At 42.9% G+C, this 60,948-nt stretch overlaps 2 protein-coding genes and 2 non-coding genes across 6 annotated transcripts; 3 read left to right on the top strand and 1 right to left on the bottom strand.

The window, feature by feature from the left end:
- The first annotated feature begins 549 nt into the window (after window positions 1-549).
- Window positions 550-14,753, top strand: LOC120060902 (transmembrane protein 180-like). Of its 2 annotated transcripts, XM_039010327.1 has the most exons (9): window positions 562-654; window positions 1,087-1,298; window positions 6,918-7,202; window positions 7,389-7,468; window positions 7,662-8,111; window positions 8,505-8,722; window positions 9,289-9,460; window positions 12,373-12,566; window positions 12,728-14,753. In XM_039010327.1, exons 3-9 carry the CDS (start codon window positions 7,026-7,028, stop codon window positions 12,982-12,984), a joined length of 1,548 nt encoding a protein of 515 aa, XP_038866255.1. In that variant the 5' UTR covers window positions 562-654; window positions 1,087-1,298; window positions 6,918-7,025; the 3' UTR covers window positions 12,985-14,753. The 2 variants fall into 2 exon arrangements, with proteins under 2 accessions (XP_038866256.1, XP_038866255.1); XM_039010328.1 differs by lacking the exon at window positions 1,087-1,298 and having other exon boundaries at window positions 550-654.
- A 4,827-nt stretch (window positions 14,754-19,580) lies between these two features.
- LOC120061744 lies at window positions 19,581-19,696 on the top strand. Its single transcript, XR_005478365.1, has one exon. It is a non-coding gene; the product is annotated as a U5 spliceosomal RNA (small nuclear RNA).
- Window positions 19,697-22,603: 2,907 nt separating this feature from the next.
- Window positions 22,604-22,719, top strand: LOC120061743. Its single transcript, XR_005478364.1, has one exon. It is a non-coding gene; the product is annotated as a U5 spliceosomal RNA (small nuclear RNA).
- A 10,707-nt stretch (window positions 22,720-33,426) lies between these two features.
- Window positions 33,427-57,187, bottom strand: LOC120060901 (pleckstrin homology domain-containing family M member 1-like). Of its 2 annotated transcripts, none has more exons than XM_039010326.1 (12): window positions 56,930-57,187; window positions 54,743-54,832; window positions 52,414-52,661; window positions 46,389-47,027; window positions 45,710-46,139; window positions 45,256-45,433; window positions 40,928-41,899; window positions 40,672-40,817; window positions 34,637-34,830; window positions 34,349-34,412; window positions 34,039-34,196; window positions 33,427-33,936 (listed from the first exon to the last, which is right to left on the bottom strand). In XM_039010326.1, the coding sequence occupies exons 2-12, from the start codon at window positions 54,794-54,796 to the stop codon at window positions 33,819-33,821; spliced, it is 3,201 nt and encodes a 1,066-aa protein (XP_038866254.1). In that variant the 5' UTR covers window positions 54,797-54,832; window positions 56,930-57,187; the 3' UTR covers window positions 33,427-33,818. The 2 variants fall into 2 exon arrangements, with proteins under 2 accessions (XP_038866254.1, XP_038866253.1); XM_039010325.1 differs by having other exon boundaries at window positions 57,011-57,187.
- Window positions 57,188-60,948: the final 3,761 nt, after the last annotated feature.

Here is a 60,948-nt window from a genome sequence, read left to right as displayed (position 1 = left end):
TAGTTAAAGTACAAAATGGAAAATAAATAAACATAAATATAGGTTGTATTTACAGTGGTGTTTGTTCTCCACTGGTTGCCCTTGTGGCAACAGGTCACAAATATTGCTGCTGTGATGGCACACTGTGGTATTTCGACCAATAGATATGGGAGTTTATCAAAATGTGATTTGATTTCGAATTATTTGTGGGTCTGTGTAATCTGAGGGAAATATGTGTCTCTATGGTCATACATTTGGCAGGAGGTTAGGAAGTGCAGCTCCGATATTAAGCGCTTTTTCGCAAAATTGCCGGGATGTCACGTGCATCACACTTATACCAGTACACTCGTAATCACCTTAGCATTGCGAAACATCTATCGTATAAAATAAGCCTCACGTATCAAAATAGCGATTCATTGTATCTTGACTCAATTCAACACACTCAGTCTTCCCCATACAAAACTGGTAACATGCTTAACGTGGACCCATTTTGGGCGGAGTAGACCCTCTCGCTAGCCTCTTCCTCTCTTGGGAAACCCCTGTTCGTGATCAGCCCAGAGGGCGTGGCTGATTAGAGTCATTTTTGTGTGACGTGTACTAATGGACCGCAAACTGTGGCTTGTATTGATTAGAAAGGTTTCCAATTAGTTTCCGATGCTTCATTTAATGATAATGGTAAGTACATTTTCCATTTTGTTAGGGGATTGGTCTAACCACAGGTCTAGCTAGTTAACTCGCCGGTTTAGTGGTTAGCCTACGCTAGCTATACTAGCTATCGACCTGTCTTTGTACGTCTCGACGACAGCTGATGCAGCGAATACAGCTAACGGTAGCTATCTAACCTGTAGAACGACTGGACAAATCTGATACCGGGCCGCAACTATATCTTGTGTAGCTAGCTAGCTATCTATATGTGTATAGCTATCTCACTAGCTAACTAGATTTATATATATATAAATGTGTGTGTAATAGCAATAGCTCCCTTTACTGCATCTAATTCCTGTAAGCCACCCAGTATTGTTATACACGTTCCTAATGAAAGCTGCTGTGTGTGTGTGTGTGTGTGTGTGTGTGTGTGTGTGTGTGTGTGTGTGTGTGTGTGTCAAGTGGGAGAGAACACTTGTCTGCCTATTCCCAGAGGTCTATTCGCTCATCAGCGCAGCCCCAGAGATCAAGTATCAGACCACAGTCCCACGCACTTTCACAGTATCTAACACAGTGTGACGAACTAGCTGTGTAGAGTAGAGTACACAACACGTGCACAGCCCTCTGCCAGCCCACCTGCTCTCTCTGCCAAGAAGCCTCTCCAGTCTTAGCAGGTAGGTGAGAGAGCTGCCCTGGCATCCACTAGAACTAGAGTTGTCCCTAGTTAGAGGTGTGCTGAACTATACTGTATACAAACTACTTTGCTACCTGTTCCCAGAAGATTAAATGAGCTGAGATGAGTGAGATGGGAATCACATTGTGAGATGTGATACAATACAGTGCAGAGAAGCGAGTCGTTCCGCTCCACTGCATGGATCTGATGGGACCAGACACAGCTCGCATTCGCATTTGCTCTACTCGTAGGCCTATTTGTTGACATTTGGCCTGATCAGAACTCTGTGTGCAATTTCTCTGCTGAGAACCTGTTGGAGAAAAAATGATTTGGGTAATGCTGGGACAGGGCCATGGCACAGGCAGGTGTGGAGCCAGAGCCTAGGCATTATTAACACAAAAAAGATTCCATTGGACGCCACATGTGAGACTTGTGTTCTGAAGGCTGGATCGTAGCGGGGAACCTCTATGCTTCACTTCAGATGTCAAAACTACAGTAGTAGTAGTAAAGAGAATGCAAAGAGTGTGCAAAGCTGTCATCAAGGCAAAGGGTGGTTATTTGAAGAATCTGAAATGTAAAATAAATGTTGATTTGTTTAATACTTTTTTGGTTACTACATGATTCTATATGTGTTATTTAATAGTTTTAATGTCTTCACTATTATTCTACAATGTAGATAATAGTAAAAATAAAGGTAAACCCTTGAATGAGTAGGTGTTCTAAAACTTTTGACCGGTAGTGTAGTTACCAATAAAATGGTCTGATGGTGAAGTGGACGTCAGAAACAGACTCCATGAGGGTGGTATGAGGGCCCGACGTCCACAGGTGGGGGTTGTGCTTACAGCCCAACACCGTGCAGGGCATTTGCCAGAGAACACCAAGATTGGAAAATTCGCCACTGGCACCCTGTGCTCTTCACAGATAAAAGCAGGTTCACACTGAGCACATGTGACCGACGTGACAGAGTCTGGAGACGCCGTGGAGAACGTTCTGCTGCCTGCAACATCCTCCAGCATGACCGGTTTGGCGATGGGTCAGTCATGGTGTGGGGTGGCATTTCTTTGTGGGGCCGCACAGCCCTCCATGTGCTCGCCAGAGGTAGCCTGACTGCCATTAGGTACCGAGATGAGATCCTCAGACCCCTTGTGAGACCATATGCTGACACATGCACATTTGTGGCCTGCTGGAGGTCATTTTGCAGGGCTCTGGCAGTGCTCCTCCTTGCACAAAGGCGGAGGTAGTGGTCCTGCTGCTGGGTTGTTGCCCTCCTACGGCCTCCTCCACATCTCCTGATGTACTGGCCTGTCTCCTGGTAGCGCCTCCATGCTCTGGACACTACGCTGACAGACACTGCAAACCTTCTTGCCACAGCTCGCATTGATGTGCCATCCTGGATGAGCTGCACTACCTGAGCCACTTGTGTGGGTTGTAAACTCCGTCTCATGCTACCACTAGAGTGAAAGCACCGCCAGCATTCAAAAGTGACCAAAACATCAGCCAGGAAGCATAGGAACTGAGAAGTGGTCTGTGGTCACCACCTGCAGAACCACTCCTTTATTGGGGGTGTCTTGCTAATTGCCTATAATTTCCACCTTTTGTCTATTCCATTTGCACAACAGCATGTGAAATTTATTGTCAATCAGTGTTGCTTCCTAAGTGGATAGTTTGATTTCACAGAAGTGTGATTGACTTGGAGTTACATTGTGTTGTTTAAGTGTTCCCTTTATTTTTTGAGCAGTGTATATATACTGAACAAAAATATAAACACAACATGCAACTAGGGTTGCACATTTTGGGGAATATTCAGAGGTGGAAACTTTCCGTGGGAAATAATGGGAATATGCAAATTAATATTCATACCATTTAAATGTAGATGTTTTTTGCATTGGATATATTTACCATAACTTATGGAGACAGAAACAAACATTTTACCTCATGAGTAGATATACTTGCAAATGATTAAATCATTCCAATAGAAATAAAACAATTTAGTGACGAATTCAACTTTAAATGAGTTGACTCTTCACATGGGATGATTTCACTGAACAACAAAAGAAATGGAATATTGAATGATCCCCAATGATCCATTGCATCTCCCAAAAACATTTTCATCATACATCTGTAAAATGATAGTCTGAAACTAAAGCTTTGGTTGTCTTCCTCTCAGGCTTCCATATCTTCTCCCTGGACCTCCTCAATGTCCACCTTCTGAACATCAGACTCTGAGGCCTCATCTTCACTGTCATTTTCCAACCTTGTTGAGGATGGCTTGTTGTCAGGCTCAAAAAGCCTCAAATTTGCCCGGATGGCCACCAATTTTTCAACCCTTGTATTGGTCAGCCTGTTGTGTGCTTTGGTGTGTGTGTGTGTTCCCAAACAAGGACCAGTTGCGCTCTGAGGCGGATGATGTTGGTGGGATTTGGAGGATGATGGAGGCAACAGGGGAAAGGGCGTGTATGGGCTTCAGGCAGAAGTCTTCACGCTTTTTGATGTATTTCAGAACTGCAGTTTCCTCTGCTTGGAGCAACAGTGAAGTGGGCCATATGGATTTCTTCTCTTACATCTGCAAGCAGAGTTTGAACATCAGACAGAATGGCATTTTCTCCCTCAATCCGTGCAATGGCTACTGCTATAAGTTTCAGGAGTTTCAGGCTGCTTACCACTCTCTCCCAAATTACATCATCCAGGAGAATTCTCTTGATGGGGCTGTCCATATCGGCAGACTGTGATATGGCCATTTCTTGGAGACTGTTAAACATGATGACAACACCACCCCAACGGGTGTTGCTTGGCAACTTCAATGTGGTGCTCTTATTCTTCTCACTTTGCTTGGTGAGGTTGATTGCTGCTACAACTTGATGACCCTTCACATACCTAACCATTTCCTTGGCTCTCTTGTAGAGTGTATCCATTGTTTTCAGTGCCATGATGTCCTTGAGGAGCAGATTCAATGCATGAGCAGCACAACCAATGGGTGTGATGTGAGGGTAGGACTCCTCCACTTTAGACCAAGCAGCCTTCCATGTTCGCAGCATTGTCTGTCACCAGTCCAAATACCTTCTGTGGTCCAAAGTCATTGATGACTGCCTTCAGCTTATCTGCAATGTAGAGACTGGTGTGTCTGTTGTCCCTTGTGTCTGTGCTCTTGTACAATACTGGTTGAGGGGTGGAGATGATGTAGTTAATTATTCCTTGCCCACGAACATTCAACCACCCATCAGAGATGATAGCGAAAGCAGACTGTATTGCAATGATTTGCTTGACCTTCACTTGAACTCTGCATCCAGCAAATGAGTAGATAAAGCATGTCTGGTTGGAGGGGCGTATGCTGGGAGAAGAACATTTAGAAATCTCTTCCATTACACATCGCCTGTGAGCATCAGAGGTGAACCAGTTGCATACACAGCTCGAGCAAGACATTCATCATAATTTATCCGACTACGTTCCTCCATTGAGTAAAAAAAAACTAATGATTCCAGGAGGATCCTGAGCTGTTGCGATCGATAAGGTGTCCGATTCATCATTTTCACCTCAAATAGAAGTAGATGGACTTTTGTCAGAGGTTGCTTGTTGTGAGCGCTGAGGGAACTTTATGCACTTGGACAGATGATTCTGCATCATTGTTGATTTCTTCACATGATTTGGCACAGTATTTGCAAATGTACACAGCATTTCCTTCTACATTAGCAGCAGTGAAATGTCTCCACACATCAGATAGTGCCCGTGGCATTTTCCTGTAAAGATTAGAATAAAAAAAAAATAAAAAAAATACAATTCCATGTACAGATAAATAGTTAAGCAGTTAGATTAAAGAACTCCTTTGTAAGATAAATGTTTTAAAATGAAACATGTATGGAAACTGGTGAATTAACATTCCTCAGTTAGCAGGCTCAAGCAAGCTAAAACCCACATGGTAGCAAAAACTGACTAGCAGAAATTGTTAACAAGTTAGAACTGATTTAAACACACTTTGCTGTAGGCTACTATTTACTAATTAACAAGAAATTATGTATGTCATATAAAATATATTCACCCCACCCAGTATTGTAATCAAAACTTACCAGAAGGCATGTAGTCCTTGGCTCAGACAGTGTAGTAGTGTGGGCTCAATAGCATCTCATTAGTGTGCAAGATCTTGAGAATCAAGAGTGCACTGCACATGTGATGGAAGAATGCACTGTGCATGCAGAGGGTTGCAATTCTATTGAATTGGGGATAGTTTAACCAAAATATTCCACAAGATCTAGAATTGCCTTATGTGTATCCCACAAAAAAAGGTTCACTGTTATAAGCTAACATTTTAAAATGAATTTAAGCAACATTCCCAAAATTCCCGGGCTTAACTTCCCATGGGAAATTTACGGAAAAATGCCAGAAATTTACCGGAAAGTTTCCAACCTTTGCAACCCTACATGCAACAATTTCAAAGATTTTACTGAGTTACAGTTCATATAAGGAAATCAGTCTGTTGAAATAAAATAAATAGGCCTTAATATATGGATTTCACATGACTGGGCAAGGGCACAGCCATGGGTGGGCCTGGGAGGGCATAGGGGAGCCAGGCCCAGCCAATCAGAATGTTTTTCCCCACAAAAGGGCACTATTACAGACAGAAATATGCCTCAGGACCCCTCAGATGATCCCGCAGGGGAAGAAGCCAGATGTGGAGGTCCTGGGCTGGCGTGGTTACACGTGGTCTGCTGTTGTGAGGCCGGTTGGACGCACTTTCCTCCGTTTGTCTTTGCCTCAAACCTGACTAGTCTCGTAGTCCCTGAAAAACATTCCCACCGCATGATGATGCCACCACCATGCTTCACCGTAGGGATGGTGCCAGGTTTCCACCAGAGGTGACGCTTGGCATTCAGGCCAAAGAGTTCAATCTTGGTTTCATCAGACCAGAGAATTTAGTTTCTCATGGTCTGAGAGTCCAAACTTCTTACATTTTAAGAATGATGGAGGCCTCTGTGTTCTTGGGGACCGTCAATGCTGCAGACATTTTTGGTACCCTTCCCCTGATCTGTGCCTCGACACAATCCTGTCTTGGAGCTCTACGGACAATTCCTTCGACCTCATGGCTTGGTTTTTGCTCTGACATGAACTGTCAGCTGTGGGACCTTATATAGACAGGTGTGTGCCTTTCCAGATCATGTCCAATCAATTGAATTTACCACAGGTGGACTCCAGTAAAGTTTTAAAAACATCTCAAGGATGATCAATGGAAACAGGATGCACCTAAGCTCAATTTCGAGTCTAATAGCAAAGGGTCTGAATACTTTTTAAATGAGTAAGGTATTTCTGTTTTTTTTAATAAATTGGCAAACTTTTCAAAACGTTTTTTGCTTTGTCATTTTGGGGTGTTGTATGTAGATTGATGAGGAAATGTTTTTATTTAATCAATTTGAGAATAAGGCTGTAATGTAACAAAATGTGGGGTCTGAATACTTTCCCGAATGCACTGTAAGTAAGCTGTGTTACTCTTGCTCCTTTGTGTCTATTCGCTAAAGCTGGCTCTTCTCCCACGCTGTACATTAACCTAGCCTAACCCACCTCACACTTCACACATCCACATTTAGTCTGCCCTCCAAATGGTTGTTGACATGTTTCTTGTTTGCTCTGGTAGGAGTGGGTACGGTGGTGCCCCTAGCCCCAGCCCCCTGGTCTGTGGGATGACTCAGTGAGTGTGGTGGGGTGTGGCGGCGGGGAACGGAACAGAGACCGAGTGAGAAGAATGGGCAGGAGGGGCTGTGACTGCAGGTTTGCTGTCTCCACTGGTGTCCCCACTGCGGTCCTCTACGGCTCCCTGTCCCTGTTTGTCTCCATCCTGCACAACGTCTTCCTGCTCTACTACGTGGAGACCTTTGTCTCCGTTTATAAGATCGACAAGCTCTCCTTTTGGGTCGGAGAGGTGAGTGACAGTTCCTGCCTTTAATGGCTTATTGTAATATTTGTGGTTTGGACGCTTTCTGCTTTAGACAATGACAAAGGTGTTGGATAAAGCAGAAAGACTGATACCCTGGCTTTTTTCTGGGTTAGGATGTTTAACCATACTGCTATACTAACTCCTCCACCACTGACTCTCTGTCCCACACAGACAGTGTTCCTGATATGGAACAGCTTAAACGACCCTCTCTTCGGCTGGCTGAGTGACCGCTCCTTCCTCAGCTCCCCACAGTAAGACCTACTCTTTTCATCGTTTTCTCAAATCAATGGTGCACCTCTCTCTCTCTCTCTTCTTCAATCTCTACGTCTCGCTCTCTTTTTCACACTGTCTTGAAAGCACGGTTGGATAGCACAGTTAGTGAAAAGTGGTAGAAGTTTCTTTACCATTGCACTATACTTTTTTTCTCTCTCCCCTCTATCATAGATCTGGCCCCCAGATCTCCAGCCCAGAGGTGGTACTGAAACGGCTGGCTGCCCTCTCTAGGAATGGCCCCCTGTTCGCCCTCTCCTTCCTGGCTTTCTGGGTGTCATGGGCGCGGCCGGGCCTCCAGTTCCTGGTGTGCTTGTGCCTGTATGACGGCTTCCTCACCGTGGTGGACCTCAACCACAACGCCCTGCTGGCCGACCTGGCCGTGTCGGCCTACGACCGCACGCGCCTTAACTTCCACTGCTCTCTGTTCAGTGCCCTGGGCTCGCTCTCAGTCTTCCTGTCCTACTGCGTCTGGGACAAGGGCGACTTCTACTCGTTCCGGCTGTTCTGCGTAGCGCTGGCGGTCGTCTCGGCACTGGGCTTCACCGCCGTGTCGCGCCTGTTGAAGAGCCGCTTTCAGAAAGAGGCGCGCCTGAGACAGGACGAGGCGCTGCAACTCAAAGAGTAGGTGACATTATTATTCATCATGTATGCACTCGAGAAACACTTGGTTTACATTATGCACTGACAAGCAAGTGGTAACTGAATAACGACACCCGTTCTTGGTTTGCTTCCCACAACTCACCTTATTAAACGCCTGATTTGAGGCCATCTTTCTACTCCTGTGGTGTCTATTCCAGCTTTGGCCAGGCATATTTCTTGCTAATGGGAATTTTAAAGAGACTGAAATGTGAGCAAATAGAATTGATGCACACTTTGCACACACTCATTCAGTCTGTTGTGCAGGTAGATAAACAGCAATACCTGCTTAGGTTACAGACTCAATCCCGTGTGTGTGTGTGTGTTTGATGTTACACTAGTTGTCATTTCAGTAATCCCCCCTTCCCTCTCGCTCAGGTTGAGTATTGGCCAGAGCCCTCTAACCCAGCAGGAGAAGCCAGTCACTCTAGGAGAGTACCTAAGGCAGCTCTCCAAGCACAGAAACTTCATGTGGTTCGCCTCTATGAACCTTGTCCAGGTGTTTCACTGTCACTTCAACAACAACTTCTTCCCTCTGTTCCTGGAGCACCTCCTCTCTGACAGCATCTCTGCCTCCACCGGCTCCATTCTGCTGGGTAAGAGGAGTACTGCTTGGATATATGCACCATGACAAGGGAAGGGCCTCGAGTATAGAATGGGCTTAGTTTCATACCCTGGTCCCAGATCTGTTTGTGCCGTCTTGGCAATTTCTATGGCCGTTGTCACGTTTGGCCTGACAATGACCGTAGGAGTTGGCAAGATGGCACAAACAGATCTGCGACTAGGCTATTCGTTTTGGTCTGTTTACATTTTACGGAAGGATTAGTTCTTAGAATGTGAGGAAACACAATTTATCACTTGTCTGCATACATTTAATAAATGTGGCTTTTCAGTCCACGGTCACACTTTGTTTGGCAAATCTGGATTTTCCATCTGTATATGCTCAACAGATGGTCATACTTTCAACAATCTATCAGTTGATAAGCAACTGCTTGCTAAGATTAGGTTTAGAATTAGGATAAGGGCTAAGGTTAGGGTTAGTACAGTAGATGGTTAGTTGAAATTTGACTCAATGAGATAATCCATCTGTAGATGCTCTACAGACTATCCAAATAAAGTGTTTCCCAGTCCACTAACAGCTGCTCTTGACAACTCTTCACAGGGATCTCCTACATAGCACCCCACCTGAACAACCTGTATTTCCTGACCCTGTGTCAGCGCTACGGGGTCTACGCGGTCATCCGCTGGCTGTTCCTGGTCAAGCTGGCTCTCAGTGTGGCCATGCTGTTGGCCGGGGCCGACCAGGTCTATCTGCTGTGCATCTTCATCGCCAGGTACTGACACACACACAAACCCACACACACACACGTTCTTCTTCAATTGAATACTGTGCACTAGCTGCTAATGTAAGATACTAACATCGTTTGCTAGGAATGTTAATAAGTTACACATTTGTATTTCATTTTACATATCAAGGTCATGTACTCAAGTCATGAAAGTTATTTTCATATCAAGGACCCAGTGTCATGTGTTTTTCCAATACTTGTCGAAGCTGAGCAAATCAATGAAGATTCCCAGCTTACCCAGCAGTTTTGTGTGGCTCTGTTTGCGTTGTACCTGGCTGGGTGTTGTGTGTCAGCCAACCAACCAATCCCTTTATCAACATGGGGCTGGCAGCGGCTGGGCGCAGCCTACCACTAGTCCCCTTGGCACAGTGCCATTGTTTTCGTAGACCGAAATGAGATAAAGTCATAGTGGAGAAGAGGCTTTTCTGTTGGTTTGGGCCTTTATATAAATGCCTTGACCTTTTAGCCCAGGAGGGTTTTTTTCCCTTCTCCTTTTTTCCCCTTCTAAACTCCTGCTCGGGAAAATCGGTTGCATATTCCACATCGTTGTATATTAGCAGATCAAATCAAAATCATGTTTTATTTGTCACATTCCTCGTAAACAACAGGTGTACACTAACAGTGAAATGCTTACTTGCGGGCCCTTCCCAACAACGCAGAAAGAAAAATAAAAGAAAGATAGTAACACAAGGAATAAATACACAATGAGCAATGACAACATGGTTATTATATACACGGTGTACCGGAACCGAGTCGATGTGCAGGAGCACGAGGCAATTGAGGCAGACACACACATACAGGTATGGGCAAAGTGACTTGGCAACAGGATAGATAATAAGCAGCAGCGTACGTTATATGAGTCAAAAGAGTTAGTGCAAGGAGGGGTGTCAATGCAGATAGTCCTGGTAGCTATTCAGTTAACTACACTGAACAGAAATATAAACGTAAAGTGTTGGTCCCATGTTTCATGAGCTGAAATAAAAGATCCACATAATTTTCCACACGCACTAAAAAGCTTATTTCTCTCATGTTGTACACAAATGTATTTTACATCCCTGTTAGTGAGTATTTATCCTTTGCCAAGATAATCCACCCACCTGTCAGGTGTGACATATCAAGAAGCTGATTAAAGAGCATGATCATTACAAAAATGTGCAGTTTTAGTCACACAACGTCTTGCAATTGGCATGCAGACTGCAGGAATGTCCACCAGCTATTGCCAGATAATTTAATCTTTATTTTTCTACCATAAGTCGCCTCCAATGTTGTTTTAGAGAATTTGGCAGTACTGTGTGTCCAACTGGCCTCACAAATGCAGACAACGTGTAAGCATGCTAGCCCAGGACCTCCACATCCGGCTTCTTCACCTGCGGGAGGGATCGTCTGAGACCAGCCACCTGGACAGCTGATGAAACTGTGGGTTTGCACAACCTAAGAGTTTCTGTAAAAACTGTCAGAATCTGTCTCAGGAAAGCTCATCTACGTGCTCGTCGTCCTTCACGGATGAATCCCAGTTTCAACTGTACCGGGCAGATGGCAGACAGTGTGTATGGCGCTGTGTGGGCAAGTGGTTTGATGACGTCAACGTTGTGAACAGACTGCCTCATGGTGGCGGTGGGGTTATGGCATGGGCAGGCATAAGCTATAGACAATGACCACAATTGCATTTTATCAATTTGGATGCACAGAGATAGTGACAAGATCCTGAGGCTCATTGTCGTGCCATTCATCCGCCGCCATCACTTCATGTTTCAGCATGATAATGCAGGGCCCCATGACACAAAGATCTGTACACAATTCCTGGAAGCTGAATATGTTCCAGTTCTTCCATGGCCTGCATACTCACCAGACATGTCACAAATTGAGCATGTTTGGGATGCTCTGGATTGACGTGTACAACAGCAGGTTCCAGTTCCCGCCAATATTCAGCAACTTCGCACTTCCATTGAAAAGGAGTGGGACAACATTCCACAGGCCACAATCAACAGCCTTATCAACTTTATGTGAAGATGTGTCATGCTATATAAGGCAAATGGTCACACCAGATACTGACTTTTTGTCTGATCCACAACCCTACTTTTTTTTTTAAAGGTATCTGTGAGCATCTGTATTCCCAGTCATGTGAAGTCCATAGATTAGGGCCTAATTCATTTATTTCAATTGACTGATTTCCTCATATGAACTGTAACTCAGTAAAGTCTTTGAAATTGTTTCATGTTGCGTTTTTTATATTTTTGTTCAGTGTATTTAGCAGTCTTATGGCTTGGGGGCAGAAGCTGTTCAGGGTCTTGTTGGTTGCAGACTTGGTTCATCGGTACCGCTTGCCATGCGGTAGCAGAGAGAACAGTCTATGACTTGGGAGACTGGAGTCTCTTTTTTTTTTTACGGCCTTCCTCTGACACCGCCTGGTATAGAGGTACTGGATGGCAGGGAGGTCAGCCCCAGTGACGTACTGGGCCGTACACACTACCCTCTGTAGAGCCTTGCGGTCGGATGCCAAGCAGTTGCCATACATAACAATGATCTAGCCAGTCAAGATGCTCTCAGTGGTGCAGCTGTAGAACTTTTTGAAGATCTGAGGGTCAATGCTAAATCTTTTCAGCCTCCTGAGGAGGAAGAGGTGGTGTCATGCCTTCTTCATGACTGTGTTGGTGTGTGTGTGGACCATGTTAATTCCTTGAAGCTCTCAACGCGCTCCACTACAGCCCCGTCAATGTGAATGGGGGTGTGCTCGGTCCTCTGTTTCCAGTAGTCCACTATCAGCTCCTTTTTGTCTTGCTGACGTTGAGGAAAAATTGGAAACGGTGTTGACAATACTTCAGTAATGGCTCTGAAATATGCTTATACTCTTGTGCTCCTTCTCTCCCCCCCCCCCCCCCCCCCCCCCCCCCCCCCCCAAGTAACCGGGTGTTTACGGAGGGCACCTGCAAGCTGTTGAACCTGGTCATCACAGACCTGGTGGATGAGGACTTTGTGGTGAACCAGCGCCAGCAGGCGGCGTCAGCGCTGCTCTTCGGTATGGTGGCCCTGGTAACCAAGCCTGGCCAGACCTTTGCTCCTCTCATCGGCACCTGGTTGCTGTGCGTCTACACAGGTATAAATTGGCAGAGGGGCGAAAGTACAAAAGTCTGTTTTAATAAAGGCTCCTCAAATGGTGGAGATGCTAGAATCAAACCAATTTCACTAACCTTCTCTAGGCGGATTCTCACGCATTCATGCCTGTTCTTTATTCTCAACATCTCTCTTTATTTCCAGGCTACGATATCTTTGAGAGAAACTCCATACAGGACTCTGCGGCAGCGATGGCCTCCCCTGTCTCAGGCCAAGCAGGCTTCACTGTTCCACTTCGCCAGGGCTGTTTCTACCTGCTGGTGTTTGTGCCCATCTCCTGCGCCCTGCTGCAGCTACTGGCCTGGTCCCGCTTCACCCTCCACGGCCGCCGACTGCAGGGCGTCAAGGCCCAGAGGCAGGGAACCCAGCACAGCCACCTCATGGATGTCAAGGCCATCTGATCTGAGCCCAGCCCTTCCGCACCTTCACTCAACTGCATGATGCTATACCACCATCTGCCACTGGGGTCAGCAGAATGGAACACTGGAGAACTGATTTAAATCCCACTGTCAGGGACAAAAATATACTGTGAGAATCTTGCCTTATTTTGATATTAAGAGGACAAAGACGATATGTATGAACTGATGACTAAATGATACAGCAGAGCCAATCAAAGATTAAGATTCCCATGCCCCTCTCTGGGACAGGGCGAGTAGACCAGCCTAGGTTGAGGCGCAGCCTGGAATGCATTTCCATCCCCAAAGGAACACAAAGTGTCACCAACTTTGCTATTACAGTGTGGTTACCCATTTTTGTATTTTTCACCCCATGGCAAAATGTGTTAAATTGCTGTGTGAAGGAAAATATTAAGTATGAAAAAAAATGTGTGTATGTGCACATGAGTATAAAGCCTGATTTGCATGGACCTTGTGCTTTAAATTACAATTAGTGGTGAACCATCACCATGTTATTCTCTGTGTCTTTATGAAGTACTTCATAATCTGCATGTTCAGAATTGTAAAAAGTCAAGCAACTATTTCTCTATTTGTTTTACCGTGACCAGATGGACTACTTATACTAAAATAGCTGCCGTCTCCAGTATTCAACGGAATTGCCTCGTGTTTTCTCACACATTGTTGTAACGTTTTCACGGTGACGTGTTTATCGTTTAGGGAGCTCGTACAAAACAAGGCCCTAAACAACGTCTGTTTACATGTGTACCCCAGTTCAGGAAAGAGATGTGTTTTTACACAGTGTACAAAACATTAGGAATATCTGCTCTTTCCATGAGACTGACCAGGTGAAAGCTATGATCCCTTATTGATGTTAAATCCACTTCAGTATAGATGAAGGGTTAAAGAAGAATTTTTAAGCCTTGAGACCACTGAGAAATGGATTGCGTATGTTTGCCATTCAGAGGGTGACTGGGCAAGGGAAAATATTTAAGTGCCTTTGAACAGTAGTAGTAGTAGGTGCCAGGCGCACCGGTTTGAGTGTCAAGAACTGCAACGCTGCTGGCTTTTTCATGCTCAACAGTTTCCTGTGTTTATAAAGAGTGGTCCACCACGCAACGGACATCCAGCCAACTTGACACAACTGTGGGAAGCATCCATGTGGAACGCTTTCGACACCTTGTAGAGTCCGTGCCCCGACGAATTGAGGCTGTTTTGAGGGCAAATGTGGGTGCTACGCAATATTAAGAAGGTGTTCCTAATGTTTTGTACACTGTGTACATACTGTACCATGAAGAGAATTGAGAAACAAAGATTTGACTGAAAATGTGAAACTGTTGTGCCATGATGACCTAACTATATATGATCATCATGAAGAATACATTCCGTACTTTTTCCAAAGTTCCGTTTTGAATACCGCTGCTACATGGTTTTCTATGTGAACAGAGTATTAAGGAGTCTTAAATTCCATCATATTAGTATTACATTTTTTTTCTAACGTATTGTGATAATTTGAAGACACCTTGAGGGTAGTGTTTTTTAATTAAGTGACTCAGGAATTGTAGTTTCAGCACCATGTGATTTACTTAGCCAGAATGGAAAGCAGAGGTTTGATCTTATAAGACATCCTTACGGTATACAGCAGAGATGCCTGTATTTGCCAGTTTTGTTATGGAATACTGTACAATGTTTCTGTCTGGTTGTACCCCTGCTCATTGTAGCATCGGCCATTTCCGACCATCTTTGTGACCTTTATTAAAGTGATCTCACTGCTTGTGGAATGTGTCTTGTTGCTCACGTTCACAGATGTGTTATGGTCTGTTAGGACAAGTCTAACTCGCAGCCTCGCACCAAACCCAGGAGCTCAGGTCTGTGTCCGGGCTACCTTCACTTACTAGACTAGGACAGGTGACATGTCTCACCTCAGGCATCTTAAACCTGATGACTAAATTCCAAATACCTTTCATTTTAATTAAGGTCCAATGCAGCTGTTTTTATCTCAGTATCAAATCATTTCTGGGTAATACTTAAGTACCTTACTGTGATTGTTTTCAAATGAAATTGTCAAAAAGAAACAAAAGTAGCTTCTTGGCAAAGAGTTTTTTGCTAGGACCGTCTATGATTGGGGTGGGGAAAACAGGAAACTAGCTGTTATTGGCAGAGTGGTTTGGAACTGTCTTATTGGTCTATTAACTCATTTACTCAACTTCATCCCACCAAAACAGGCTGAAATTTCTGGGGGTTTTTTTCAAACAGCTCTTACACTAAAAGGGAATTATATTTTTCACAATTTCACAGTATTATGCCAACCTCAGTAGTGTGGAAATATATATAAAACACAGGAAAAGCATATTTTTTAACTGCACTTGGCCTTTAAATACCGAATGGGACCATATCACACGATTTTTAACCAGGCAAGAACAGAGAAACATAGGTGCTCACTGCACAGCATACACAAAGATAATGTGTGACAAATATCTGTAAACATGGCTTCTGCTGCTATGTTGTAGCCTAGTTATGTGGATATTAATTGTGTACTTTGCTCAGATTAATAGAGGGTTCAATCCTAAATTGAATTGATGTATAAAATTGATACTACAGACCTTGCGAACTATGCTTGCCAACTATCACACGTAATCGCCATACAGAGTATCAAGTAACCAATCAGATTCAGCGATCAGTCATTTAATTAGCCATTTTCAGACGCCGACAAGATGCAGGTGATGTAACACCTAAGGTAACATGATTTTGGACGGTTCAAATCAAATCAAACTTTATTTGTCACATGCGCCGAATGCAACAAGTGTAGACCTTAGATAATAAACAGTGAGTAGCAGCAGTGTACAAAACAAATGGGGGGGATCAATGTATGAGTCCAGTGGCCATTCGATTAACTGTTCAGCAGTCTTATGGCTTGGGGGCAGAAGCTGTTAAGGAGCCTTTTGGTCCTAGACTTGGCGCTCCAGTACCGCTTGCCGTGCGGTAGCAGACAAAAAAGTCTATGACTTGAGTGACTGGAGTCTCTGACAATTTTATGGGCTTTCCTCTGACACCGCCTATTATATAGGTCCTGGATTGCAGGAAGCTTGGCCCCAGTGATGTACTGGGCAGTACGCACTACCCTCTGTTGCGCCTTACGGTCAGATACCGAGCAGTTGCCATACCAGACGGTGATGCAACCGGTCAGGATGCTCTCGATGGTGCAGCTGTAGAACTTTTTGAGGATCTGGCGACCCATGCCAAATCTTTTCAGTCTCCTGAGGGGGAAAAGGTTTTGTCGTGCCCTCTTCACGACTGTCTTGGTGTGTTTGGACCATGATAGATCGTTGGTGATGTGGACACCAAGGAACTTAAAATTCTTGACCCGCTCCACTACAGCCCTGTTGATGTTAACTGGGGCCCGTTCGGCCCTCCTTTTCCTGTAGTCCACAATCAGCTCCTTTGTCTTGCTCACACCGAGGGAGAGGTTGTTGTTCTGGCACCACACTGCCTGTTCTCTGACCTCCTCCCTATAGGCCGTCTCATCGTTGTCGGTGATCAGGCCTACCACTGTTGTGTTGTCAGCAAACGTAATGATGGTGTTGGAGTCGTGCTTGGCCACACAGTCGTGGGTGAACAGGGAGTACAGGAGGGGACTAAGAATGCACCCCTGAGGGCCCCCAGTGTTGAGGAACAGCGTGCCAGATGTGCTGTTGCCTACCCTTACCACCTGGGGGCGGCCCGTCAGGAAGTCCAGGATCCAGTTGCAGAGGGAGGTGTTTAGCCCCAGGGTCCTTCGCTTAGTGATGAGCTTCGTTGGCACTATGGTGTTAAAACTTCTTAAGGATCAGCGTTCCGTCAACGGGACAGTTGTAAATCATGCAGCGCGTTATGTCAAGATCGCAGATTTTAGAGAAACAACAAATGTCCGTACATATCTTATATCGGCTGAAAGCTTAAATTCTTGTTAATTTAACTGCACTGTCCAATTTACAGTAGCTTTTACTGCGAAAAAATGCAAAACCCACTTTTTTCAACGCGATAGGTTTGATAAATTCACCTCTGAAAGTGAAATGTGTACTTACATTCTGAAATCTTGCTCTGATTTATCATCCAAAGGGTCCCAGAGATAACATGAAGTGTCGTTTTGTTAGATAAAATCATTTTTCATATCCAAAAAAAGGTCCATATGTTACCTATGTATATACAGTTGGGCCAGATAACTCACAACGGAATCGGCCCGAGCTCAATCCCCGCATCCTAGCCATTAGTAATACTGCCGAAGGCAGCCCAGACTCGGGCCACATGACGTCGGCCGAGTCTGACTCTCAGCCGAGTACCCCGACTCTCAGCCCAGATCCACTGTGCTAGCTGGGTAGATATGCTCGTTATTTAGTTGTGGTCATCTGGCTTTAGTATTAACAAAAGTTTACTACAAATTCTAGCTAGCTAGCGTCAACATTAGCGCATCTTGCTAATTAGCGTATATTAGCTACAGCAGGCACAAGCCAAACAAGCTATTGCCACCTTGTGGCCTGGAGTATTTAAAAGAAGCAAATCGGAGGTAAATCTGTTCTATGTTAACAACAAAAATTAACTGCCGACACTGGGTATAGGTGCTAAGTACCTATCAGCAGACAGATTTCTCGGTGTGTCTGACCGTTAACAAAATCATTGTGGGCCCCCTGGAGGTTAAGGCTACTGGGCACGTGCCCTGCGTGCCTGGTAGATATTTGACCATGATTACTACAAGTTTAGATAAATGGCTATACTAATTTACCAATCTAAAAATGATTAGCTGACATGGCTAATTGAGTGACTATCAGTGACTGACAAAACAAGAGAAAAACTGCTGATGCACAACCAAATGTCGAACTTGCATCTTATGTATTCTACTATTTCAACTCTCAACAGTAAATTGAGACCACGACTGAGTTCCTTTTTGGTCGGAAGCAATCACTTATGTCACTTAAGACTGGAGCCGGCTCTGACTGGAATAGATGACCATCATCCAGACATTCTGGAGAACATTGCAAAGAACATTGTTATTTTTTTGTTGCCAAAATGTAACCTGCATTTTTTTTTGGAGGGTGCTTTATTGGTAGTAAATGTAGCAATTATATATTACGAATTCATTTTTTTAATTTACTCAGATAGTTGCAACCCATTCACAACCTCATGTGACCAAAATTTGGGTTGCGACCCACTAGTTGAGAATGGCTGATCTAATCTGTAAACAACCATCACCAACCGAAACCTGGTGGAAAGGGGTTTTAAGATGGTGCATTTGACCATATAGAGCCAAAACGCTGTAAATTAGTTTTGGGGATTATGTTGCACATATTACCAACTGCAGCATTAATTACTGCTATAATTATTTTCAGTTGTTATCACATTTCTACACGTCATCTTTAGATTAGACTTACTTATTGTACACTTAGTTGCCAGTTTATTAGGTATACCCATCTAGTACCCCCCTTTGCCTCCAGAACAGCCTGAATTCTCAGGGTTATGGAAGCGTTGCTCGATTCGTATCAAGGGACCTAACGTTTGCCAGGAAAACATTCCCCACACCATTACACCCCTGCCACCAGCCTGTACTGTTGACACCAGCCAGGATGAGGCCATGGACTCATGCTGCTTACGTCAAATCCTGACTCTGCCATCAGCATGACACAACAGGAACCGGGATTCGTCGAACCAGGCAATGTTTTTCCACGCAATGTTTTTCCACTCTTCAGTTGCCCAGTGTTCCCACTGGAGCTGCTTCTACTTGTTTTAAGCTGATAGGAGTGGAACCCAGTGTGGTAAGGGAATGCGGGAGTCGGGAGTGGGATAGAAGGGGGGTTAAGGCGTCAGCATAATTCAGTTCTTGGATGGGAAGAAGCGGGGTTTGGATGGGTGGCTATCAGGGATAACTGTGGATGGGGGTAACCAGGATATTTTTATTTATTTTTGTTGCCTTGTCTCAAATCTGTTTTATTTTTAAATGTTCATTCTCTTTTACTTTTAAAACTGTTTTTGATGTATACATTTTGTTTAAATGTGTCAAAATCTTGTCTGTTGTAATTTTTGTAAATAGCGCATACACCAAAATGTACATTTGTATACATTTATACCTCTGCTCTAATAAAACATATTTGAAACAAAATGTATTATTCGAAACTTTCCAGGTTCTCATGGGGATTATTATTCTTTGCAGAAGAACCTGTTGTTGTTTATTTCTTTAACTTTTTACATTGCCATTTTTCTCTTTGGAACTGAAGCTGTTTTTTTTAATTATTATTCATGGTTGATTCCAGAACCTCTGATACGCTATAACGTAATGCAAGGCGAAATCAGCACAAGAGTGCCACCTACCAACAAGATTCGCTAGTGCAAATCCAACTGCGCATGCGTAGGTAATTACCCATCATGCACCTTATGTGAAATAATGTTCGATTTGAACTGTAATATTTTCAAACAGGAATATATTTATACTATCTTAATATTCTGCGATGCATTCTTATGGCTGGACACGTTGAACAGGGCACAAAATTTGCTTCTGAGTGCCGAGATTAGTTTTACCGTAATAGGGAATGTCATGTCCTTGAATCCCTTACCAATTTTACTTTCTTCAAGGTAGTACACTCTGGTTTCTCTTCAGATCGCATAAATCTTTCGCCTTTTACTAAAGATTTCCGTGGGGAGGAACATTATGAGTATCAACTAATTTTTTGATGCCCTGCTTTACGGCGGGGCTTCCTTTCATTGTGAATGAAAATCATGACGCATTGATAGATGTTTGTATTCCAGGTGGTGTTGTTTTGTTTCCTAAATGTCTGGATGATTTTCATCTAATTCAGTTGTTCTTAACTCTCGACTGAGACAACCTGGCCCAATTTGGGTTTCAATGCAAAACCAGTTGATATTCAGGACCAGCTCTTGCGTTTTTGGTGGCCCTCCTCTTCATGGCAAGAAAAATGTACGTTTTAAAGTTAATTTCCTGCAATTCTACACATTTTGCCATGGGGCATAAAGAACATGTTTTACCCTAGGATGCATAGTAAACATGACGCCCCAAGAATGCATATGCCAGGCCAAAATGACACGATAATGTAATATCTGTGTTTTATTTATATGGGTCTAAAATATTATCAATTTTGTGGAACATAATTATTTTTAGTGATGATTTGGACCTTTCAGTAATCCTTTTATTATTTGAAATGTTTTTAGTAGCTCTTCAAAAGGTTGACACACATTTCAATGATGACATATTATGAAAATTCACAAGGGCTTTTGAAAATATTTGCATATTTTTCTTACAATCAAAGTTTCACATTCAACCTTTTTGTGTGAATAACAAAATAAATCCACTCTAAACATGTTTTATAATATTTCAAAACATTTATTTACAAATCCAAAGTTCATCATCAATATAAACGACAACAATTGTGAACTTATTGTGAACAACAATTGTGAAAGCTTGGGAAGAACTGGCACCTCTTCTGGCACTGGCTGCTCTGAGTGGTGGGGGCATGGCTCTCTTTCATCACTCCACATCTTTCCATTGCCTCAGTGATAACCTTTGGTAGGTTGCAACAGCCTTCCATGCGCCTCTGCATGTGTGGGATCACAAGCTCTTTGACCAGCTCCAGCTGTTCACACCTCCCATGAAGTTGGGGTTGGCAACATCCAGCAGCTTGTACCACAGCACCATTGGCTACCTCCTTGTCTGGCGTTTGCATGTGTAATTACACACCATCTGATCTATAATGTCCACTACTCCTTTTGTGCAGTTATAGTATTGGATCATCTCTGGCTTCTTGTTCGCACTGGCCTCATCCGCCACTTTGTCGTCATGCAGGGTGCTCAGGAGGACAACAGCCTTTCGCTGCTTCGGGCACGTAACTCACCATGGTCAAATTGACATTAAAACCAAACTCGGAGCTATGCATCTTTCTGAACTTGGATGGCATCATAATTGGTGGTATGTCCGGCTTGTTTGGGCGAAGAGTCCCCACAATTGTCAAGTTATTTTCCAAGAGGTACTCTGTCAAAAAGACACTAGTAAAGAAGTTGTCCATTGTGATGTTGCAACCTGTGATTCAAAACAAACAAATTATCAATTTACTTTATTTACCAAATTATACATTTGGAATTTTTATTCTATAATTTTTTTGTAATAATACAACGTCTTACAATAATGTAATTTAATTTTAAAATACACACTAGAAAATATTTTTAAAAGTCTGAGAGAGGTATTGCAATAATACTTAGAGAGCATACTTCACCTATTTGTCTAATTTCACTGCACAACTTTCAGACAACACTCTCTCCAAGGTTCTTCTGAGCCTCCTCTCCTGGCTGTCTGCCTGTGTAGACTATGCCATCAATAGCATAGGGGACTCTTGCATCACATAGCCAGAAGACCTTTATGCCATATTTGGCAGGCTTGCTGGGCATGTACTGTGTGAACCTGCTTCTGCCCCGGAACGGCACAACCTGCTCATCCACTGTGACGCAGTCGCTAGGGATGAACCTGCCACTACAGTTCGCTAGCAAAAGGTCCCACACATACCTGAAGGCTGCCAGGTGGTCCGTTGCATTTCTGAACCCTCTGGTCCTTTTGTTATCAAGCCTCGGGTAGTGACATATATCCTCATACAGTTGAATTTGGAAGTTTACATACACCTTAGCCAAATACATTTAAACTCAGTTTTTCACAATTCCTGACATTTAATCCTAGTAGAAATTCCTTGTCTTAGGTCAGTTAGGATCACCACTTTATTTTAAGAATATGAAATGTCAGAATAATAGTAGAGAGAATTATTTATTTCAGTTTTTATTTCTTTCATCACATTCCCAGTGGGTCAGAAGTTTATATACACTCAATTCGTATTTGGTAGCATTGCCTTTAAATTGTTTAACTTGGGTCAAACGTTTGGTGTAGCCTTCCACAAGCTTCCCACAATAAGTTGGGTGAATTTTGGCCCCTTCCTCCTGACAGAGCTGGTGTAACTGATCAGGTTTGTAGGCCTCTTTGCTCTCACACGCTTTTTCAGTTCTGCCCACACATTTTCTATGGGATTGAGGTCAGGGCTTTGTGATGGCCACTCCAATACGTTGACTTTCTTGTCCTTAAGCCTGTATTTGAAGTTTTGTTATTGAATACTGTTGTACCCTTGCTCATTGTAGCATCTTTCATTTTTATTCTCATGGGAATAATTATTCTTTGTATGAGATGAGAAGAAACTGTTGTTGTTTATTTCTTCTACTTTTTACATTGCCATTTTTCTCTTTCGAACTGAAGCTGTTTTTTAATGATTATACATGGTTTAACCAGAACCTCTGACAGGAACTAATGTAATGCATGGTGAAATCAGCACAAGAGTGCCACCTGCCAACAAGATTCACTAGTGCAAATTATTCTGCGCGTGCGTATGAAGTTACCCATCATGCACCTCACGTGAAGTAATGTTATTTCTTTACTATCATATTTTAAAACAGGAATATATTTCTACTATCCTAATACTCTGCAATGCATGGTTATGGCTGGACACGTTGAACAGGGCACAAGATTTGGTTCGGGGTGCCGATTTTAATATTATCGTAATAGGGAATGTCATGTCCGTGAATCCCTGTCCATTTTTACTTTCTTGAAGGTAGTACACTCTGGTTTCTCTTCAGATCGCATAAATCTTTCGCCTTTTACTAAAGATTTCCGTGGAGAGGAACATTATGAGTATCAACTAATTTTTTGATGCCCTGCTTTACGGCGGGGCTTCCTTTCATTGTGAAAGAAAACTATTGACGTTATATTTATTATAGGTGTTGTCGTTTCCAAAATGTCGGGATGATTTATACAGTTTTTCATAATTAACTCGCCAGACGACCTGGCTCAATTTGGGTCCCAAATAGTGATGGGCATTCCGGATCTTTTCAGAGAACCGGTTCGTTCGGCTCAGCTCACCCAAAAGAGCCGGCTCTTTTGGCTCCCGAACGGCTCTTTAAAAAATATATGTTTTGTATTTTTTCAAGTCAAACAGTTTGCGATAGTTTGACTATGATTGGTGTTAAAACAATTCTAATTAAATTATGAAATGAAATCATACTCTACCTTAACCACAATGTATTTAAAAATGCATTGGTTTGTTATGAAAAATAATACTATAAACATTTGCATATAAAGTATAACTTTTTAATGTATATAAACAAAGTGCATATAAATCTAACCATTCAAAAAGGATTACAACCTGAACAGCATAATAGAATATTGCACCATATCAAAGAAAAATAAATAACAATGTGTAAATCTGCAGCCTCCCACAAATTGAAATAAATGTAAAAAAGAAGGATGCTATTACACATGTGCATTTAAAGTATAACTTTTTTAATGTATATAAACAAAGAGCATACAAATGTTACAATTCAAAATGAATACAATCTGAACAACATAATTATAGCACCATGTCAAAGAAAAATAAATAACAATGTGCAATCCTGCAGCATCCCACTTAAAACATTAAACTGGTCCCTCTTTTCTCTCTTCTTTATTGCCATGTTATAACCAGCAGCACACAGCAATGCTGACTAGATTTTCCTTTATGAGAGATTTGCATTCAGAAATGCAAGCTGCCTCACTTTCGAGGGGTTGATGCGGTTTCTTCTCCTTCTCTCAGAGAAGAAACCGCATCAACCCCTCGAAAGTGAGGCAGCTTGCATTTCTGAATGCAAATCTCTCATAAAGGAAAATCTAGTCAGCATTGCTGTGTGCTGCTGGTTATAACATGGCAACAAGTTCAAATCCCCGAGCTGACAAGGTATCTGTCGTTCTGCCCTTGAACAGGCAGTTAACCCACTGTTCCTAGGCCAACATTGAAAATAAGAATTTGTTCTTAACTCACTTGCCTAGTGTTACGGATATAAGTATTCTGTGTGTTTCTTTTCTCTCCTTCTCCCCTACTCACAGGTGACCATCATCATTCCCCAATCAGTCATCAATCAGTCGCTAATCAGAAGACACCTGCTCCTTTTCCCTTACCCAATCACATTCCCTTTCCCTTGGATTAAAAACCCTGTCAATTGTATTCTCTAGAGCAATCTCTCTGTAGATCTCTTGTGTGGTTTAGCATCTACATGTCACTTTGTCCCCACCTGTGAGTATTGTGTTTGTTATGGTGTTTGATTGATAGTGGGAAAAGGGGGTAACCAGACAGTTCGCCCATGGGCATACACTAACCCGTAGGTAAACTTTGTTAAATACACTAGTTAGAACTGGGCGGACCACCCACTGTATTTTTGGTTAGCTGTTGGTGAAGTAGGCTAGTCTAGCTTAGGGGTGTTTGTGGATACTTATTATTTATTTTCTTGGGTCCAGCTCAGCCCCTTTTCCTGCTCCCCCCATTACCGTGTGTTTGTAAATAAACCCTGAGTGTTTGACGGTAGATATTAGTTGTCGTGGTTATTTCATTCTCACTCTTTCTTTGTCACTACTATAATTTGCATGAGTTATGTTACGGGTCCCATTACTATCCCCCCTAGACTGTCGGGCCAAAGGGATTCGTAACACCTAGTTAAATACAATTATTTGTCCTGTTTTCAAGAAGACCCTTGTCATGACTTTAGTCAGCCGTGGGTAGACAGAGGCCTTGCTGCTGAGGTTATTCTTTGGCATCACTGAAGGCTAACTTCTTAAACCTGGGGTCAAGTGCTATCAGAAACCGCTGTACTTGACCCCAGGTTTAAGAAGTTAGCCTTCAGTGATGCCAAGGGTGTCCATCAACTCTGTCACATGTCCTGTGGTTACATTTGCTTCTCTCTCTGGCGGCTGGCTTCTCTCTCTGGCGGCTGGCTGTGATTCGCTGCAGACCCTTACACAGGAGTATCATTTTTGAGGCTGTCACATAGTTCAGGTTCATGTTTTGTCTACTGATACTACATTCTCATCTACTGCTCATATACAATACTGGATTAAATAATGATGTAGTAATAATTACTTACTGTACCTCTCTCCACTGATCTCCACAGTGACCTGCTCAAAGGGTTCCAGGACTCTGCGCACCTCCTCCACCACCTCCCGTTCCTCTTGGGTCAGAGCATCAACAGATGCATTGACAATGGCCAGGGTAGAGATGATGGCATCCTTTGACAAAAGAAACCGCTTCAACATATAAAATGATGAATTCCACCTTGTAGTGCAGTCTTGTTTAGGCCTCAGCTCAGGCATCCCCATCTGGCGTTGTGTAGACTTTAGTTTTTCAGCATCTACTGTGCTCCTGTGGAAGTATTCCACAGCTGCTTTCACTTTGTCCACAGTGGGCTTCATCATCTTCAGAGCATCTCTTACAATCAGGTTGAGTGTGTGGGCAAGACATGGATGATGGGTCCATTGTAAAATGTTCATGGCTTTGGTTATGTTAGCTGCATTGTCACTAACACAACAGACCACTTTTCCATCTACTTGCCACTCTCAACAGTTCCTCTGCCAAGTTCTCTGAGGTGTGTCTGTCGCTGAACTCAAAGCAGTCCAGAAGACAGCTAGACATCGAAAAATCTTCAATGAAGTGACATGTTACCGATATGTAAGAAGTGGTTACCCTTGATGTCCAGCAGTCAGTGGTAAGGCAAACTGCAGTAGCTTTTTGGACTCTTTCCCGCACTGAAGTCTGCGTGCTCTCGTACAGTTGTGGAGTAAGTGATTTTGAAAGGGTTTTCCTGTTTGGAATTGTGTACATTGGATTTAGACTGTTGCTATAATTTCTAAAACCTCTGTCCTCCATGATCGAAAATGGCTGGAAATCGGTGGCAATCATTTAGGCCAATGCAATATCAATTTGGCCTTGTTTTGCTACAGATGTAGACTTTGGCATAAACTGGTCCATAGAAGACTGCGTTGCTGTGGGTCACGGAGTAGGCCTACTTGACTGAGTGGATATATCTCCACGTGTGGAGGTGCTGGCTCCACCACTATCACTAGCAGGCCTGCTAGTTTCTCGATGCTCTGCTACAGCTAGCTTCACAGTTGGGTGCACAGTTCGCATATGCCGGTTTACGTTGTGTGTAGAACCGGCTTTATATGATGTTTTGGCAAATTCTACAATGTGCTCTAACATTGTCTACATTATTAAAATGCATCCAAATACTACTGTGCTTCCGACTCATTTTCCAGCTGTTGTTTTCACAGCTGTCCTTCCATTTCTCCTCGGCTGCTAAGTGTGTGACTGAGTGAGTTGGCTCAGCCCTCCCTCACGCATCTTTGGTTCATTGGTTGACACCTCGTGTCTGACTGACAGGAACAACAGGTGAGGCTGTTAGTCTGAGCAGACAGTCAGAACGAATGTGTGCGCCTGAGCAGTTAGGCCTACAGTATATTTTATTTCTTTTTTCGTTCTTTTAATTAGTTCATTCTATTCATTTAAATCTTTTGATTAGTCATATCTTAATTTTTATAAAAAGATTCGGCTCTTCTGATATGCAAGCCGGCTCCCAACGTTCACCTACAGGAGCGGGCTCTTAGAGCCGACTCGTTCGCGAACGACCCATCACTAGTCCCAAGGCAAAACCAATTGAGATTCAGGGCCGGTGTTGTGCCGAAAATCTCCCCCTGACAGAATTCTCCCCTCCTTCGCGTTCTTCATTGTAGCAACTTGCTTGCTCGTTGAGATTTCTGCTCTTCACTACATTGTCAGTTTAGCCTACATTTCACTGATCTTAGTAGCAGAAAGCATTTATCTGCAATTTTCGATTTGGCTATTTGTTTCAAGTGTATGTGGCGGATCTAGCTTGTATGCCGCCCCCGGCAAGATGCCGTCCTGGGCGCCTGCCCATGTCGCCCGTACCTAAATCCGCTACTGATTTTTGTATTAGTCTATAAATAAATCTCTTTGCCAAAATTCATCATCTCTCCCATGTCTTATCCGCATAGTATTTTTTTGAAAGTGTAAGGATAATAATTCAGCTATAGTTGTTCTGAAATGTTTATTGCTTGCCAACATTTTACTCCCTCTGTTTAATATAACACACATACATTAATTTCGGTTGCCTATCCTGACGTGAAGTTTGTTCTATAGAAAGTATTTGACTCTGATGTGTGTCACAAAGTATTTGACTCAAGCCACAAAATTAAGGAAGTTAGAAGGGGGGGTTCTGGCAGGGGGGAGATTTTCGGCCCAACACCTGTTGGCTCTAGCCCCCCGAAAAATGTATTTTCCTATGAATTAAGTCGCACAAAAACAAGATTTTTTTAGTGGCCCCCCTCTTGAAAGCAATGTACGTTTTGAATAACATGTTCTGCAATTCTGCAGAGAAAGATTTGCCGTTTTCTGCATTCCTACATTTTTTTCTACGAGGCAGAGAATTTGTTGTTCTAAAGCAAATTTCCTGCATTTGTACAAATTTTGCCATGATTTATGATGCCATGTTAATAATTATATCTGAGTGAGAGTGACTAATAGTACAGACACACAAAGAAATCTGACTGCTGATAGGTACTTCGCACATTAGGAGGCCGTTCTCTTTCTAGAACAAAAGACATCTCTGCTGTGTACAGACCTGGTACCGACAAACCTGACGTTTCTACTTGTAGAATCGCAATGCTCGTCAGTGGCTGAGAACTTGATTTTGAGCCATTCAGAGAGCACGAACCTCCATGTGGGGGAGTTCGACAGAAGTGACAATACAAAGGATAAGAGGGAACTTTTCGTCTGTCACAAGTTAGCACAGCCACATGGTCATAATTATGTCTAAAAGCACGCATATTTCTACAATCTCTTAATCTGATTTAAACCTAACCACACTGCTAACCATATGCCTAAACCTAACCTTAAATTAAGACCAAAAAACACATTTTTGTTTTCATACATTTTTACAATTTATCAGAATTGTTCTAGCTAACTAAAACATGTCTTTACATCTAGCTGATGAGTTTTGTGCTTTAAGAATTATTTTTCTCATTAGTTTGCTAACTACACTGAACAAAAATATAAACGCAACATGTAAAGTGTTCGTATCATTTGTCATGAGCTGAAATAAAAGATCCCAGAAATGTTCCATATGCACAAAAATCCTATTTCTCTCAAATTCTGTGCACACATTTATTTACATCCCTGTTAGTGAACATTTCTCCTTTGCCAAAATAATCTATCCACCTAACAGCTGTGGCATATCAAGATGCTGATTAAACAGCATGCTCATTACATCAGTGCACCTTGTGCTGGGGACAATAAAAGGCCACTTAAAAATGTTCTGTGTTGTCCCACAACACAATGCCACAGATGTCTATGTTTTGACGGAGCGTGCAATTAGCACGCTATTTGCAGGAATGTCCACCAGAGCTATTTCATGTTAATATCTCTACCATAAGCCGCCTCCAATGTCATTTTAGAGAATTTGGCAGTACGTCCAGCCAGCCTAACAACCGCAGACCAGGCTTTGTGTGGGTGAGCGGTTTGCAGATGTCAACGTTGTGAACAGAGTGCCCTATGGTGGCAGTGGGGTAATGGTATGGGCAGGCATTAGCTATGGACAAAAAACACAATTGCATTTTATCGATGGCAATTTGAGTGCACAGAGATACCGTGACGAGATCCTGAGGCCCATTGTCATGCCATTCATCCACCGACATCACCTCATGTTTCATGATAATGCACGGCCCCATTACGCAAGGATCTTTACACAATTCCTGGAAACAGAAAATGTCCCAGTTCTTCCATGGCCTGTATGCTCACCAGTGTGTGAGTTTCAATTCTGTCAATTCAGAAATCTATGTAACACTAATAATGAATGCTATCCTAAGACTTTATAAACAAATGACTTTATGAATTGACTGAATTTAAACGGAACTGACGTGTGTGAAAAGAAAGGTACAATGAGGGAGGCCAAAACAGCAACCAGACAACTCCTCTTCCTGTCCTTCCTGTGAGCTGGTCGGCTAAATTGACTCCATCTCTGGAAGGGAAGAGAAAAACAACACATACAAGCTTAACATAATATGACACCATTAAAGGTGAGATTTATGTTAACTAAATACTGCTTGTATAGTGTAGTTAGAGGCATAAATATCGGAAACAGTGCGGTAAAGTTGGTAATACTCGCTGTTTACTCATGGAATTTCTATTTCAGATCAAAAGATGAATATGACAGGCAAATATTTAGACAGAACTGTTGTTTTGGGATATTTTCTAACCTAGAAACAACAGCTATACATTTGCCTCATATTAATACTTTGATCTGAAATACCAATTAGCCTACATGAGTATACTGTAAAAATGACCTACTTTACTTCACTGTCGCAACACTTATGACACTACCTGTGATGTAGAGAGATTTTTTTTTTACCATTGATCTCGGCTTGGAAAAGCAGCTGATACATTTTAACCTTGACTGCTGCTTGTCTTTGCTGAGGCAGCCTCTTCAGTGTTGGCACCAGGCTCATGGCAAAGAGGGTCTCTTCATCCTCCTTCCTGTGAGCATCAGGTTGGGCTGCATCCCTCTCGACGGCTCGGAGGAGCCTCTGCTGAAATGAGTTGAGGGGATCTGGGGGCTGGTACCTCCGATGACGCCTGGTGTGACGTTGTTCCTCTTCGTTTCTCTCTCGGTTTCTCTCCTCGTTTGTCTCCACGGCCACATCCTGTTCAACGAGGTCCTCAGTGGTCACTTCCGTGAGGTTCATAATAATCTCAGGTGGTCCTAGATCCAGAGGCGCTTCCTCCATTTCATCATCTTCCATGGCTGCACCGGTGGTGGTCATACTTGTGGATGATGTAGACGTTGTAGAGGGTCTCACTCCACCGGTGGAGGTGATGGTCGCACTTGTAGGTGATGTTGAGGGTCTTGATGCACCGGTGGGGACAACACTTGTGGATGACGTAGTAGAGGGTCTGGCTGTAAAATTGCCACTCGTTGCCCTAGGCACAATAAATGGATCCAGAAAAGAAAGAATGTAGCAGAAGCGCCAAGGCTACTGGCCTGAAGCTGCTGACCCAGACCTCTTCTCTTTCTCTGCCCTTCTCTCTCTGATACCTGTCCCTGAGTCCTCTCCATTTCCTCCTACAGTCTTCTTCTACATAGACATGAATATGATAAGCCAAACCATTACCTAGCATAACTAGAGTTATTAGATAGCTATCATGAACATGTCACCTACTGTACACACAGACACACACGGTTATCTGACCAAATTATCAGGGGTACAGTAGTATCTACCATTTCTATTACTATTTATCGGACATTTACACTCTTTCAAACATGATTATTTGGTAAAGTTATCAGGGGTAGTAACTAGCATCATTTATATGACTATTTCTTTCACACACACACACACCTCATTGGCTAGGTTAGCAAGCTAGGTTAGCTAGCCATTAAATATCTGAAGGAAAGCTATCCATTTCCTAAAGTCACAATTTTAAGAATGACATCTTTCCACAATGTTTGAATGGTAAAAGCATTCCCTCGCCAAATTATACATTAAATAATTAATTTAAAAGGCCATATACTTTATTTTTAATTTAACTAGGCCCTTTGAATGAATCATGATTTCTATGGGATGAAAACTGGCTGAAACTATTGAATGAACATCACTACAGGAAAAAAACAGTCATATCAATGTGTTAAGGTGCAAGTATGAACAACTATTTAGAATATTCAGAAACGAAGCAGGAACATTGGTCTTTCTCTAATCCCACTACAAAGCTGTAGTGTGATTGGCAACTGTGATTTAAGCATATTCTCTTTTATGCTAGTCAATATCCTGTTATTTCAAATAGCTGCTCATACTGGTAGGATACCGGAATGGGTGGGGAGAGCCTATCTGAGATGACATGCTTCCTTTCAACGTTAGCCTGGAACCAGACTGATATTTTTGCAGCAGAATGACTATAGTTTCAGAGTAAAGTGGAGCATCAATCCTAACCCAGTGCATTGAATCAATGACTAGCTGTTATAACTTAATAATGCTGGTGTGTGGGGTCCGAACTTATCAGGTGATAACAGCAAGACATTCAACAAGAAACTCCCCTTGTGAATGAATGGATTTGTATCAAGATCCAAGTAGTCACAAATGTTGACATTTGGCAAATAACACTCAAATGACAATCTATCTATTGACACTACAATATTTAAAATGGCCCATTTCCTCATTTACTTTTTGTGGTACAATTTCAGTGATGTTGCATGCTACACAATAATACAATCAATGGAACATGATGTCTGAGTGTAAAAGTTAAATAAAAATGAAGGCACGATGTGTGAGTTTGCAAGTGCAGTTTTTTTTTACAGGCGTATATATTTATCCCCTCGTGAAACAAGTGAATATTTATTTTATGCGAGACAAGTGACTTGTTCCTTTGAGCTTCCCAGAACGTGGCGGACTGCACTAGCATCGAATAGTCCCCGCGATATGCAACTTTTCAGGGAAGTCAGGAACCAATACACGCAGTCAGTCAGGAAAGCTAAGGCTAGCTTTTTCAAACAGACATTTGCATCCTGTAGCTCGAACTCCAAAACGTTTTGGGACACCGTAAAGTCCATGGAGAATAAGAGCATCTCCTCCCAGCTGCCCACTGCACTGAAGCTAGGTAACACTGTCACCACCGATAAATCCACGATAATCGAACATTTCAATAAGCATTTCTCTACGGCCATGCTTTCCTCCTGGCTACCCCAACCCCGGCCAACAGCTCCGTACCCCCCGCAGCTACTTGCCCAAGCCTCCCCAGCTTCTCCTTCACCCAAATCCAGATAACAGATGTTCTGAAAGAGCTGCAAAACCTGGACCCCTACTAATCAGCTGGGCTAGACAATCTGGACCCTCTCTTTCTGAAATTATCTGCCGCCATTGTTGCAACCCCTAATACCAGTCTGTTCAACCTCTCTTTAGTGTCGTCTGAGATCCCTAAAGATTGGAAAGCTGCCGCGGTCATCCCCCTCTTCAAAGGGGGTGACACTCTAGACCCAAACTGTTATAGACCTATATCCATCCTGCCCTGCTTTCTAAAGTCTTTGAAAGCCAAGTTAATAAACAGATCACAGACCATTTCGAATCCCACCGTACCTTCTCTCCTGTGCAATCCGGTTTTCGAGCTGGTCACAGGTGCACCTCATCTACGCTCAAGGTACTAAACGATATCATAACCGGCATCAATAATAGACAGTACTGTGCAGCCATCTTCATCGACCTGGCCAAGGCTTTCGACTCTGTCAATCACCATATTCTTATCGGCAGACTCAACAGCCTTGGTTTCACAAATGACTGCCTCGCCTGGTTCACCAACTACTTCTCAGAGTTCATTGTGTCAAATCGGTGGGCCTGTTGTCCGGACCTCTGGCAGTCTCTATGGGGGTACCACAGGGTTCAATTCTCGGGTCGACTCTTTTCTCTGTATATATCAACGATGTCGCTCTTGCTGCTGGTGATTCTCTGATCCACCTCTACGCAGACGACACCATGTATACATCTGGCCCTTCTTTGGACACTGTGTTAACCTCCAAACGAGCTTCAATGCCATACAACACTCCTTCCGTGGCCTCCAACTGCTCTTAAATGCTAGTAAAACCAAACGCATGCTTTTCAACCGTTCGCTGCCCGCACCCGCCCGCCTGACTAGCATCACTACTCTGGACGGTTCGGACTTAGAATATGTGGACAACTTCAAATACCTAGGTGTCTGGCTAGACTGTAAATTCTCCTTCCAGACCCATATTAATCCAAAATGAAATCTAGAATCGGCTTCCTATTTCGCAACAAAGCCTCCTTCACTCACGGCGCCAAACATACCCTCGTAAAACTGACTATCCTACCGATCCTCGACGATGTCATTTACAAAATAGCTTCCAACACTCTACTCAGCAAACTGGATGCAGTCTATCACAGTGCCATCCGTTTTGTCACCAAAGCCCCTTATACACCACTGCGACCTGTATGCTCTAGTCGGCAGACCCACTTGCTCCAGGTCATCTATAAGTCTTTGCTAGGTAAAGCTCTGCCTTATCTCAGCTCACAGGTCACGATAACAACACCCACCCGTAGCACGGGCTTCAGCAGGTATATCTCACTGGTCATCCCCAAAGCCAACACCTCCTTTGGCCACCTTTCCTTCCAGATCTCTGCTGCCAATGACTGGAACGGATTGCAAAAAAATATATAATATTCGCTGAAGCTGGAGACATATTTCCCTCACTAACTTTAAACATCAGCTATCTGAGCAGCTAACCGATCGCTGCAGCTGTACATACGCCATCTGTAAATAGCCCACCCAATCTACCTACGTCATCCCCATATTGTTTTTAATGTACTTTTCTGCTCTTTTGCACACCAGTATTTCTACCTGCACATCGCCATCTGCTCATCTATCACTCCAGCGTTAATTTGCTAAATTGTAATTACTTCACTACTATGGCCTATTTAAATAAAGGTGAAATAAAAATATAAATGTACAGAAATATACAGCGAGTGTTTCCTGTAAACATGAAATAACACCACAAGCCTCCAACCAATGACATCAATGTATACATTTATTTTAATTTGATTTCTTTGCATAAAGTAGATTCTTTGCATCATCCTTCATATTTGATTCCTTGGCTTGGACACTCAAGACGTAGAGAGAGTTCAGAGAGGTAAGAACATATCAGTGGGCTTCACCTTGTCAATCACGTCAATTCAATAGCAGAAACCTTTCTATATTAGTGCAAGTTGTGTAGCTCTTGGCTTTTTACACTATCCAGTTCGGTTGGTCATGTTTGGTCTGTGGTCGGTACATACAGTCACACTTCCTAATTGCACTTGAGGTTAGTTCATGTAGAAAAAAGAAACTAGAAGCCGGACGTGAATGTCTGCTCTTGTCGTTTGTCATTTCATAGGTCTCTGCAGCTACAGGAAGGCCACTGGGTCAAACAGAGCAGTCCTGCAGATCGCTCTCGAGGTACCTCTGAAGACGCATGCATCGTGGACACGAGGACGACTGGGCCTTGCAAGTTGCGTGAAACATTGCCTTACACTCTTTACACCTGAGTGGGAGACAGAGCGAGTGAGTGTGTGGAGAGAAAGAGCGGGGTGAACTGATCACTGAGTGAACACATCCCAATGTATTGAAGTGATAAGGGCCCTACCTGGCAGTGGTGTCGAACTGGAAGGGGAAGATGATGTCACCGGCATGACAGATCTGGCAGATGTAGCCCCTCTGGGTGCAAAGGTCACATTGTTGAACGTGGTTGGAGGCAAACCGGATCAACATATTCAAGTAGGCAACATATGTTCCCTCCGCTATCTAAAACACAACATGGAAAAATATACCATTTAAGCTTATTAACTACATCTACTTGGTTTCTGGTGGTGTGGTCTTGCAGGTTAAGAATGTGTATTATTTCATTTTAAAGGGAAATGACTAACAGGTAAGTAATGACTGTATATAGTAGATACCTGTTGTAAGTCCATGACACTGTAGAGATGGCTTGATTCTAACAGGTATGTCCTTAGGCCCAGTCTTGAGAAAAATAACACAATAGTTATACAAAGTCAATGAAAGCTTATGTGGAAATAATCAATGCATTGCCTTTTGGCCCAAGTCTAGATCACATAAAATAATGAACAGGGATGACTGGATTTCTCAGAATGCAGGATCAATATGATCCAGCTCACTTTGATAAACTTGCATTTGACCCAGTTCTGCAATACAAGAACACCCAAACAAAAGTCGCTCACACACACCTGGTCTGAATATCCTTGCATGGCCCACTGCGGCAGGTGAGCAGGTAGTGTCCTACAAGCTGCAGCCTCTGTCTGAGACTGTGTGCCTGGGCCATGGCCTCAACATGCTCCCACAGGTTAGGGTTCAAAAGGTGAAGGTTGAGCAGGGGCTCATGTTCAACCTGAGCCAGCAGTTCGAGGGCCTGTCTGGAGACCTACATGTACACAACCAGGGCAAAGGACACACGAGAGCAGTTTAACAACAAACACAAACAATATTGATCAAAGGAGAACAGGATTAGTTCAATGTCAAAGCAAAAAGACGAATGACAAAAATAGTTATTTTTCCATAGATGTGTGCAAATAAGAACAGGGTTCATACACATTTTGACAGGGAATTTCATGACCCAACAATTGGCGGTGTCTCTATGTACGTGTAAAGAAATTAAGCGTAATGTGGTATCAACACTGGAAGCCAGTGCTCTGATCCCATGTACCATCTCCCGTCGTTGTGCAAGGCACTTAACCCCCCAACAAAAGTGGAAAACCTGTTAGGCAACTGTGTAAAACACGTGGTCAACCCTCAGGTTGGAGAGCTACTGGGGGTGCAGGCTTTTGATCAAACCCTGATCAAACACAGAGACAGTTTATCAAGGTCTGGTTGAGCAGCTCATTTCTCAAATGTGATTTGTTAGTGGGGGATAGGAATAAAAGCCCACACTCCCCCATTAGCTCTCCTGGAGGATAGTTGACCACCCTTTGATGTAAAACATTGCAACATTACAACCAAATACATTTTATGCCTTTAAATAATTTGTTCATTCAATATATTAATGATCATATGGCTATGGTAGGCTACAAATCTTTTTATTTCAGCAGAAGCAAGCCCACAAATTTTCTTCAGTCATATTTATCTTAGCTTCCTTAGACGTGTTTACTTTGCAGTTTGACTAGCATCTATTGAGTTGCAATGTCCCATACATTGGATGGCCAAATCAACTTGAAAAGCAGTGCATTCGGAAAGTATTCAGACCCCTTGACTTTCCACATTTTGTTACGTTACAGCCGTATTCTAAAATGGAATAAATAAAAAAAATCCTCAATCTACACACAATACCCCATAATGACAGGGTGAAAACAGAAATACCTTATTTACATGAGTATTCAGACCCTTTGCTATTTATATCAATCTAAGATGGCGTAGCAGTCAGACGTCCTTGTCTTGTCCCATGTATATATCCGTTGCATTCTTTTAAATATTTTTCCTAAACCCCAACTTCAAAATACTCTCCTGCAACCCGCCTCACCCAATGTGGTGTGGATCTGTTTTTTTTCTAAAGTATTTCTATTTACCTCTAAACTGGAATACCTCAACTGAAGCTAACTAGCTACCAGCTATCAGTCAGCTAACCACTGCTAGCGGTCATCAGCTAACCTTTAGCTCGGAAAGCTCTCGCCAGTTCGTACAACGCATTTCAAACCAGAGCATACCGGACCGATTTTTCACTCCAACTAGCCTGGAGCTAGCCCATGCTAGACCCATCTCCCGGCTAGGGCTCCTGGGCTTCTCGACGTCAATGCACGAGGAGGAAAAAAACAGACTTTCCCCCATCGCAATGTCCCTCTAAGGGCCTTATGCTAGCCCCGCCCTGCTAACTGCTAGCCCTGGCCCGCTAACTGTCTGAATCACCGGCTACGCATGCCTCTCCCTAATATCAATATACATTGTCCATTACTGTCCTGGTTAGTGATTACTGTCTTATTTCACTGTAGAGCCTCTAGCCCTGCTCAATATGCCTTAACCAACCATGTTGTTCCACCTCCTACATATGCGATGACATCACCTGGTTTAAACGTCTCTAGAGACTATATCTCTCTCATCATTACGCAATGCCTAGGTTTACCTCCAATGTACTCTCTTCCAAACCATACCTTTGTCAGTACATTATGCCTTGAATCTATGCTATCGTGCCCAGAAACCTGCTCCCTTTACTCTCTGTTCCGAACGTGCTAGAAGGCCAGTTCTTATAGCCTTTAGCCGTACCCTTATCCTGCTTCTCCTCTGGTGATGTAGAGGTTAATCCAGGACCTGCAGTGCCTAGCTCCACTCCTACTCCCCAGGTGCCCTCATTTGTTGACTTCTGTAACCGTAAAAGCATTGGTTTCATGCATGTTAACATTAGAAGCCTACTCCCTAAGTTTGCTTTAGCACATTCTGCCAAGCCGGATGTCTTAGCCGTGTCAATTCTGGCTTAGGAAAACCACCAAAAACCCTGAAATTTCCATCCCTAACTATAACATTTTCCGCCAAGATAGAACTGCCAAAGGGGGCGGTGTTGCAATCTACTGCAGAGATAGCCTGCAGGGTTCTGTCTTACTATCCAGGTCTGTACCCAAACAATTCAAGCTTCTACTTCTAAAAAAATCACCTTTTCAGAAACAAGTCTCTCACCGTTGCCGCTTGCTATAGACCACCCTCTGCCCCCAGCTGTGCCCTGGACACCATATGTGAATTCATTGCCCCCCCCATCGATCTTCTGAGCTCGTGCTGCTAGGTGACCTAAACTAAACTAAGGTAAGTGATTAAAATTAATCACTTACCTTTGATGATCTTCATCTGATGGCACTCCCAGGTCTCCATGAGACAATAAATGTTCGTTTTGTTCGATAAAGTTAATCTTTATGTCCAAATACCTCCTTTTTGTTTGCGCGTTTAGTCCAGTAATCCAAATGCACAAAGCGCGAGCACAAAGTCCAGACGAAAAGTCAAAAAAGTTCCATTACAGTTCGTAGAAACATGTCAAACGATGTATATAATCAATCTTTAGGATGTTTTTATCATAAATCTTCAATAATATTCCAACCGGACAATTCCGTTGTCATTAGAAAGGAAAGGGAACGGAGCTCGCGCTCACGGCCATGCGCAATAAACAACTAAAGGCTTTCAGCTGAGCCACCTGCTTTGAGTGGTCTTATTCTCTCCCCTTTCACAATAGAAGCCTGAAACAACTTTCTAAAGACTGTTGACATCTAGTGGAAGCCTTAGGAAGTGCAATCTTTCTCAACAAAGCATCCTTCACTCATGCTGCCAAACATACCCTCGTAAAACTGACCATTCTACCGATCCTCGATGATGTCATTTACAAAATAGCCTCCAACACTCTACTCAACAAATTGGATGCAGTCTATCACAGTGCCATCCGTTTTGTCACCAAAGCCCCATATACTACCCACCACTGCGACCTGTATGCTCTCGTTGGCTGGCCCTCGCTTCATACTCGTCGCCAAACCCACTGGCTCCAGGTCATCTACAAGTCTCTGCTAGGTAAAGCCCCGCCTTATCTCAGCTCACTGGTCACCATAGCAGCACCCACACGTAGCACGTGCTCCATCAGGTATATGTCACTGGTCAACCCCAAAGCCCATTCTTCCTTTGGCCGCCTCTCCTTCCAGTTCTCTGCTGCCAATGACTGGAAATAACTGCAAAAATCTCTGAAGCTGGAGACTCTTACCTCCCTCACTAGCTTTAAGCACCAACTGTCAGAGCAGCTCACTGCACCTGTACATAGCTCATCTGTAAATAGCCCATCCAATCTACCTCATCCCCATACTGTATGTATTTATCTTGCTCCTTTGCACCCCAGTATCTCAACTTGCACATTAATCCTCTGCACATCCTACCATTCCAGTGTTTAATTGCTTTATTGTAATTACTTTGTCACCATGGCCTATTTATTGCCTTACCTCTTATCCTACCTCATTTGCACATGCTGTATATAGATTTTCCTACTGTATTATTGATTGTATGTTTGTTTATTCCATGTGTAACTCTGTGTTGTTGTATGTGTCGAACTGCTTTGCTTTATCTTGGCCAGGTCACAGTTGCAAATGAGAACTTGTTCTCAACTAGCCTACCTGGTTAAATAAAGGTGAAACATTTAAAAAAAAAAATATGAGACTCGAAATTGAGCTCAGGTGCATCCTGTTTCCATTGATCATCCTTGAGATGTTTCTACTACTTGATTGGAGTCCACCTGTGGTAAATTCAATTGATTGGACATGATTTGTAAAGGCACACACTTGTCTCAAAAGGTCCCACAGTTGACAGTGCATGTCAGAGCAAAAACCAAGCCATGAGGTCAAAGGAATTGTCCTTAGAGCTCTGAGACAGGATTGTGTCGAGGCACAGATCTGGGGAAGGGTACCAAAAAATGTCTGCAGCATTGAAGGTCCCCAAGAACACAGTGGCCTCGATCATTCTTAAATGGAACAAGTTTGGAACCACCAAGACACTTCCTAGAGCTGGCTGCCCGGCCAAAGTGTGTAATCAGGGGAAAGGGGCCTTGGTCAGGTAGGTGACCAAGAACCCGATGGTCACTTTGACAGAGCTCCTCTGTGGAGATGGAAGAACCTTCCAGAAGGACAACCATCTCTGCAGCACTCCACCAATCAGGCCTTTATGGTAGAGTGGTCAGACGGAAGCCACTACTCAATAAAACGCACATGACAGCCCACTTGAAGTTTGCCAAAAGGCACCTAAAGACTCCTAGATCATGAGAAACAAGATTCTCTGGTCTGATGAAACCAAGATTGAACTCTTTGGCCTGAATGCAAAGCGAAAAAAATCTATTTTAGAATAAGGGTGTAATGTAACAAAATGTGGAAAAAGTCAAGGGGTCTGAATACTTTCCGAATGTACTGTATCTACAAAACAGGTTTTAAACCTCATAATCCAAAAGAAAGGCAACATTAATATTTTTCCTAAAATTAATGTTCACTTCACATATTATTTTGATTATTTTCACGATTCAACAAAATTGTTGTTGATGCAACGAACGAAACAATCGTTTCAATGAATGGTAAACATTTTTTTATCAACTTTGTATGGCCTTATTCGTGAGTTCGGTGAAAAGTTTTTTGGGGACATGATGACATGACGAAAACATTATTACAAGCTAATAATAGCTTACCAGTTAACTACAGGGTATAAGATACTTTTGTGTATGTGGACACACCTTCAAATGAGTGGATTCGGCTATTTCAGCCACACTCATTGCTGACAGGTGTATAAAATCGAGCACACATCCATGCAATCTCCATTGACAAACATTGGCAGTAGAATGGCCTTACTTTAGATCTCAGTGACTTTCAACTTGGCACCGTCATAGGATGCCACCTTTCCAACAAGTCAGTTTGTCAAATGTATGCCCTGCTAGAGCTGCCCCGGTCAACTGTAAGTGCTGTTATTATAAAATGGAAATGTCTAGGAGCAACAACGGCTCAGCCGCAAAGTGGTAGGCAACACAAGCTCACAGAACAGGACTGCGAGTGCTGAAGCACGTAAAAATAGTTTGTCCTCAGTTCAAAACTGCCTCTGGTAGCAACGCCAGCACAATAACAGTTAGTCTGGAGCTTCATGAAATGGGTTTCCATGACCAAGCAGCCACACAAAAGCCTAAGATCACAATGCGCATTGCCAAGCATCGGCTGAAGTGTTGTAAAGCTCGCCGTCATTGGACTCTGGAGCAGTGGAAACGCGTTCTCTGGAGTGATGAATCACGCTTCACCATCTGACAGTCCGACAGACAAATCTGGGTTTAGCGGATGCCAGAACGCTACCTGCCCCAATGCATAGTGCCAACTGTAAAGTTTGGTAGAGAAGGAATAATGGTCTGGGGCTGTTTTTCATGGTTCGGGCTTGGTCCCTTAGTTCCATTGTAGGGAAATCTTAATGCTACAGCATACAATGACATTCTAGACGATTCTGTGCTTCCAACTTTGTGGCAACAGTTTGGGGAAGGCGCTTTCCTGTTTCAGCATGAAACGTGCACAAAGCGGGATCTGTACAGAAATGGTTTGTCGAGATCAGTGTGGAAGAATTTGACTAGCCTGCACAGAGCCCTAACCTCAACCCCATTGAACACCTTTGGGATGAACTGGAACGGTGACTGGATTTTTATGACTATACAAACCCTAAAGAATAAGCTTTACCAAGGATGTGCTTTGACACAAATGTTAGCTCTGTGTGTGGTCCATAGACCCCGTGAGAGACTCACCTCGCGAGGCGTGAGGTCCCAGTTATGCACCATGCGGGAGGGTATGGCGATGGTGTCACCCTGGTGACAAGCGTCGCAATAGTACTTCCCTGAGAACTCGCACAGTCTGGCTTTTCCCCGGGAAACACCCACCGGCTTTGGACAACCTGCAGAGAAGGCGGTAATACATACTCGGTCTCTCCCAGTAACGGCATGGTAAGGGAAACTTAATGTTTACAAAAGAGTTGCCTGTTATTAGGTTAAGCTTTAGAGCTACCTGCACACTTGAAGCCCTGAAGGTCCAGCCCCTTCTCTGTGGGCACTGTATATAGATGGGCCAGCAGCACCCCGTCCCCCTTCAGTCTATGCTGCACCAGTCTGTGGACGTTGCCCCATGCCCCAGTGGCTAACCCGGGGCTATTAGGCTCCCCGTTCTCTCCATTCTCCAGGTAGGAGTCCAGGACTCCCCTGATGATGCCCCTCCAGGCACGCGCCTCCTCAGGGCTCTTGGCCCTCAGCTTGAGCGTATCTCTGGCTGTTACGACCCTAAAGAAAGCCGGTCCCCCCAGAGAAACGTCTGGGACCACGTCCCGTATCCCCTCGATGGGGTGGGAGCAGCACAGTACCTTTCGCCCATCCTGTACCCGGAAACTGTTGAGAGTCTCCAAGGAGAGGGAGAAGACCAGAGGAGTCCAGTTGCGAGCCTCTGCGTCCTGGGATAGGTACAGCACCGCCTCCTTAATGGCGTCTGACTCAGGGACTGTGGGACGCGTCCAGTCTAGCTCAAGTGGCGGCTGCTGCTCCTGCTCAACCGCAGTACCCCCTCGCTCGGGACTGGTGGGTACGGAGGGGGACGAAGGGGAAGATTTTCGGGGCTCTTCCAGGATGACAAAGCTGTCAGTGGACTGCAGCACCTCTGAATGGTCGTCAAGGCGGTGCAACGGGCGGAACTTGCTGACGGCCTCTGCGATGCGGTCCACCCAGTCCTCTGCCTCGTCATGGTTGGCTGCCCGCAGGTGGAGCCTCTTCCCTGGGAAGGCCAGGTCGAAGCGGCCCTCGGCCGAGGCGACGCGGGCGTCTTCGCAACGCAGCAGGGAGCAGTTGTCACAGCAGGTGCGCTCCTCTGCGTTCAGGTAGAGGCGGAACTCGAAGGGCGAGAGCTCGCAGTAGTAGTCCCGCCACATGCCCACAGCGCCCCGCCGCTCCAGATGGCCCAGCTTCAGCAGCCCACGGAAAGGGTTGGACAGGCCTGAAAGAGAAGAAGAGTGAAAGAAAAAAGGGAGGGAATGAAAGAGCGAGTGAAGTCAAGGGCGCCATTGAAAAACTGCAAAACAGATCTAAAGTGAGCGGGCCTTATTTCTGTCCAGATAAAACTTAGCTAATGACACTCAAGTATAACAGGTTTTATTGTAACATGAATATAATTTTTGCACTGCGGATTCAACACATAAGTGTAATAACCCTTAGCCCTATACTATATGGATAGGGCTAAATTGAAATGTTTTTTTACAGAAGAAATATTGACAGCATATGCATAACCACGGTAGCAAAAAAAGGGACCAGTTTGAAGTATACGGGAATTTGAAAGCTTGTTCTATTGCCAACATGACTGGCTGATTCTAAAATACGATTTTACAGTGTTAGGCTTTCACAATGCAATTCAAAGAAGCAGATCGTAATTTGTGAGCATAGAATGCATCTGCATTCAGATGTGTAAGTCTGCAGCAAATTTTCTTCACAATACAGCAAATTTTCTTCACAATACAACAAAGATACGCTCATTCTATATACCTTTGCACAGTATATTACATGAGTTTTATGATATGGAAATGTTAAGCGCACATTTGAACTCACAGGTGTTTGGCTGGCTTGTATGACATCAAAGTGGTATTTATTATCTTTCAAAATACATTGAGTCCTCAGTTTACAGCATTTCCCTCAGACAACAAAACTAGAGGTCGACCGATTAATCGGAATGGCCGATTAATTAGGGCCGATTTCAAGTTTTCATAACAATCGGAAATCGGTATTTTTGGACATCGATTTGGCCGATTTTTTTTCTCTCTACACCTTTATTTAATTAGGCAAGTCAGTTAAGAACACATTCTTATTTTCAATGACGGCCTAGGAACGGTGGGTTAACTACCTTGTTCAGGGGCAGAATGACATATTTTTACCTTGTCAGCTCGAGGATTCAATCTTGCAACCTTACGGTTAACTAGTCCAACGCCCTAACCACATGCCTCTCATTGCACTCCACGAGGAGCCTGCCTGTTACGCGAATGCAGTAAGAAGCCAAGGTAAGTTGCTAGCTAGCATTAAACTTATCTTATAAAAAACAATCAATCATAATCACTTGTTAACTACACATGGTTGATGATATTACTAGTTTATCTAGCGTGTCCTGCGTTGCGCATTCGAAAAAGAACTGTCGTTGCTCCAACGTGTACCTAACCATAAACATCAATGCCTTTCTTAAAATCAATACACAGAAGTATATATTTTTAAACCTGCATATTTAGCTAAAAGAAATCCAGGTTAGCAGGCAATATTAACTAGGTGAAATTTTGTCATTTCTCTTGCGTTTATTGCACATAGAGTCAGGGTATATGCAACAGTTTGGGCCGCCTGGCTTGTTGCGAACTAATTTGCCAGAATTTTACGTATTTATGACATAACATTGAAGGTTGTGCAATGTAACAGGAATATTTAGACTTATGGATGCCACCCATTAGATAAAATACGGAACGGTTCCGTATTTCACTGAAAGAATAAATGTTTTGTTTGAGATGATAGTTTCCAGATTCGAACATATGAATGACCTAAGGCTCGTATTTCTGTGTGTTATTATGTTATAATTAAGTCTATGATTTGATAGAGCAGTCTGACTGAGCGATGGTAGGCACCAGCAAGCATTCATTCAAACAGCAATTTCGGGCGTTTCGCCAGCAGCTCTTCGCAATGCTTCAAGCATTGCGCTGTTTATGACTTCAAGCCTATCAACTCCCGAGATTAGGCTGATGTAACCGATGTGAAATGGCTAGCTATTTAGCGGGGTGCGCGCTAATAGCGTTTCAAATGTCACTCGCTCTGAGACTTGGAGTAGTTGTTCCCCTTGCTCTGCATGGGTAACGCTGCTTCGAGGGTGGCTGTTGTCGGTGTTCCTGGTTCGAGCCCAGGTAGGAGCGAGGAGAGGGACGGAAGCTATACTGTTACACTGGCAATACTAAAGTGCCTATAAGAACATCCAATAGTCAAAGGTATATGAAATACAAATCGTATAGAGGGAAATAGTCCTATAATTCCTATAATAACTACAACCTAAAACTTCTTACCTGGGAATATTGAAGACTCATGTTAAAAGGAACCACCAGCTTTCATATGTTCTCATGTTCTGAGCAAGGAACTTAAACATTAGCTTCTTACATGGCACATATTGCACTTTTACTTTCTTCTCCAAAACTTTGTTTTTGCATTATTTAAACCAAATTGAACATGTTTCATTATTTGAGGCTAAATTGATTTTATTGATGTATTATATTAAGTTAAAATAAGTGTTCATTCAGTATTGTTGTAATTGTCATTATTACAAATAAATAAATACAATTGAAAAAATAAAATAAAAAAAAAGATTTTTTTTTAATAAATCGGCCGATTAATCAGTATCGGCTTTTTTTGGTCCTCCAATAATCGGTATCGGCGTTGAAAAATCATAATCCGTCGACCTCTAAACAAAACATCTGCCGAAGTTGCCCAATTAGCAGGAGGGACGGGGCAACTTCTTGTCACGCACGGTGCTCAAATTCAGAACGGCTGTCAGTCAAAAGCCATGCAGATCTGAAGCGGAGAACCTGAGCGCTGACATTGTGTATAGCATGTTACTGTACAGCCACTGCGTTCCAATTTAGGCAAGTATCAAATCTGATTTGTCACATATACAACAGGTGTAGAGGTAGACCTTACCGTGAAATGCTTACTTACAAGCCCTTAACCAACGATGCTGTTGAGAAAATATTTACTAAATAAACAATAAAAAAATAAAAGAGTAACAATAAGAGACAGTGGCAGAAACACTATGTACAAGATAAGTACATAATCAGAGTCCAAATCTGCCATTTTCAACCCGTATATGGGCACGAGTGTAAAGGGCTACACATACTCCATCATAAGGAGGAAGTACCAGCAAGATAACCTATTTATAATTATCTGAAGTTGTAAGCAAAAATTAGGAAGCACATACAAAGAAGGTAAGACAGAATTCATGTACATTTCACAATAATAGAAGTTCTGGGCCTTGATATTTGTTTCACAATAATAGAAGTTCTGGGCCTTGATATTTGTTTCACAATAATAGAAGTGCTGGACTTTCCAATGACTCCTCATCATCGAAACAAAATGATTTGTTTCATCTTGCTTCTCTGAAACTACAAGTGTGACAAAAACCAGAATGATGGATGAAAACTAGGAACAATACTTTTGGCATGTCACCTCATGACCAAGGCCACTTATGGTGGTGGTTGAGCACTGGTTACAACAGACTGCATCACAAGGTGTTGTGTTCAAGAAGTGATAGAAGTGGTGGTGCTCCTGGTTTTGGGAGCTTACCTATCTGCCTGCGGTGAACCACGCTGGGGGGAGACTGGGGCGTCTCGGGCTCTGGAGGGGGAGAGGTCAATCCATTCACAAGAGCTGGGCCAAAGCCTAGTAAAGACTCATCGGGGCCAACCAGTTCCTCAAGGTGTGGCTTATAGATGTCATCCTCAGAGATCCAGGAGTGGGAATGCTGAGAAAGGGAAGACGGGTTTTACTTAGTGACGATTGGTGGCTAATTGAGCAAATCTTGAAATAGAATGATTGTTTCAGCATGTAACCATATAAATCCACAGATGCTTTATAATTTCGCAAAAACTTTGCACATTATGACTGCAAAGGTCAAGGAGAACTCAAAGAACTTAAGGTCAGGTCAACCACATGACGAGTGAGTCAGACAGTCTGATGAAGGGAATGAGAGGGAGACCGAGAGAGAGAGAAAAAGAAAAAAACAAGAGATTCAATTTACTGTGATTGAGTCTGTAGACACCCTCCTGCTTTGCACACTGGTAGTACGGCATAGGTTTGTGTGGGCTGAAGGCGCAGAGGTGCTCTTAGCAGAATCTTCTGTCTTTTTCTCCTGTGGCGTCTCTGTGACAGGTAGGTGAGGAGTTGTCGCTGTACTCTCCACACAGTCACTGTGACTGGAGGGCACTTCAGTGTGCGAGTACACTTCGGAAGGGACATGGGTCTTAGTGGACGGCTCCTCCTGGTCTGACCCCACTGAAGCAGGGTTAGAGGAGCCAGTGAGGGGTGTGAATGGCCCCTGGGTCTCGCCGTCAGAACCGCTGAAGGCCGTATTCTCTGAGAGGTGGTCTGCACCCGGAGTGGAAACGTACGAATCCTCGTGCATGGAATCCTGACTGGAGTTGGTACTCTCCCTGAAGTCTGCCAGAACACTGCAGTTACAGAAAGTAGGAAATGTCAGAGGTCAACAGAAATCACCAAATGAAACGAGGGACAACATGTTATCTAACTATTTCACTAATTTCTGTACACATCGTTAGTTGAAGCATGTTGCTTACATCACCTTTTTTGGATAAAAGCATCTGCTAAATGTCTTTTAATGGTTTGGAGATTAACCATGGCTGTGATTCAAAGGGCCTCAATTCTTCAGACAGGCACACTGACCCACACTCACGACTTACTCTTTAAGAGGCCTCTTGGCATTGACATCGTTCTCTAGTCTGGCAGAGATCTCCAGGTCACATGGCCAGGGCTCCTTGTCTGGGCTCTTGGGGTCATGACCCTGCAGCAGACTGTCTGAGCTTAGGCTGGAGGAGAGCTGAGATGACCCTGTGGTGTCCAGGCTCAAATTAGAAGAATTTAGAGGGGTCCTACCCCCTGAAACCCCCCCAATCACCCTCGTCCCCCCATGCTGCACTTCGACCGTATCCGACCCGCCGGACGACAGTGACACCGTATCCCAAGAATCCTTGTGTTTGGTGAGACTGGGAAGGTCGACAGCGTCGGCCTGGGTGGTGGGGCAGAGGCCGGCCAGAGCCAGTGGGGTGGTGGTCCACTCGTTGAGCACGGCTGACTTGTACGAAAGGTTGAAGACCAGGGAGGCCAGGCCCTGGAGATAACTGAGCAGCACCTCACGCTCCTCAGGGTCCAGGAGCAGGGCGGAGGGCTGGTAGTGGGCCTGCAGGTTGGAGTCCTCACGGAATAGGGAGGCCAAGTAGCACTCCATCAGGCCGTGGTTGAGGGCCAGCCGCAGCCAGGCCCGGCAGCGACCCACGTCCGTACCCACAAAGCTCAGCTTCTCCAGCTCCGTGATCACGTCACTGAGGGGGCCAGGAGACATTACAGAGAATCGTTTTATGTACAGTATACAGTAAACATTCTACACCATCTGATCTTAAACCTTTACTAATTGTCATTCTGCTTAACCACTAAAAACAGGGTATATGCAGGGTCCATGAAGTTTCATTTAAAGACTAAGACCTTTTTAACACACACCTGCTAATATTCCTCTCCAGAAAGAAGTCCATGTAGGCAATAATTATTATTAGGGCTGGCTCATTTTATCAAGGTGTACTATTTTAGCAATGTAAATTCTCCTGGAGCCTAACGGATGTTGTAGCATAGCGGTTGACTATAGATGGCTGAACAACACTTTTCAAATCAGATGTGCCAGCGCTACACCACTTGATATTGTTAAGCCTAATAACATATATCGACACAAAGCGTAAAAAAAAAATGGAGGTGCTGTTTTTTTGGGGACCGATTTGCCTAATGATTTGTCAACTTGCGCACAATCCCCCTGTCCTTGACATCCGGGCTGCTGCTGGCTCTTTTGCGTGTCTTGACCAGTCAGTCACGGAAATCGCAGGTCATGCACAACACACAAAGCTCAAGGCGCGCGCTCCACTTTCCTCCGGTATTTATTTAGCAAGCGTGATAACACATCACTCCAGACACGCAAAAACTTATAGAAAACGTAGCAGCCTATACACCTAAACATAAGTGATCTGACATTCTGTATTGCATGGAAACAAGAATATATTTCAGTCTGATCAACTGTAGGCTACTAACAGCAGCAGCTGCAGTCTAGCCTACTATGCTCCCTGTCCCTCTGGCAGGACTAAACAAAGCCGTGAGACACAGACGGTAACGTTGTGTAAGCTATTTATAATAATAATAATAATACATGTAATTTGTAAAGCGCTTTTCTCACACCTAAAGGCGCTGAAGAAAATATGGACTAATAAAAACAATCCTAACACAGAACATTGAAAGCAGACAATCAAAGTCATATACTGGTGTCGTCAGACGCGGTGGACAGGAGAACAGAATTAACATTGGTCCTTGAAAGCTTTTCTTATTAACAGCTCAGTCTTTAGCGGAGCCTTGAACGAGGCCAGAGACTCTGCAGCCCTGACACAATAGGATCACATTTGGTTTATATACAAATTTGGGCTAACTTGGCGACCTAGACTTTCAATCCAAAATGATTAACTGGAATGAATCAATAAACACAATAGCTGACATGGACTGTGAGTTCATGTTTAATTAGGCCTACAGTTGGATAGGGCAGGACTACACAATGCAAACCTGCATAAAGCAAGCTCTCCCCTATGAGTTTTATTGTCCAATCATGTTGCATTCTCTGTGCATAGGAAACAACCCTAGTCCTTCTTTAAAATATAATGAATATGAACAAGTACAAGGTTCCTGCAGTTCGACAGGGTTCTCATCCTCCCCAAGGCCAGGAGATTAAAAAAACAACATGTGACCTGATTAGAAAAAAAACTCATGTCTCATCATAGCCCATATTCAACCTTTTTAAAAACAGATCATGTCATACCGTATAAGGCACAGCGTTTTACCTTATTAGGTTACCAGATCAGGAAAAACTACAGGCGCCAGATTTTCATTTTCTTGCCACAACACTCCGGGACCTGTGGTGCCACCTCTGGCATGGGGTGGCCCATCAAATTCAATTTTATTGGTCGCATTCACAGATTTAGCATATGTTATTACGGGTGATTAGGCTACCCCAAATGGACTAATCATTATCTAGATCAAACTACTGTAAGCGTTCAGAAAAGTTGACTTCGATAGCAATATCAGCTAGAATAATACTCAATACAATAACACTGAACAAATGCCTTGAAGTCAAATATCTAGCACTGTTACTGTATAAAATCCCTAACATCTGGAGATCTAGGGTGTGCAGGATTTTGATCCAGCACTGCTCAAACACACCCGTGTCAGCATAACCTGGTCCTGTTGAGAAGTGGATTTTTACAATCTGGTGTGTTGGAGTGGGGCTGGGGAAAAAAAGGTCTACACACCCAGTAGCTCTCCTGGAGGTATTATGCTATAACAAGTTGAATAAATGAGTCCCTCATTCAGTGAATCAGGTATCAAATGGCTATACTTCGAAGCTAGGTAGCTAAGCAGAAGGGCTCTAGACGGGCTTTTTCCAGTGGCCAAGTAACACGTGAAGAACTATTTCATCTAACATGTTCAGGAAATGCATGATGGATATTTTGATGTGCAACACATCAAAATAGGACTCGGAATAATCAAATATATTTTGAAAGATGAATGTGTCTGCATGTCTTTTGTGCATATTGGCTTAGGCTATATAATTTACCACCTGAGGAAGTGGGAACTCACACAGACTGCTAACTCTAAATATGATATTGTTGCTAGATCGCCATGCAATTGATCCAACAGTGCATTTAATGTCCTACAAAAATGTCCCATTAGACCTATAACGTTACTGTATAAGCTACTTGATTTATTCACCGCAAATGGCACACTGCGCTCCATTGGCGCATCGTCTCAATCACATACTTCAATAGTGGTACTCTGTTAGTGTTATTTCATCTATATTGACAGTCGAGAAATAATTGTTATACTCACATCAGGCTGAGACTCTCCTCTTTTTTAAGAACAGTAACAGTAGTTTTAAAAAATGGCGTCTTCCCGCAATTACATTTTCAGATGCTGCTCATGCACTTTGCTGTGTTACAAAGTGGGATTAAAACAAATTGAATTGTCCATTTTTGTCAACGATCTACACAATTTTTGACAGAGTATTCTAACATTTGCAAAAAAAAAAAAAAACACTAATATATTTCGATAAGTATTTAAAACACCCGGAGTAATTACATGATATTGCTACCAAAGGTGCTCTTACAGCAGTGAGTCTTTCTGGGTAAGACTAAGAGCTTCGCACCCTTGGATTGTACAATATTTGTACATTATTATTTAAAACTCTGTCAAGCTGGTTGTTGATAATTGCTAGACAGTCATTTTCAAGTCTTGCCATTGATTTTCAAGGTGATTTAAATCAAAAGGCCACTCAAGAACATTCACGTTCTTCTTGGTAAGCAACCAGTGTACAAAACATTAGGAACATCTGCTCGTTCCATGACAGACTGACCAGATGAAAGCTATGATCCCTTATTGATGTCACCTGTTAAATCCACTTCAAAATCAGTGTAGCTGAAGGGGGGGGGGGTTAAAGGAGGATTTTTAAGCCTTGAGACAGATTATGTGTGTGCCATTCAGAGGGTGAATGGGCGAGATAATGGATTTAAGCGCCTTTGAATAGGGTATGGTAGGAGCTGCCAGGCACATCGGTTTGAATGTGTCAAGAACTGCAACACTACTGGGTTTTTCATGCTCAATAGTTTCCCGTATGTATCAATAATGGTCCAACACCCAAAAGACATCCAACCAACTTGACAACTATGGGAAGCATTGAAGTCAACATTAGCTAGCATCCCTATGGCATGCTTTCAACACCTTGTAGAGTCCCTGCCCCAACTAATTGAGGCTGTTCTGAGGGCAAAAGGGGGTACAACTCAGTGTATATTTACTCAAAGGGCTATTCAATGTCTGCTTTTTCATTTTTACCCATCTACCAATAGGTGCCCTTTGCGAGGCACTGGAAAACTTCCCCGGTCTTTGTGGTTGAATCTGTGTTTGAAATTCACTGCTTGACTAAGTGGCCTTAGAGATAATTGTATGTGTGGGGTACAGAGCTGAGGAAGTCATTCAAAAAAATCATGTTAAACACTATTATTGCAAACAGAGAGTCCATGCAACTTAAGCACATTTTTACTCCTAGTCTTGCCGTAACAAAGGAGTTGAATACTTATTGTCTCAAGACATTTCAGCTTTTCATTTTTAATTAATTTGTAAAACTTTCAAAAAACATAATTCCACTTTAACATTATGGGGTATTATGTGTAGGCCAGTGACCAAAAAAGTCTAAATGTAATCCATTTTAAATTCAGGCTGTAAGACAACACAATGTGGAAAAAGTCAAGGGGTGTGAATACTTTCGGAAGGCACAGCACTTTCATTGCAGAAAGCAGGTTAATGCACATTAACCAAATAATGGTTTTAGAACAAAAACATTTGCAGGAACGTTGTGTAGCCTAATCAGCGATGTAAGCAAAATTGCTCCGGTAGGAGGGCAATGTCGGGGTCGGAAATGTAGTGTTTTCTTTCAAATTGTATAGGCTACCGCGCTCTCTCTGACAACTGAGCGCATTCTAGAGAGCCGAGTGTACGCATTCTGGAGAGACACGCCGGACACCCTTCCCCTTCCTGTGTCAACAATTTCAAATTATACTCAAGAAGCATTATATTAAAACATATTTCAGATGCTGTTCACTGACAGCCACAACTCAATAAATAAGCTAGGCTTATTGCCACACACTGCCGAAATTGCAGGCTTCCCAAATAGGGATATGCCTAAGCGCTTGTGATTTAAACAACCCACAGCTGTTTTTTTTTAAGCTAATGATCCACTGTGGCAAACTCATGCTCTCTGGTGAAGTCTTATGAATAATTTTTGTTTAGACAGTAGTTTTGGCAAAACATCAATTTACTTTAGGGGAAGCCAGCATCCGACCAGTGCACTATGCACCCACCAACTTTTCTTTCCAATTCGCAAGTGGTCGATACCAGAGAGCTGTATATAACGACGAGAGGCTCATGTCTCCGCCCTAACAATGGAAGTCATTGTCCCAAAGCGGAAAGGGAGGCAACAAAGTTCAGGTCTGCATATTAAGCCCATAGAAATTAGAGGTCGACCGATTAATTAGGGCCGATTTCAAATTTTCATAACAATCGGTAATCAGCATTTTTGGATGGCGATTATGGCCGATTACATTGCACTCCACGAGGAGACTGCGTGGCAGGCTGACCACCTGTTACGCGAGTGCAGCAAGGAGCCACGGTAATTAATTTTTTCAATAATTATTTGATGTTACATTGTATTTTTTTGCCGTGGTTTTAATAATTAAGCAGCGGCACAATATAACGGAAACACTGTAGTCATGTACATCACGTTTTAAAAACTGTTGAAAACCTTTCTTAAATTCAGTTTAGACTCATTAAGGCCTTTAAATCAGATCAATGAATTTATGACTTTAAGAACGCACTGACACCCTGTGTAAATGTGATTTTTTATACGCACTTATTGCAACAGAGGATATAAACATGCCATTATCTCAACTTCAACTTGTCATGCTTACAGCAACAGTCACAGACAGACTGATCGCACCTACAGAAAGACTTTCATAATCAAATGCCATCTCACTAAAGTGATTGAGGGTAGAGACACTGCACTAAGAGGGGTCTGTAGGGTTATCTGTAGGGGGAAGTGTAATTGTTAGTGTACAGCTCCAGGCTTCCACCCACCCGTGAGTGACCGTCTTGAGAAGGCTCCAGAACACAGGCTGGGGGAGGGGTCCCCGGGACCCCCCTTTCCTGCCATGTCCTCCGGCCTTGGAGCGGACATATTTGCTCTTGATGCCGTGGATAAAGACGGCCTCCAGAGAAGAGCACAGCAGGTTGGCGTCGCCATCCTCGCTGGTTACCACGGCATCGGTCATCACGTAGCGCTTCTGCAGAGCCTTGAGTGACCACGCCAACTTCTCTTTGATCCACTAAAAAAATGGTGAGATGGGTTAAATCAAAATGTATATATATATAGTACTCAGTTTACTTCCTTTCAGCTTCCCTTTCACTAAGGCGACAACCTGAAATGTAGGCCTATTAAAATGTGGAAATCAATGTAGTCATAGGTACATTACATAACTTGGTGAAAACCTCTGCATAAAGAATCAAAAAGATGAAAGGCAGTGGGACATTACATTGCTTCCATTATGGCATCAATCAGATCCAACATTTTGTCAAGATGACAAGGATCGGCCGTCGGCCTTGGGTCAAAAAGTTGTGCAATAAAGGTGGTAGGGAGCAATATAGTTTGTGGGCCTTGAATGATAAACGCAGCATCATATATGATGCAAAATGCTTCATACCGGCTGGATTTCTAAAGTTATACACATTGAAAACTTGATGGGTGACATGCAAACATTTTGGGACTATAACAACGGACTAATAAAACAAATATCAAAATAGTTTTTGGGTGGAGTTTTCCTTTAACATACATACATACATCTAGATTGAATTTACGAACACACCCGAAATCGTAAAATGTCTAGCTAGTCATTTGTTATGCTAACAAGCTAGCAAGAGGTTGCATAGCAACAGCATCAACTTCCAGTAGATAGGCAAAGCGCTAGTAAGCTCAACTGAAAGGATACCCTTCGTTTACAGTATACTAAAATGATCTAAAAGTATATAGTAATTTAGTATGGGTATTCGAACACAGCTCAGGAGTAGCTAAATGTGTTTGTTAATTAAACGGTCACTTACTGTGAGACTGGCAGTAATTTGCTTGACAATCACAGGCTAACAAAATTTCATGACCGCCACAGCCCTAAGTGGGCTAAGATTGCACAGGCCACAATCAACAGCCTGATCATCTCCATACGAAGATGTGTGCGCTACTGTCACACCAGACACTAACTGGTCTTCTGATCCACATCCCTACCTCTGTGACCAACAGATGCATATCTGTATTCCCAAGTCATGTGAAATCCATAGATTAGTGTGTATTGAATTTATTTCAATTGACTGTTTCCCTGATATGAACTGTAACTCAGTAAAATCTTTGAAATTGTGGCACGTTGCGATTATTTTTGTTTAGTATAATTTGGACCATGCACAGGCTATATACTCATTTTGGAGTAGAACTGAGCATCTCAGTCCTTCACCACAAGCCCCCCCCCCCCCCACTGTTAGACATTTTGCAAGAGGAAACACTGCAAGTCTGTACAGTAGAGTATAGTACACATTACAGTAGCGCACTGTAATGTAATGTACTGTAATGTACTCTACCGTGCTGTCCAAACGTGTGAAATTTAGGCTATTTCAGATTTGGTGCGGACTAACAAAATGTGTTCGTTTGGGGGCGGAGCTCATTACAATAATAGCCAGTGTGTATAATAATACCCAACTTTGCAGAAGGACAGGTCTACTGCATATTTTGCCCTTTGTGTGCCTATTCAGGGTTACATGACCATGAAGAGAATGATATAGCCATAATTACGCATTTCTGTATAGCACAGATCAAGGACCTGTGATGTAATTATGTTACCATACTGCCGTTACCGAATGTAAATCCACTTCACCTACTGTAGTTCAATAACCAAAATATATGTATTTTCTTTTCAAACTCAAGGTGCCATGTCACAGCTGACACCCCATTCTTTCTGCAGACATCTTTGAATCTTGATTCACAGCAGATATTTGACAGAGTTTTTGGAAAATGTGGTCGAATAAAAAAAATAAAGAATTAGTGCGATTTTACTACAATTCTGTTACCAAACGCATCTGCAGTTCGTCCAGTAAATGTGTATTTGTAAAACGTTCCGTGTAAATTCTTCAAAGATGTCCATGTGCATAGCGTTGTATGGTTTGTTAAACTTTGAAAATCAACAGGTTTGGTTTGGCATACATTTCAAAGTGAAAAATCTGAATCAATGCGTAATGCATCCATGTGTCACTCAAACACTAACAAAGTAGGCCCTATGTGAGAGATATCTGATCAACTTTTCAGTGTTAAGTAGAAGTGGTTTATTGAATTAAACAGGCTATTTACAGCAAAAGAGGTTGAGCCTACCTGCTTGACGTCTTCCGCCTCTGGCCCCGTATCTGGGGTCTGTGTGGCTAGCATCGTGCCTCCAGGGATGTGTTACTCTCACATGACATGCTGTGACATACAAATAAGATATCCGCTGTGGTTATACTGGCAAAAACAAGCTGAACCAAGAATAACTCACTGAAAAATACATTGTCAGTCAGTTCTGCAATTCCCAGCCCCCGTTCTTCTCAATGTAGGTGACACTTGACATATAGTGCTTTCAGAAAGTGTTCAGACCCCTTGACTTTTTCCACATTTTGTTATGTTACAGCCTTTTATTCTAAAATTGATTAAATAATCCCCCCCTACCTCAATCTACACACAACACCGCACAATTGAAGCAAAAATAGGTTGACGTTTTTGCAAAATAAAATAAAAACGCAATATCACATTTACATAAGTATTCAGACCCTTGACTCAGTACTTTGTTATTAGATCGGGTTCAAGTAAAGGCTCTGGCTGGGCCACTTAAGGACAATGAGACTTGTCCCAAATCCACTCCTGGGGTTTCTTGGCTGTGTGCTTAGGGTCGTTGTCCTGTTGGAAGGTGAACCTTTGAACCAGTCTGAGGCCCTGATCGCTCTGGAGCGGGTTTTCATCAAGGATCTCTCTGTACTTTACTCCGTTCAGCTTTCCCTCAATCCTGACTAGTCTCAGTCCCTGCCGCTGAAAAACATCCCCACAGCATGATGCTGCCACCACCATGCTTCACCGTAGGGATGGTATTGACCAGGTGATGAGCAGTGCCTGGTTTCCTCCAGATGTGACGCTTAGCATTCAGGCCAAAGAGTTACATTTTGGTTTCATCAGACCAGAGAATATTGTTTCTCATGGTCAGTCTTTTAGGTGCCTTTTGGCAAACTCCAAGCGGGCTGTCATGTGCATTTTACTGAGGAGTGGCTTCCGTCTGGCCACTCTACCATAAAGGCCTGATTGGTGGAGTGCTGCAGAGATGGTTGTCCTTCTGGAAGGTTCTCCCATCTCCACAGAGGAACTCTGGAGCTCTGTCAGTGACCATCGAATTCACTTCTACCCTGAATGCTCAGTTTGGCTGGGTGACCAACTCTACGAAGAGTCTCGGTGGTTCCAAACTTCCTCCATTTAAGAATGATGGAGGCTAATGTGTTCTAAGGGACCTTCAATACGGCATAATATTTTTTTGGTACCCTTCCCCAGATCTGTTCCTTGACACAATCCTGTCTCGGAGCTCTATGAACAATTCCTTCGACCCCAAGGCTTGGTTTTTGCTCTGACAAGCACCGTCAACTGTGGGAACTTTTTAGACAAGTGTGTGCCTTTCTAAATCATGTCCAATCAATTTAAATTTACCACAGGTGGACTCCAACCAAAATGTAGAAACATCTTAAGGATGTTCAATGGAAACAGGATGCACCTGAGCTCAATTTCATAGCAAAGGGTCTGAATACTTATGTAAATGTTTTTTATTTTATACATTTAACAAAACTCTAAACCTGTTTTTGCTTTCTCATTATGGGGTACTGTAGATTGAGGGAAAACAATAATTTTTTTTTTTTAGAATAAGGCTGTAATGTAACCAAATGTGGTAAAAGTGAATGGGTCTGAACACTTTCTGAACGCACTGTATTTAAAGTAAGCAAACACAGACTAAAAGGGCTGTGACATTCATTGACATTAATAGAATCTTACATCTGCATTTTCGGTTTGAACTGAAGTAGCCTATCAGTGAGTGGACACTTCAGATGTTAGGCCTAGATATTAATCATACAGTCTGCTGGGTTTTTTGTTGACGGTAAGATATGTAGCCACAGAGCAAAAATGACACCGGTTCACTTCCTGAAAGAACTGGAAAAACGGAACGTCCAGTAGTACTCGTACTCATGAGAACATTACCGTGTGTGTGTGTCAAAAGCTGTGGCTTGATCATTGGATTCCTTGCTGTGTCCATCTAGCTACGTTAACTACAGTAGTGCACAAAAACAACATTACTTTATTACTCCTAAAACTCAATGCCCAATGTTTACGTCTCCAAATCAGCTTGAGAACCCCCAGTATTGTCGTCTTAAAGAGATGTCAATAAAAAGCCAAATATACAATATACATACATACAAAACGATGTATATTTGCCAAGAAATATAGATAAAAACATAAGGAACATCGCGTATCTAAGTTAGCTAACTTACATACCGTGTAATTGAGTTGGGCTACAGGCGTCGTTAGCTAGCTATGTTTAAACAGAAAAGAAGCGAAACAAGATTTTTTGCCCACCGCTTTGTTGTTCTTGTTTGACTCCTACATGGACAGCAACATTGTCTCATGATGTCATTTCTTTCACACGTAGATTCCTTAGCCTAATACAGAAAGAATAGTCGACTCGGACGTGTCTTCGATCTTCAACTAACGTTAACTCAGATTCAGGTTAAACTCAATGAGAGAACAAATGCATCACGTGATATTATTTTTTTTCTTCTGTGGGTTTTATGGAGGACTACAACCCCAAAAGGTGTATTGCCGCCACCAAATGGACGGGTTTAAACCAAAACAAGATAGAAAGAAAATTCATACGTAATAGCGAAACTAACTTAATCCACCCAAATAAAAATAGTACATTAACAAACCAGAACAACAACTTATTCATTCTTTCAAATCTTCATATCTTCTTTCTCAGGCTCTAGGACTTGAGAGAGTGGTACTCCTTGTTACAATATTCCATGTAACTCCTTCACGGAGGAATCTTTCAGCCCCAGGAACCGCTCCGCCGCATCCACAATGATTTATATCTTCCTGGACTTTCTCTCCACCTTGGCAGTGCCATTAATCCCCATAGCTATAAAGACCACAAAATCCACCTTCTTAACCTTTAAAATATCAGGATCCTGCTGGTGAAAGGCAACCCCTGCAGCCTGCAGTGAAGGCCTGTCCACCACCATGGGCTTTTCAGGTGCACGATTCAAACCCTCAACCCTTTTAACAGTTGCTGCATATGAAATGCTCTGGACAGCCCTGACTTTGGACTCCTCATTCTCTTTCATCCTTGTGGGGCATTTGAAAGACGTAGCTTCATGGTTCCCACCACAATTGCAACATGTCACATTTTCATCACTTTCATAACACATGATATGATCTTTTCCATAACTTGGACATCTCGACTTCTCCCTTCTGCAAACACTTGAAACACGACCAAATGCTTTACAATGATCACACTGCATTGGTCTTTGGATAAATACTCGGACTCTGTAGTTAATATACCATAACTGCACATGAGTAGGGAGAGACTCCATATAAAAAAATATGAAATATATATATAAAATAAAGAACAGATAGACTCTTCACTTTTTCTTTATTCACCACATGATTCATCTATTCAACATCAACTTCCCACGAGACGCCAGATATAACCCCCTTGAGGGGTGCCCTGTTCCCAAGAGACACACACGACACTTCAAACTTACCAAATCGGGTGAGACGCAACACACATGTCTTCTGATCCGCAGAAGCACAAAAAATCTAGACAGGCCCCTCTCTCGTGATCCTCACAGCCTTCACTCTACCCAGCACTCTCTCCACCAGTTTGGATATCTCAAATGGATTCCTCAAGATTGGTAATTTGATCAGCTGCTCCTCATTAACAAACCTCACTCTTACAAGATACTAAGTGACATTCTCATCACTGTGTACAACTTTGCTCCATTTTCTATTATTTTGGACAATATTCCAATTCTCCTTGATTCTGCCATCATTAGATTCAGAATCCACTTCATCATCCGCTTCCGCCATCTTTCAACACCTCAACGGGAATAATTTCATTCCATCATGGGATATGTCTGGATCTACTGTACTTGTAGATCTTGCAGACTTGTTGCAGCAAAGATAGCTGTGCTTGCAAGCAACTAGATGTGACTGACCACCAACTGGACCAATGGTGCCCTATAAAATGCTTCTCATTCCTGTTCAGTGAGGTTTTGTTGGATAAATAGTCTGATTGCAGAAGTCTTCCAGAACCACACATATGCTCAGGTATTTTCACTTGGCAATATAGGACAACTTTCTGCTCTAGCATACCCTTACCCCCAGTGGTGTAAACTACTTTGAAGTACTAGTAGTAGTTTTTTTGGGGTATCTGAACATTCCACTACATTCCTAAAGAAAATATAGATTTTCCCTGACACCAAAAAGTATTTGTTACATTTTGAATGCACAGGCAGGGGAGAAATATGGTCCAATTCACACACCTATCAATATAATGCGTTGTCATCCCTACTGCCTCTGATCTGGCGGTCTCACTAAATACTAAACTACTGTCTTTGTAAATTATGTAAAAGTGTTGGAGTGTGCGGCTGTCCGTTAAAAATAGAAAATCATGCCATCTGGTTTGCTTAATATAAGGAAATTGATGTATAGCATTTACTTGTACTTTTTACATTTACTCAAATATGACAATTTAGTACTTTATCCACCACTACCTTTAAAACCAGATACTTTTAGACTTTTACTCAAGTAGTATTTTACTAGCCTTGGTACCAGTCTCTTTAGCAAAAATGTCACTCCCTGTACTCCATATAATTTGGCAATGACAAGGAGTGGAATGATAGCTAAAGAGACTGGTATCTTCTAAAGTATCTTTCCTTTTACTCAACTATGACAACTGAGTACTTTTTCCACCATTGCTTACCCCTTCATATTCTTTAAAGGCTATGTCTGTCTGCCCAATAGGCCTAGGCCAGGGCCCTATGCTATGTATGTCATTTAATAAAGACTTTTAACTTCTCCAAATGTTAGTTTCTTCACATTCTTTGGAGGTTTGCCCAATGCGTTGGCATTGTTCATGCTATCTGCAGCATCCAGGCTTACTGCTTTTTTTGTTTTAGGTACAGTGCTGTCCTACTCATTGTCCTGTGTGTTTTTCTTCTAAAGAAAGGATGTGTGTGCACTGTTCAGCAATAGAAAAATAAGAATGCGCTCTAGGAAATGTGGCACAGCACTAGGATTTTTCTCTCTCTTGCTTTACCAAGGTTACTGCTGAATATACAGTTGAAGTCGGAAGTTTACATACACCTTAGCCAAATACATTTAAACTCAGTTTTTCACAATTCTTGACATTTAATCGTAGTACAAATTCCCTGTCTTAGGTCAGTTAGGATCACCACTTCATTTTAAGAATGTGAAATGTCAGAATAATAGTAGAGATTTCAGGTTTTATTTCTTTCATCACATTCCCAGTGGGTCAGAGGTTTACATACACTCACTTAGTATTTGGTAGCATTGCCTTTAAATTGTTTAACTTGGGTCAAACTTTTTGGATAGCCTTCCACAAGCTTCCCACAATAAGTTGGGTAAAATTTGGCACATTCCTCCTGACAGAGCTTGCACACGCTTTTTCAGTGCTGCCCACAACTTTTCTATAGGATTGAGGTCAGGGCTTTGTGATGGCCACTCCAATACCTTCACTCTAGCCATTTTGCCACAACTTTGGAAGTATGCTTGGGGTCATTGTCCATTTGGAAGACCCATTAGCGACCAAGCTTTAACTTCCTGACTGATGTCTTGAGATGTTGCTTCAATATATCCACATAATTTCCCTCCCTCATGATGTCATCTATTTTGTGAAGTGCACCAGACCCTCCTGCAGCAAGCATCGCCACAACATGATGCTGCCACCCCCGTGCTTCACGGTTGGGATGGTGTTTTTCGGCTTGCAAGCCTCCCCCTTTTTCCTCCAAACATAATGATGGTCAATATGGCCAAAGGACATTTCTCCAAAAAGTAAGATCTTTGTCCCCATGTGCAGTTGCAAACCGTAGTCGGGTTGTGGCTTCTTCCTTGCTGAGCGGCTATTCAGGTTATGTCGATATAGGGACTCGTTTTACTGTGGATATACATACTTTTGTACCCGTTTCCTCCAGCATCTTCACAAGGTCCTTTGCTGTTGTTCTGGGATTGATTTGCACTTTTTGCACCAAAGTACGTTCATCTCTAGGACACAGAACGCGTCTCCTTCCTGAGCGGTATGACGGCTGCGTGGTCCCATGGTGTTTATACTTGCATACTATTGTTTGTACAGATGAACATGGTACCTTCAGGCATTTGGAAATTGCTCCCTAGGATGAACCAGACTTGTGGAGGTCTACAATTTCTTTTCTGAGGTCTTGGCTGATTTCTTTTGATTTTCCCACGATGTCAAGCAGAGGCACTGCATTTGAAGGTAG

This window comes from Salvelinus namaycush, chromosome 16 (genome assembly GCF_016432855.1).
Source record: "Salvelinus namaycush isolate Seneca chromosome 16, SaNama_1.0, whole genome shotgun sequence".
NCBI lineage: Eukaryota > Metazoa > Chordata > Actinopteri > Salmoniformes > Salmonidae > Salvelinus > Salvelinus namaycush.
This window is presented reverse-complemented; position numbering and strand designations above follow the sequence as displayed.

Excerpts from the sequence above, each read along its gene's own strand:
- LOC120060902 (XM_039010328.1), top strand. The coding sequence starts at position 7,026 with ATGGGCAGGAGGGGCTGTGACTGCAGGTTTGCTGTCTCCACTGGTGTC. Across the intron at positions 7,469-7,661 it reads TCCTTCCTCAGCTCCCCACA|ATCTGGCCCCCAGATCTCCA; the intron begins GTAAGACCTACT and ends CCTCTATCATAG. Across the intron at positions 12,567-12,727 it reads GTTGCTGTGCGTCTACACAG|GCTACGATATCTTTGAGAGA; the intron begins GTATAAATTGGC and ends CTTTATTTCCAG.
- LOC120060901 (XM_039010326.1), bottom strand. The coding sequence starts at position 54,796 with ATGCTAGCCACACAGACCCCAGATACGGGGCCAGAGGCGGAAGACGTC. Across the intron at positions 46,140-46,388 it reads GCCAAGAGGCCTCTTAAAGA|TGTTCTGGCAGACTTCAGGG; the intron begins GTAAGTCGTGAG and ends CTGTAACTGCAG. Across the intron at positions 41,900-45,255 it reads GGTTCACCGCAGGCAGATAG|GCCTGTCCAACCCTTTCCGT; the intron begins GTAAGCTCCCAA and ends CTTCTCTTTCAG.